Source organism: Lynx canadensis, chromosome C1 (assembly GCF_007474595.2).
Source record: "Lynx canadensis isolate LIC74 chromosome C1, mLynCan4.pri.v2, whole genome shotgun sequence".
NCBI classification, from domain to species: domain Eukaryota; kingdom Metazoa; phylum Chordata; class Mammalia; order Carnivora; family Felidae; genus Lynx; species Lynx canadensis.
The window spans coordinates 139,724,589-139,796,677 of NC_044310.1; the positions used below are offsets into that span (position 1 = coordinate 139,724,589).

Sequence of the window (72,089 nt, forward strand, 5' to 3'; positions counted from 1 at the left end):
TGGAATCTATGGCCAAAAGTCTCTCTAGAACTAGCCGCTGTTGTATTCGTGTATTTTTACAAATTTACCTCACTAGAAACAGGGCTTAATAAACAATGGAACCTTGATAGGGTAGATATTCAATTAATAAAATTTCTTCCCCCAAAGTAATTTATGTTTTATGCCACTATTCAGAAAAAGAAACTTCAGAGTGTAAGAGTGAGGAACAGTTTTGAAGTGATTCTATGAAAGCATTTACAACTAAATATGTACTAATATTTTTTTAAATGCTCACTATTTGTATTTTGTAAGTCCTCATTTAGTTTCTACAATTTTATAATGAAAAGATTTCTCACCCATTAAAATATTTCAAATAGCCAGGTTACTGTTTAAGGTGTTTCTTGAATATATACATCTATAGATATAGATATAGATATAGATAGTTTCATTTTTGTTTGTTTAAAAGATATTAATGTTTCTTGAGAACTCAAGTTGTTTGCTTTAGTAGAGAATAAATGTATTTTTAAAATCTTCTCAAACAATATAATATTGTACCTTCTACTTTTCTGTTTCTTCTACTTAATTACAATTTTTTTGGTTATAAGGGCTCAATTATTCAAATCTGAACCTCCAGACATAGCACAGGGTTTGACCCATGTTAGGTCTTCAGTAAGTATTTGTTGAACAAGACAATGAATTAGTTGCCTCTTTGGTGAGGTTAATACAGTCCTCAGTAGCATGGGGTTATGAAATACTTCATGAACAAAATGCTAAAATGTAATGGTTAAGTTTCTTAAAAGAGAGTAGTGCAGACTCTCGGAGACATCACCATGTGCTGAGCCTCCAGTGCTCAGATCTGCAGGGTGCATTCCGTATGTGTTATGGGCGAGGTCGTTGGTGCATTTTAGAATGGTGGACAAAAGCTGGCAGGTGTGGGCCATAGCAGTCAGTGGGTATTCTTTGTGTGACCTCCTGTTGGGTTTCGTTTTAATTTTGAATCAGTTTGTAACCTTTAAAATGCAGAAGTCTCACAATAAAAATCTGGTTTTCTGAGGTTTTTTTGAAAACTCAACAGATCTTGCCTCGCTATCCTTCATGGCAACATTCAGCTGGAGCTGAGTAGTGGCTGTTCTTCACAGACGGACACATTCTGGACTCTATCACTGTTGAGTGGGAGAGACACTTTGTTTCCCTGCCCTTATGTTGAGTGGGAGAGACACTTTGTAGGATGCATACTGGATAGGATAAACACATGGAACCTTACAACTTGGTATAGGATATGGAGCAATCTGCACTCTGTAATCAGGCAGATTCTCCTTGAACTGGTCATGCAAAAACAGAATAATGAAAACAGAGCCAAGCCAGAGTCTGGTGCACAATTATACTGGCTGCCAAACCTCAGACCCCAGGGAGAAGGCAAAGGGGAAAGGGCACTCTAGACAGAGGGAGTAGTATAGCTTTTCCTAGGCTTGGATGCAGAAAGTAGTATGCTCATTAGTGTGGTGTCTGTGGAGTGCAAGTGGGAGCAAGTAGGGGGTGAGCCTAGAGAGATGGTAGAAGCAGGTCATGAAGGCTGTGAAGCAGATGCTGAGACAGGATTAGATGTATAGGAGACTTATTACACACCTCTGAGGGAAATGGGGATGGACTAGGGAGACTGGGAGAGTTGTCAGATGCTGTACAGGATGACCCTTGGAAGGGAGGGAGGGATCATAGCCTATAGTGCAATTCTAAGAAAGTTTGGTGAGGAAGATGGGGTACCCTCAAGCCAAAGTCATCTATCAGAGCAGTCTCCTGTATTCCCAGAAAATGAGCCTGCTTTGGTAGGTAGTATCCCTGGCTTCCTCAGTCATTGGCTGGGAGCAGCCTTTTGGAAGTGTGGCCTCAGTATGAATGTGGTGATGGATTTTGGAGCACAGCTAGGACTGTAGGTTGATCGTGCCCCCCAAAGTCAAAAATCATGAGGCTTATTTTCATGGCTGCTACAGTCTGCCCTTTGTGCCACACGGACCTCCTTCTCTACACAAGTTCAAGGAGGAGCATCCCTGTGGTTCCTGTGGGCTGCTCTTCGTGGGAGGGAACTCAGAAGATGAAGGTGGGTTGGACAATTGTGCCCCATCCTTGGCTGCATTTGATCTGTGGGCTGCAGTTGTACTTACCCTCTCCTTCCTACAATATCCATTCTGAGTTTCTCACATCCTTGGTCATCACCCTGATAAGTCTTGATGGTCCACCTAATTGTATGACCCAAATCTTCATTCCTAGGAGTCTGGAACCTTGGTAATCATGCATTTTCAGGCTGGGATTGCCACATGTGTCTTTTCACAACTACACAGGGGTAGTGGAGCACCAGGAGGCACCCCTGAGGATCACCTAGGTTTCATATGGATTCTTCCCTGCCTTTCTTGTGAAAAGGTAGCCCTGCCTCTTCCTCCTATGTAGGACCAATTATCCCTGCCATAATGGCATTTGGTTGGTCTTTGGACACAGAGTCTCAGGTAGCCTGGTGGGACATGAAACTTGTAGTTCGATTGGACCTTGCCATGTCCTTTGGTAATATTGTACCCCTTTGGAGATGAGGACCTCCAATATCACAGAGCTCAGAGTTGCATGGATCACTGGGGGTGATGGTAAGGGAGGCCACTCATGCTTCCACCTGTTAGTTTTTGGACTCATGTATTCTTCCTATTCAGGACACAGCATCGTACAGAAGACCGTGACCTGATGCATGTGCTGCATCCTGAAGGCTGGCACCCCATCCTTTCAGAGTATTGCCTCCAAGCTGGTCCTTCAGCTGTACCTTCAGAAGGCTATTCCAGCTAATTCTTGGTGGTGCAGTATATGATATAACAGTGGACCCCATGTTCTTGGGCTCAATGCTGCATCTCCTTTCTGTGAAGTGGGTCCTGGTCCTATGCTGTGTTATGCAGCATTCCATGCCTGTGCCTCAGGCATTTCCTTTTTTTTTTTTTTTTAGTTTATTTATTTATTTTGAGAAAGAGAGAGAGTGCATGCACGTCAGTGGAAGAGGAGCAGAGAGAGAGAGAGAGAGAGAGAGAGAGAGAGAGAGAGAGAGAGAGAGAGAGAGAGAGAATCCCAAGCAGGCTCCACAGTCAGCACAGAGCCGGATGTAGGGCTCAAACTCATGAACCGTGAGACCGTGACCTGAGCCAAAATCAAGTCAGATGCTTAACCAACTGAGCCACCCAGGCACCCCACCAGGTGGGGTGGCACCACAGCCACCAGGCATTTCTTAAGCCCTCAGGTGATGATGCTGGCTGAGGTTCTGATAGGTATGACAGCCTTTATGAATGATTAAGTCTAATAGATCCCAGCTTATAATGGGAAGTTCTGAATTCATGATCCCTTGTTATCACGTGAGCAAGCATTCTGTCTTTAGCAGGGCTCAGCAATATGCCAGGGGCTGTTTTTCAAAAGGGGTATACTTCTCTGCTGCCAATGGCATGGCCTTAATCCAGAATCCTGAGGCCCTATCTACTCATTCTCCCACTCCTTGTATGTGCTGATAAAAAATTTCAACTATATCCTGCAAGCAGTGAGAACTATTCACAGTTTCTAAATGTAGAGCTATGTGATCAGATCTCTGTTTTTATAAACTGTAAGACAGAAATATTGGAAAGAAAAGAAACCAGAGTCAGGCAGATTAGTTTAAAAGCTATGGCCATAGTCCAAACAAAAATTAAGGACCTGAACTGAAGTTCCAGCCATAGACATGATGAAGAAGGTAGGACTGGTTTGTAAAGTATTTAGAAAGTAGGATCAAAAAACACAGGAGTGGGGGCGCCTGGGTGGCGCAGTCGGTTAAGCGTCCGACTTCAGCCAGGTCACAATCTCGCGGTCCGTGAGTTCGAGCCCCGTGTCGGGCTCTGGGCTGATGGCTCAGAGCCTGGAGCCTGTTTCCGATTCTGTGTCTCCCTCTCTCTCTGCCCCTCCCCCGTTCATGCTCTGTCTCTCTCTGTCCCAAAAATAAATAAACGTTGAAAAAAAAATTAAAAAAAAAAACAACAACACAGGAGTTATTACACATCAAAAAAAAAAAAATTCCCAGAACAATTTTGGGGTTTTGGGATCTGGTGAGTAACCAAAAAATTTTCATGCGTTGGATTTTTTTGTTTCCTTTTGGAGTAGAGAGTCCCCAAGCACTACACCACTAAAAGAAACTTGAATTGTGCTGAGCCAACAATGTTAATGAGCTACATTCAATCAGCTTGATCACGAACTGAACCTCAGTATTAATTTTTGTTGAATCCCTTTCTTCTTCCAAAACTACTGAGCTGTAATAAACCAGAAATATATTGAGCCAGAACATCAAATATTGTTTTCATCTGTTTTGTTTATTTTATAACCCAGAATGTAGAATAATACCCAATACATATTTGACACAGTGAATATTTATTAAATGAATGAATTCTCCCAAATAACCAGCGATTAATTTGGAGTTTATGATGCTTTTTTTGCCATATTTAGAGCATGCATTATTAATATTGCTTCTCGGCCTTTTGGCTAAGATCAAGTGTAGAGCATGCATTATTAGTGGAAAATGTTGAACTTGGAGTGTAAATTAGGATTGGAAAAGATACCTGTTCACAGGTCTCAGGATAAGAAGAGATGGGTTTTATTGTCATGGGAAACTCAGTCATTGCCTCATTTTACCTGGACTTGATATTTTTGGCTTAATCAATCCTGCAGGAGGAAAGGACCAAAAGAGATTCTTGTCTTTCCCTCTTGATTGCAAGCATAGGAAAACAAAGGATCTTGGAAAATACTTACCTCATAGTTTTATGACACAATTCCAGGGAAGAGAAACCCTCCAGCATTCTTCCTGGTCTACCCAGTGGAAGACAGGGTCCTTTCATTTTCTTTTTTCTCCTGTGTCTGAGTTTATTCTAAGAAAATAATGGGGGAATAGATCATGTGCTATAGTCGCAAGGATGCTACTCACAGCGTTATTTAGAATACAGGAATTTAGAACCCTCCGGAATGAATAATAATGGAGGATTGAAAGAGAGAGCCCATTACAAGTACCTACATTTTCATCTCTACGATATATTCATGTTTTTGTTTTTGTTTTTGTTCTGTAACCCCTATGAGAAAGACCTGGCAGGATCTAATGCAACTGCATAAATTATATGGTTTTGATATCAGATCTATGTTACTCTAACTTTACAGAGTGAAACCAGGATGAATGTTTTACTGCCTTCCCTGTTTATTCCCACTGATGTTACTTCTGTTCTTTTCTTTTGCTTTATTCTCAGCCTAACTTCCTTCTATGAATAACATCAGGACAAGTGACTGAAAAGTCAGTGAGGATGAGAATTTGCCACCTCTAAAGGGCCAGGTAGGGGGGTGTCACTTAATGATCGAGGCTTGGCGTCACGATCATAGTCACGCATAATGGAAATGGCAGTGTGGGGTCCTGATGAATTGAAGGCATCCCAGTGTGTCAGTGCAGCCAAGGAGACTGAGCCACAGGGAGTTCGGTGCTTAAGTTCACATGGCTCTTTGTAGCAGAGCAAGAGTTCAAACTCAAGTCTGCGGTCTGCAAAAGCCATTCTCTTCCCAACACTCCATGCTGCCTCTGAAAATGTTGGCCTATTTGTTTCTTTTCTCAAAAACTCCTCTGTCTCTCCGGCTACCTTGGGAGTAATGGTTGTAAGCATATGTGTGTCTCAGGAGAGGCCTCCCGACATTTTCTCTTTTGTTGTCATAAAATTAAGTGTGCTGGGTCGGAAAGGTAGAGTGAACTTCACCTTGGAGTCTTTCAAGGGCAACATGGGACAGTCATTTCATCAAGAGGATGAAAACCACTTTTGGGAACTTATTACCAAAGTGGCCAAGAGAAGTCTGTCACATTGGAAGCTGTGGTCATTTTATAGGTCACAACCTGCTCGCTCCCTTTCCTCAGTACTTTAAGGATAGATAGGATAAAGAGGATTCCTAGAGGAATACATAACGCTGATTACTTTGGACTGCTTACTGGTTCCTTAAGTGAGTGCTAAGGGGAACTTTCCAGTCCCGTGTGCTGGTGCCCTGGATGGACAGAATACCTTTCGGAGCTGTTTCCTTCCACCGTCATTTGCAAAAGTGTGATAAAGCTTCCCAAACATTGCTGCAAATTAGAATCACCTGGAGAGATTTTTCAACCTCATACTGACGTCACACCCCACACCAGTGAAATTGTAATGCATGAGAGCCAGCATCAGCAGTTTGCTAGGATCAGCAAATTTGGAAAACTTGGTCCTCTTTTTGACAACCCCCTTCCCTCTTACTTACCCTCTCTCTTCTCATCTTTCCCCTGCACTTCCTCTCTCCAGGTTTTCATCTTAACTCTTACTCCAGTAGGAGGGCCAGTTCCTCTCCCTCTGGGATTACCAGCAAAGCCCTCTTTCTGCCCCACCCAGAACAAAAACCAAAGGACACCCAGACAATATGGTCTTTGGTGGGTGGCCCCTCCCCTCCAGCATCCCCATCTTGGTGTCCTTCTTGTGCTAAGTGACGGCCCCGAACTCTTTTCTGGGTCTGCCTCATCCTCCATCACCCTGTCACCAGATGCTGTATACCTCCTAGGTCTGGGCTTCCCCAAGTGGTGTCTGTGCACTTCTGGGCACCTGCTAGTTCTGTAGATTTAAAAATGTGTGTCTTCATTTCTTGGTGCCCTAGTTTTCTCATTTGTAAAATGGGGTAATAATAGTGCCTACTTCACAGTGTTGTGGGGATTAAAGAAAGCACGTAAAGGGTGCCTTGCACATGTTGGGTTCAGCCCTATAGTAAGTGCTCAATCAATGCTAGTCATTACTGTTATTTTCCATTTTCTTTCATTAGTGTGTTTAATTTGAATGTAATTATATTTATATTTGGTAATTTTGTGTAGCTTTAAAGCTGCCACATGGGCTTTAAGCAAAGGAGCTTAATCCTCGTTTCCTATCTGTGTGTATGTAAGTAGCATTTATAATTATTATAATTAGGATTAATTAGTTGACAGTAGGGGTAGATGAAATTCTGTTTGTGAGACTCTTCTCTTTATTATTTTAAATTTTTTTCTTTAATGCTTATTTTTGAGACAGAGAGAGAGAGAGAGCAGAGAGCAAGTGGGGGAGGCAGAGAGAGACAGAGACACAGAATCCAAAGCAGGCTCCAGGCTCTGAGCTGTCAGCACAGAGCCTAACAAGGGGCTTGAACTCACCAACCGTGAGATCATGACCTGAGCCGAAGTCGGATGCTTAATGTACTGAGCCACCCAGGTGCCCCTGACTTTTTTTCTTTAAAGGAGATTTTATTTCACTAGTGTGTTTAATATTAATGTAATTTTATTTATATTTGGTAATTTTGTTTAGCTTTTAAAGTACCGTGTGGGCTTTTAAACAAAGGAGCTTAATCCTAGTTTCCTGTGTGTGTGTAAGTAGCATATAATTATTATAATTAGGATTAATTAGTTGACAGTAAGGGTAGATGAAATTCTGTCTGTGAGACTTTTTCCTCTTTGAAGGAGAAAGCATTTCTGAAATTTGAGAAGTCCTGCCATAGACCTTCCCCGATCTGCCTCACTTAATTCACCTGCCCTGTGTTTTTATCCTCACCTGAGGATGTTGATCTTAGTTGGGATCAGCTAGAAAAATCTGGCAAGCTACCTGGGCTTTTGATTTCTCCTAATAGAACACGGCATTCCACAGAAGCCTTTTTGAAGACCTTTCATACCTCCTTCCCAGATGGGGGTGCAGAAGTTTCTGAGCCAGCATCTTGACCCACCCAAATGAGTAACCCAATGCTTTGTTAGGACACTTAGAGCTGATTTTGCGAATTGCATTAGCTAGCAGTCATGTGCTATGTATGGTTCAAAGTGCTTTCTGTGTATTATCTCTGTTAGTCCTGATAAGGGCCCTCTGACCTAGGTGGTATGATTGCCCCTATTTGCAGATGAATAAACTGAGGCACAAGGGTTGAGAAGCCTGTCCAAAGTTACACAGCTGTCAGTTGCAGAGTCAGAATTATAGCCTGGACTGGCTCCAGACCCGGTGCTCCACAGTCTTTCCAGGCATTTATCTGTTCTCACAGTAATCCGAGGAGGTAGGTAAAAGGCCCTGGGGTTGCCTGGCTCCAGAGCTCCTATGTAATTCCCTTTCCACTCCATCGACTGGGGCCTGATCAGCACTGCCAGGACTGCTGGGTGTGATCTTGTTGCTCCCTTTAGACTGGCCTCCTTTCCAGTCCAGTGATGAGATGAAGTGGCTTCTCTGACCCTTCTTAAAATAGCTAAGAAACACATGTTATCTAAAGCTTGGGGTTTTCTCTCCGCCTTAATTCTTCCTTTGCCTTAGGGGCGCCCTACATTCTTTCTCCATTCAGTGGTCCTGGGAGATTTGTTCGCGGGCAGTGCTGGAGGGGCCCCAGAGGAATGGAGTTATCTCATTGGTTGATTGTTTTCTCCAGCTATAATTCCACTTCCCAGTTCTGAGGCCAGCCTTGGTTAATGTGCTGTCTTTCCTACTTTTTTTTTTTTTTTTCCTTTCCATGAGAGTAGAATGACAGCATTTCTTTTCTGTTTATTAACCTAACCCTTTTCAGAGAAAAAGCAAGAATATTATGACTAATAAACATTGTTTTTGCATTACTATGGTCAGGGGTGGCTGATCCAGGTTTTGAGGGAGGAGCTCCCCTTAAGGAAAAGAAAACATGAATTAACAATCCTAAAATTAGAAATAGGGCCTTGGCAGGGGCCCCTACAATCAGGGACCCTGAAGCTTACCCTTCACTACATGGTAAGTCCACCCCTGGCTATGATTCTTTGGAATTTTAATATCTTTTGTTTTCTCTAATACTTATTTCCAGTGTCCTGTTACTAGTATAATTATTCAATAATTCATATGAACTTAGATGTTAACTGGATCTTTATAAAATATAATGGGTCATCCCCATCAAGTTCCACTTCTCCCTTTTCTTCCTTCTTCCAGATAAGCTGCCCTGGTTGTTAGGAAGGACTCTGAACCTCCTGTTGGGTCTTATTGGTAATGCCTGGTGACCTCCCTGAGGTTTGTGTAGGGCAGGTGCAGTCACTGTGTTACCTGGCTCCTCTACCTGGTGTCTTACAAATGTGTGGCCTTAGTAAGGACAAGAGGTCAATATCACACCATGATCACTCTTGACTCAGTGACTCAAAGATCTCTCCCTTGCATACAAGGCAGGTCAACATTTCCTCCCATGTACTTAGCAACCGTGTGGGGAATTTTAAGAGTTACATCAATGATTTTACTAATAGGGTTAAATCATTTGAGTATTAAGCTGGAACTATTAATGACAGCATGTATAATAGATAATGCTGTTTATCCCTGGCTCATAGAGGATGATGAATGAATGAATGAGCAAGTAAAATCAAAACCAAGGAGGACAACTGGAGACAAGTAGGAAAATGCAGTAATGTGAGGGGAGAGGAATCTCACATGGTTCTTTCAGTATCAGCATTCAGGGAGTGGAGTCAGTTTAGGTACCTACACTTCCTCATCCATAAGAAGCTACTTAATATTTTTTTCTAAGAAGGGAGTTAATTTAGATGCAAAAATAAAAAAGTTCCTATTATCAAGGACAATCTTCTTTTATTAATAACTCCTACATCTTTTTCTGCCTGGATGGATACTACTATGTAAAAATCTTATTATATTCTGTTTTGCTACAATAATAGACTTCTTTAATAACCATTATTTATGGAGGCTTGTAAATGAAGATGGTGCATTACAAAGGAAGAATTCCTATCCCGATGATACAGAGGCAGGAGGTCATCTGATACATTCCTTTGCCTTCAAACCCATGGTGAGCAAATAGATTATAGTTTAGACTGTGAGTTTTCACAGACCCCAATACCCTTTCACAAAAATGAAACCCTGATGGTCTTTGCACTATCAGGACACATGTTGTGTAGCTCAAGGTATTGGTTGATCAGAAATTTGGAGGATGAGTGCATGGATAGATTTGTTTTTAAAAGCATATTCTTTATTGAATGAGAAAAATTGGTTAAGATTTATTACTTAGCTACTGAGGAATCCAGTGATTTGAAAAAAATACAGCCATAGAGGTTTTTGTTTTACGTAAGTCGCTGTTTTGATGTTGGCTATTTGATTTTTTTTTTTTTTCATTTTTCCCACAGGAAGAGTACAGGCTCACCCTCCTACCCTGTAAGAAATTTTGAAAGAGTTTGCCACATCTATGAAATTAGCAATTACAGTTTTCTTGATCTTGAGTTATAAATGGCTAAATGGTAACAATTTTCAAGGACTTTGGACAAAAACTTGGTTAGGATTCTTGGAACCCTGGGCAAAACCCTATTGCGTGCAAAATATTTAATGTGGATTCGTTCTTTTTTGTCCTGGGTGAGAATCAAGATTATGTTAAGTGGTTGTTAATAAGTTGAAAGTGGGAATTAATAAGTTCAAACATTTTTAACTTCCACATTTTTTGGAAGGTCTCTGGAATTAGAATTCCTAGAACAAGTAAAATGAAAATATGACATTCTTAAACATACAGAAGCATTTAATAAAAGACACGAAGCAAAAAATTTCTCCAAACCACCACTCCCTTCTAGGTAAATAAAAAATGGCAGGCCAGCACTGAAATGTACCTAGTTTTCCGTTCCTGCCTGGAGAGTTCTTTGACTCCATCCCCTTGTGGCTGTTTGTATTTCAAAATGCCTTCTCGTCAGTTCTCTAGAAACTTCAAATTGATAGAAGAAGCAAACAAGCAAACAGCCAACAAGCAGAAGAGAGTGAATATAATATCTTTAGGAAATGTGAATATACTGCTAAGCATACTAGGCCAGACATCATTTATCCTTCAGGAATTGAAGGGTTTTGATGCAATTGACCTTTAAATCAGACTGGGGAAAGGTCCAAAGGCAGCTTTTCCCTGTAACTCTAGCCTTGCCAAGGGGTTCCAGGAAAAGAAATACACATTTTTTTAAAGCATTGATTTTTATGCAGATAGGTCCTCAATTCATATTGGGAATAGATAATCATCTGTCTCCCTATAGGAAAGGAAACATCAGTGTCTATGAAGCCTGAAAGAGATAATCTCTGACTAGTTCTCTATTATTGACGTTTTTAAAACCAACTCTAACCTTTTAGCTGATAAGCCTTAAAGAAGTATTAATCTAAGGGGCGCCTGGGTGGCACAGTCGGTTAAGCGTCTGACTTCAGCCAGGTCATGATCTCGCAGTCTGTGAGTTCGAGCCCCGCGTCAGGCTCTGGGCTGTTGGCTCAGAGCCTGGAGCCTGTTTCCGACTCTGTGTCTCCCTCTCTCTCTGCCCCTCCCCCGTTCATGCTCTGTCTCTCTCTGTCCCAAAAATAAATAAACGTTGAAAAAAAAAAAAGTATTAATGTAAAAAAGCATATATGTTACAAAGAAAAATTTAAGCTGGGGGCTGGCCTCTTTTATAAGAATTGGTCTTGAATTGGTTGGTCTGATCTCCTGGCTGCAGGGGGCAGAAAGCGACTTCAAACTAGCTTGGGTAAAAATGTTTTTTATTGGATGGAGATTGAGTCTTCTAAGGGAAGAGTTAACAATTAGCCCAAAAGGCAATGGTTACACATAGCTCAGCTCTTACCTCCATTATCAGTAGCTCTCTCAGGCAGCAAGCTGCCTTCTCTTCTTCCTCCTCCCTGTGGAGAGGAATATGGCATACACGTGTTCCTGAGTTTCACTTCTTGAGGACTTCTGTACCAGAGAGGGCTGATTGTCTTTATCCAGTTTTGGCTTGAAAAATACCCAGGAAGAACTCTGATTGGTCTGGCTTGGATCAAATGTACGACCCTGGTCCAAACAACAGCACCCTGTAGGATGGACCATGTAAGAACACGGTGCACCCCAAATAGCACCACATGATGGGTATCAGTAGGAGAGCCATCTCGTAACCAGGGGAGAACCTAGGGCAGAAGTGATTCTAAATGCCCACTAGAACTATTGTTTCGCCTTTTGTTTTGATTTGCAAAGTTGTACTGGCATGGTATTCTATTTTTAGAGAAGGAAATCGTGTCAACAGGTAACTTCCCCACCATTTGCTGAAATACTCATTTGGCCATCATTAACTTCATTTCGCACTTCTAGGTTAATGCAAGTACTTAGAAGTTAGTATTGTTAATTGTATGGACATCTGTGTAGTTTTGCTAGCCCAGCAAATCTTCTTCAGGTGACAATACCTAGATTTTCCTTCCTTTGGAAAACCAATACCTCCCCTATTCTCAAACTACGTGATTTATATGAAGTTGACACTATGCATCTGTCCAAGTGACATGCTAATAGCCCAGCTCTGGCCAGTTGGAATGCCGTATTCCCCTGGCCAGTTGTAGTCCAAGGATGGATTGCCCTTTTTTTTTTTTTTTTAGGTGTTTTTTTTTTTTTTCTTGTTGTTGTTGTTGTTGTTGTTGTTTTCTGGAACAGTTGAAAAACAGTCTGGGAATGCTTCTGAAGCTGGAAGATCTGAATGAGAATAAAAGCAAATGAGGGAACAAAGTAGAGTTGAGGGCTGGAAATTCCTGATAAGAGGGTTAAAAGTCCAGCCATGTTCAAGCAGGAGTATTAGATAAGACCATAAAATTCTTCCCTTTCTCCCCCTTTTGATTATAGCCTGTTTGATTTCGATTTCTGTACCTTGCAACCAATGTGGAAAATAGGATTATTTTCATGAGTACGAGAATTCCTAGTTAGTTCTCCTACACCAGTTCCTCATATTCTAGATATCTATTGTTACAGAACAAATCACCACAAAATGTAATAGCATAAAGTAGTTATCATCATTTCATTTCTCTCTCATGGTTTGTGTGGGTCAGGAATGTGGGAAGAGCTTGGCCCAGGCTGTTCTCACTTGGAGTCTCCATGCAGTTTTGATCAGACTGTGGCGGGAGCTGGAATGGAGTAAGGCGGTGGGGCAGGAGCAGCTGGGGGCTGGCAGGGCAGCACTGCCTCTTCATGAAGTCTCCATAGCTCTGTGCGGACTACTTGAACGTCCTCACAGCATGGCACTCAGAGTGCTCGGATTGCTTATGTGGTTGAGCATTCCAGAACATTGGGTGTAAGTTTAATTACCTTCTGTGACCTAGCTTGAAAAGCCAGAGAGTGTTATTTCCACCATACTCTGCTCAATTGGTCTATAGGGCTGTCCCAGAATAAAAGGGAGAAGATGTAGATGTTGTCTCTCAATGGAGACATGTCAATGAACCCATGTTTGAAAACCACCACCATGTTATAAGCAATTCCCAAATGGTGAGAAGGTACCATAGTCAGAATGATATATTTAAGTAGTCTTAGTTTTGTAAGACATGCATTGAATTTATACTTTGGGAGCTGAATTAACTTACTCAGATCATTAAGACACCACCAAACCTGGATTATTGAAAATTAAGTCAAGATTTCTCATGATCTTCCAGGCTTCAAAATTTCATTTTGCTCCCATATTAGGCATTTCATATTACAATAGGAACGGCATTGAAAAATACTTAGACTTGTATTACTTCTCTACTTCACAATACTTATATATTGGTTTAATATTGAGGTGTTGTTTGGTAATTGGCACCTTAGTGTAGCTTCCAAAAGTGCTTAATTATCTTAGTGATGAGTTTAAGGAATTGGGGGTATCTTGTTTTATGGTCTCTATATAAAATAGCAATTAGGATGTGGATTTGTAAAACATGATCTGGGTTATGGGTCTATCTCTTTGCCTCCCTGACTAGTCTTAGAAATCCTCCTTTATACTAAGTATTACCATGCAGTGAAAATCAGAATGCAACTCTTTTCAACTTTCTCCCAAATGGAGGAAGTCGAATAGATCTCGAACTAATTTTTTTTTCTGTTTCAGAGTGTAGCAAGTAATCCATTGGAATAAAACCAGCAGTTGAGTAACTCATGCAAAGGTAATTTAGAGCACAAATTAAATCTGTCAGAGTGGTATTAGATTTGCAAAAGCTCATAAATAACAAATGAAAGGTCACAGAGCTGTGAAAATGAGAGTGTACTTCTTCATAAAGAGAACTGGAGTCAGGGATGGGGTCCTCAGTGCGTATTCAAATAGCAGCACATAAAATGGAAGTGCAACATCTTTTCTAAATGTCTAGGACAGTCCAAAGGCACTGTGGACTCCAGAGAAAAGCGTCAAAGTCCTAGGAAAGACCCTTTGTATTGTCTGAGCATGTCCAGCATCGTCTTTGAGAGGCTTAGGGAATAAAGCTTCATTGACTACTGAGAATCTGTACAGAAAAAATACAGCCCCCTCAGCAGAGCCCATATTTCAGGAATGGTTAGACTAATTGTGAATGCATGTAACTCATCTTTCATTTTTCAGTTCCTAGAATATAATAATAGAGTGAGTAGTGCTTCATGATTTATTGCAGGAATGTAAGCAGTTGATGGTGATATTAATAAACAGTTCTGCCCATTCTCTTTTCTTTAAGGGAAAGAGAAGTGGAAAATATAGCCCTGGCTACTACAAAGTAGACAAGTTCTTTTACTGTGCATTGTGTGCAGATTTTTTTAGTGCTATGTTGGGCTTGACTTGTATATGGGAACAAAATCTATATTTATAAAAAGCAATGTGTGGGCTTCATCAAAATTAAAACTTTTGTATGTCAAAGGACACCATCAAGAAAGTGAAAAGTCAAGAGGAAGGGAGAAAACATTTGCAAATGATCTATCTGAGAAGTGTCCAGAGTCTAGAAAATAGAAAGAACTCTTATAACCCAACAATAAAAAGACAATAACCCCCTTAAAGAATGAGCAAAGGATCTGAGTTGACATTATTCCCAAAAAGATATACAAATGGCCAATAAGCACGTGAAAATATGTTCAACATCATTAGTCACTTGGGAAATGCAACGAGACACCACTTTACACTCACTAGGCTATAATAAAAACTATTTTTTAATGAAAATTAGGGTTAGTGAGGATGTGGAAACGTTGGAACACTGGTCTTTTACTGATGGAAATGTAAAATGGTGCAGTCACAGTGGAAAACTGCGGAAAACAGGGGAAAACAGTTCCTCAAAAAGTTAAACACAGAGTTACCATAAAACCCAGCAATCCCACTCTTAGGTATATACCCAAGAAAACTTAAAAATATGTCCACACAAAAGTGTAGTAGTCAAAAAATGGAAGACACTCAAATGTCTGTCAATGGGACAAATGGATAAACAAATGTGTTATATTCATGTACTGAAATATTATTCAGCCACAAAAAGGAATGATATACCCATTCATGCTACCACATGGATTTATCTAGAAAATATCATACTAACTGAGAGAAACCAGACACAAAAGACTATATGTTGTATGGTTCTGTTTACAGAAAATGTTCCCAATAGGCAAATCTATAGAGATGGAAAGTAGATTAGTGGTTGCAGGGGTGGGGAGAGGAGGGAATTGGGAGTGGCCACTAATGGGTACAAGAGTTTTGAAGGAAATGTTCCAGACTGAGTGATGGTTGTACAAAATTATGAATATACAAAAAAAAACCTCTACTGAAGTAATACATGCTTATCAGAAATTTTTGAGCATACAAATTAAGCAAAAAGAAAACCATTAAAATTATTAGAAATTCTAAACCATTTTGGTGTTTTTTCTAATGATACATAAGCCTAGAAAATACATACTTCCTCTTTTTTTTCTAAAAAAAGAACAATTTCATGAGTAAAGTGTGTTGGGATAATCAAGTTTCAACTGTTTTAAGAATTTGGAAACTCTAAACACATGTGTGAGCACACAAAATGGAGACATGTGCTTCAAAGGGATATAAGAGACCTATGCTCTCTCAATATCTTTTATACAAGTAAAATCTAACTAAAGCAAAAATGTAAAGGTCATGGAGGTGGGACATAGACCTTGGAGGGTGGCTTGGAGGAGATATGGAGAGAGTGTAGATGGGCATCACCCATCTGTTTGCTTCGTTGATGAAGGATGGCAGGAGGTCACCTGGGTCTGCATGAGCCTAGGCAATATTATAATGTTGGTGGCAAGACGTGCCCTCCCCTGTCTCGCACCTGCTTTGTCCCTCCCTGCCTGGCTGGCCATGGGGCAGATGCTGGGGAGAAAGAGACGTGTGGATTGTGATTTGTCATACATAGTAGTTCTGGAAATTGTTATATTTTTCTGATTTAAGGAAAGTGAGCTGTGTGTTGAACCCAAATAAATGGCACCATATTTACTTTCAGTTAGAACACAACATTTGCATCATAGTTCCCTTTACTTAGAAAACTACCTTGACTTTAAAACTACATTTTGAACAAAACAGTAGTAGTAAAAATATTGGGAAATATTATACAGTATTTACCGTGTGATGGACACTATTCTTAGTGCTTTATGCTATGTTACCTAATTCTCGTAATAAACTTTTGAGGTAGGTAGCATTATGATCCTCATTTTGCAGATGAAGAAACTGAGGCACAGAGCGGTTAAGTAACTGACTTAAGGTTGCACAGAAAGAAAGCATTGGAGCAAGGTTTCAAATCCAGGGGTCTAGCTCTTTACCTCTTTGCTCAGATGTAGCATACATATGCTGTGGAATGAGGGTTTGTGGCTGGTAGCCATGCTATGGAGGTAAGGTAAATTTCAGATGGCATTAAATAATGCTTAGTGTGAGTACCGTGCAGAGGGAGACCTTTAAACCAGTAACCGGAGGAATACTGTGATTGAGAAATGCTTTAATAAATGCACTGTTTGGTACATATGAAGTATTGGTATGGACAGTGAGGTTCACATTAAAAAGAACTTAGGTTGGCAGCTCGTTGATACTTAATGTTAGGTTATATCAAAATCAAACCCGATAGCTGTCCTCCCCATCCCTCTCAAATTGGGCCCTGCTGCAGACTGTGAGGAGCTGAGGCGTGATGATGCAGGGTAGATTTGCTCCTCAGGTGCAACCATACCTGGCCACAGTGGATGTAAAATGGAGCACTACTGCGTTCATTTAAGATGGGATCATGTTGGTCTCTGTCATTCGGCGGAGGAGAAATATCATGAATATTTGTTTTCTTACCATATTTTTCAAACAAGTGCCTAACACGGTGCTTGGCAGCCACACTCATTAAGGGAGCAAGCAGCTTATTCTCCTCTTGAATGCACATTCGCCTGGGGAACCAAATGTAAACGGAAGATGGGGAATGAGCATGAAATTGGCAAGGCTGGCATCATCAAGCTGCCACAGGGTGATAAGATTTCTACTCTTATTTCCTAATAGTTTGTCGATTTTTTAAAGAACAATGAATGCATCAATCCATCTGGAGTTCATATGAGTGCATTGTGTATTGTTTGGTTTTGGTTAATCTTCACAATTTTTAATTAAGTTATCATAATACTATTCATTTTGTATTTTCCTGTTCTGTAATTAAAAAAAACCCACTTATGTCAGTTGTTGTGTCTATTCGAGTGTTCTATTTTCTGTATATATTTTTATATTTTCTATCCTGTTTTGATTAGTATTCATTAATATCTGATTAGTTCATATTGATTTTCTGTATTGATTTTGTTTTGTAATATATTTACTCTTGATCTATTTATTTTGACAAAATAATTTTAGGATTTTGTTATGCCTTTTTAAAAATCTCACTGAATCTTTGTGTTAAAATTTGTAAACAAAATGTCCAAATGGTGTTGTTTTTTTTTCCCCACCAGTTTAAAATAAGGTGAATATCTAACATCACCCCTTTTGTGGGCAATAGAATGATGGTATTTGCAAAAGAGTGGAGCCTGAAGAACAGACTCTATAGGAAAGCAGTAAGATGGCAAGAAAATAGCACGTATAAATTAAGATATATATCTACATTCCTAGTAAGTTGGACAGTTGAACCCTAGTAAAAAAATTGACTGCTCTCAATTTTAATTGAAAAGGACAGAACCAGAATAAAGGATAAAATGATGATTGCTTAGTGCTACTGGGATCCTTTGACCTCATTTTATTAGTTTAAGTTTATACACCTTGAATCAGTCTTTGGAAGAACAGAGTATCGCCTAGAGTTTGCAAATGTGGAGTCAGTGGCCAGACTGTCTCCGTTTGAATCAACTCCTCTGCTTATTTGCTGGACTTCAGTTTACTGAAAATGAGTAACCCTCATAGGGTTGTTGGGGGAATTAAGTGATATATTTGCAAGGGCTTCAACAGCAGCCAGCCAATATTATTAGTTAAGGAGATTTTGAGCTGTAAAGGCACTTTGTGTTTTGGGAGAGGCCAACTTACCTACATTTCTTCACGCCCCCCCCCCCACCGCGAATATGAAAGCCTACCTTGTGTAGGTTTGCTTGAGCACCATGACACAGGACGTCTGCACTCTCATACCTGGCTGTCACCACTATCAAGGAAATGCTTCTGAACTTTTGTACTTGACTTATTTATTGTTGCATTCTGGCAGACATCCCCTAGCCTTCTGGCAAAATCCTCCTGGATTTCATTAAAATTCAATCTCTCTTGATACCATCTCTGCTGGATATTAGGGGGGATGGATACCAGTGGAGCGTTAGCTACCTGATTCGGGATAGATTGGGGCTGGAATGTTCTAAGTGCTCTAAAGTTACTGTTTCTAAAGTTTCTCTCCGTGTCTATCCACTTTCTTGTGCCTTTGGCTCCCTGTCTCCCTCCAGCCCATCCTACCAACACAGGAGCTCTGCCAGGTCTCTCCTGGTTTCCTCGAGTGGGACACTGAGATGAGTCTTATTTTATATTTCAGGTGCGAGTTCTCTCCCATTGTCCCAAGTCCTGGCTCCCAGGCCCCCTGTATGAGTGACGCCTCAGTCTGCCATGGAACCTGGCCCTGCCCTGGCCTGGCTCCTGCTCCTGAGCCTGCTGGCGGATTGTCTGAAAGCCGCTCAGTCGCGAGACTTCACAGTGAAAGACATTGTCTACCTCCACCCTTCAAGTAAGACTCTGTTCTCTTCACTGCAGAAATGTCACTTTGCTTTGAATAAGATGTGAGTTGAAAATGGACAGGAGAAGGCAGCCTTCCATGCAGGGGAACCTTGGATGATTTAATTGGGGGGTGCAGGTGCTACTGAAGATGTTGTATGTTTTACCCTCACCTTTTTGTAGGGTGTCTGTTTTATTATTTTAAGGCAAATTGTTAAGGCTTGTTTCCTCTGTTCCCAGCACAATCGCTCTGATTCTGAACACCCTTCCCTTTAACTTGTGCCAGCTCTCAATCAGTTATCAAAGTGAACTGGCATGTCCCAGGAGGAAGGTATTTGTAAAAGATCAGTCCTTTATAGGCAAGATAATAGCTGGTCTTCCTGTCTGTGCATCTGATTCTCAGTTTCAGCATAATTGCCTCCCACAACTTCCTATTCCCTATCCCTTTTGGTTTCCTGTGTTTAAGAATCATCTAGGGAGTGAGTGCATAATAATGTAGATGCCCAGATCCCTTCCCTGGGGTGTCTGACTACACATATCTGGACGATACCCATGAATTTTTGCTTTTAGCAAGAATTTCAGATGCTTCTGTTACATATTCTAAGGATCACACTTTGGGAAACACAGAAGATTTACTTGCTGTTTGGGTCTCCATCTCTGTATTTATCTTATCTTTTATTTCTGTTTGAATCCTCTTCTGCATTGCCCCTGTGGTGGTGAGAGCCGGGTATAATGGGTATATATGGACCTTTAGCATTCGCCCTGAGGTGTATTATTCTTTTGAAATGTTCTGTTCAGCAAACATTTTTTGAGTGTCTGCTGTGTGTCAAGCGTAGTGATAGGCATGGAACATATAAAGGTAAATAAAACATAGTTCTTGCTTTTGAGGCTCTTATAGTCCACTAAGTGGAGACAGCAACATGGATTCCTTCAGCGCTACACGGTAGAATGATTAATGTGTATGTGTTCTGGTTTAGATGAGAGGTGTTCCAAGGAATGCACAGGGGCTTGGATCTTGGGTCAGCGGCCAGCTCAACTGCTTTGTAGCCTTCTGGCTTGAAATAAATTCCCTAACTTTGTGAAGATTAAATAAAGGAATGCATACAAAGCACTTAGATGCGTGTGAGCCAACATAAATGCTCAATAAATGTTAGGGGAATCTTATTGTTAATTTCCACATTTCTAGAGTGGTTGAAATAATATACACCCTGTTGCATTATTTCGTGGACTAGAGATAATATCCATAAAATAGTAGGCACATATATAATAGGCAACTGGATGTTTGTTGCTTATGATGTTGTAATTGGCTTAGATGGTAAACTGAGGTTCCTGAAAATGCATCCCTCTAATTTTTTAACTCCAAGTACACTTTGACACGCAGCAAATAGTTTCTTCAGTCTTACTGCTATTGTGTACTCTCACCAGTAAAAGGCTGGTGCCTGCTGGTTAATTGTGTGGGAAGATTCTCTGGCTGCTTGTTTTTGGAGGGCTGTTTATTTTAGTAACCATGAAAAGAAGGTGCTTTGATACTTGCTGTGTTTTTTAGGATTGCCTTTTGTTCTTTTCTCTAAAGAGCCATGCTTTTTTATTAGACTTGGTGAACAAAAATCTGAATTTCAATCTCGGTTTTGATTGCTAAATCCTTCAGCTTCTGTGGGGCTTTTCATCCGCTTCAGTGACTGACTCAGTGGTCACCTCACTGAAAGACAGGCCTCTTCTGAGGCTGTGATTGTACACAGAGTGGGAAGGGAAATCAAGGGGATTGGATGTAAGTGAGCAAGAATAAAACAAACACACACACCACTTCTGTGCTAGTCTTAGGGGGGATCAGTGCCTGGGTTGAGTAGGCCCCTATCCGAAAAGTCCATTTTGGAATGAAATCTCTGAAGCATGGGCTCTGCCAGGCCAGGGGAGCAATCACTCCTGCTCTCTAGAAGTTGGTGGGAAAGTTTGTGTGGCCTATGTTAATTAAGTAGGCCATGGCCTGATTAAAAAGAATTCACCATATAGAAAAACTTGGTGGGGTTTTCTGATATGATTTTGAGATATGGACGATAGAGGATGTCATTTCGAAGCTAGATTAGACATAGATGATTCACCAGCAGTTCTGGGCAGAGGTTTTTTTTAGAGCCTCCGTGACTGGTCATGGGGAGTAAAAATTCTTACTGTCAGTGATTCCTACTGCACATTTCCCCCACACTATTTCAGAAGTTTTTGATGTTTGTTTGCTTGTTTTTGCACTTTGATTTTTTAAAAGGTCATGGTCCTCTGCCCCTGAGCAGCACCCACTAGACCAGGTTTAGATGGAGTGATCTCTCTACAAAGAAGCAGGTTTCTGTAGAACATAGACCATAAAAAATACATGAGGGAGGTGTGGGATTATTCTGATTTTGAATTATTGATACAATCACCTCACTTTGTAGATGGAGGCACAAACAGCTTTTCTGGGGTCAGCGAGAGATTCAGTTTCCATTAATGTTAGCTACTGCTCAGAACCTACCCAAGGAGAAATCAATGATGCCAGAGATGTTGAGAAGGCACACAGGTTTTCCACACCAGGCAAACAAACTCATTTGCCATGGGCTCTGAGTAGCCCTAAGAGATCGTAAGGGGGCTGAGATTGAAACCCTGGTTGGGAAAGTTCAGCATCCCATGACTAATCTCCCTTGCTCCCTGGTCCCCTAATATTTGAAGATTCTAACATTTAAAAGAAATCAACTTTATGGCTTTCAAATTTGAGGCACTGTCCTCGATAACATTCTTTTCTATAATTTGTTTTTCTTTTCTTTTTCATGTGAAAAATGATGAATTTCTTACCACCCTATAATTAAAATACCAAAGACTAATAAAACATTCAAAACAGGAGTTAGTATTCAGAGAAATGGAGTGACTTATTTGGTTTCTAGATGTCACACGAGATCACAGAATTTAACATCCTACGTGGTTTCAACCGGTTCTTGGCCTCCATTTCTTTACTTATACTAGAAACCTTTCCTGAGAAATCCAGGTTTCCTCTGGTTGCATATTCTGAGTCTTTCCTTAGTCACGTTGAACAAAGGCTATATCCCTAGAGCGGGCTTGTTTATGCCCACATAGTGAGCCAATGACGTTTTTGCATAATTCCAGACTATGCAAGTTTTAGGGAGTAAGGGCACTTTCTGGAAAGGTACCAGGAAATGCATTGCCATCAGAAATACATTCATAGTATTCAAGTTATACTGACAATATTTTGTTGCTAGATAGACTGAGAAAGAAGATCAATTTATTAGATTTCTAGAAATTTTACGTTTGCATCCAGTTTCCAAAAACAATGGACATTAACTTGGCAAGAATAAAACAAGTTTGGATGCATTACCTATCAGCATACATTTTAAAACAAGATTCCCTTCTCACCACAGTTCTGGAAACTGAAGGCCTTTGTCCAGGCAGAAGTTCCAAGAGATGGAAACAAAGATGAAATCTCTTCCATCGCCTTACGAATGAATTATAGTCGGTTGAACTATGGCTGACCATGAGACTTAATGGACAGATTACATTACAGGAAGTAACTGGGCACTTTGGCGTTTCTTTTTTTCTTTACAATCACCTACTCTTGAGGGACCAAGGACTTATGCCCTGAAATACAGAACACTAAGCTTATTAACTCTGTGATCAAGAGCCAAATTAGATTCATTCACAGCTGGGGCCACAACGGTTTGAAACTCTACTTGCTCTGTAATGCTTTGAAGTAACAAAGAAGAAAATAACACATCTCTTAGGAACCTCCTTCCTTCCTTTTAAAAAAAGAACTTCTTTATCAGATGCAGTATCAATTAGCAAGTTACTGGAGACAGTTGCTCATCTGTAGACCTTAGTTTTGGTTAAATATTTCCAGAGGGAGGAACTTAACCATTTATGTGGTATTGTGCTATAACTGGCCGCTTAAAGCTGAGTCTGTTTGTGGAGACAGGTCATTGAAAAGGGTTTGATTATTCACTGATCAGTAGTACCTCCCAAGGTGCAAATACAAGTTCCTATAAGCAGTAGGAGGCTGTCATGGTTGACAATCACACAGATACGAAGTTGTAGATTTAAAAGTAAAACTCACCGAAAATAAGATCATTTGATTAATTGTAAATGATATGTGCTGATAAACGCATTCAGATTCAAATGATTTGAACAAAGCTTCACTTTGCTACCATAGGGCTGTAGCCCATATTCCTATTTAAGTTTTTCTATACTTTAGGTTAATTTCAGAACCCAGGCCTATCTGTGTAAGAAATGACAGTATTTAATTTAATATGTCACTCGTCTTGCAAAAGATCATTTTGAAGAATCTATTAAATAATCCAAATTTGGGAACACTACAACCAATTAGTGCCAGGTTCTCAATAAGTTTATTCTTGTAGTGGCTGGATCATCAATCTTCATTCAGAGTTCTTAATTTATCTCTTTGATGGGAAAGTTTCCAGGAATCACTAGTCCAACATTCCAGTGAAAAGTTTTACTGGCTGCAGTGACAGACAGATAAAATTGGATGCTCTTGTGAATTAATCATGCAAGCTGAAGTGGTACGGCTAGCTTGCAGTCAGAAACCTTGGTGAATATGATGATAAGTTTTTGAGAAGTACTTTTCTTTGACAAATCATTTACATCTTTTTTTTTCAAAACTCTTACTTGGAGAATTCTTCAAATTTTACCAGCTGCCTTAAAGTTCCTTTAAACCTATTTATGTATTACATATTTTTTAAATTATTATTTTCTTAATATTTACTTTTGAAAGATAGCATGTGCAAGTGGGGGAGGGGCAGAGAGAGAGAGGGACAGAGGATCTGATGTGGGCTCTGTGCTGATGGCAGAGAGCCCAATGCAGGGCTGGAACTCAGGAATCATGAGATCATGACCTGAGCCAAAGCTCCACCGACTGAGACACCCAGCTGTCCCAATATATGACACACTTTTAAATTGATAGTGAAACTATTTTTTTAATGTATCCGATAGGACAGTGTCCTAAAATATTTCGTATGGGTTTTCTCATAACAATATTTGTAAAAATAAGCTAATTTAAGGGTCCATAAGAATATTTAATGTCTTTGGAATTCAGGAAGCTATTTGTGTTTAATTCTTCAGGTGTGCATATCTAAGTAGAATCTTTCAATACAAATGTAACCCACCTATCTTGATGGTGGGATGTGGAGACCTAAAAATTATTTGTGTGCGGTTTTACAAAATAGTTTACTTCTGTTTTACTATAACTGTATGTTAGGGAGAACGTGTTTCCCCACAGTGACATTTCCTCATTGGGAATGAAGCAGTTGGATGGCAACGTCTTGGCCGCTCTCCGTCCCTCACAGTCTAAGGCAGTCCATGCAGTCACTTTCATTATGCTTATGAACTTGACTCACCAACTACTTGCAGGAACATAGTTGGCCCCTAAAAATGTCCAGTTATTTGTCTTTTTTAGACAGTTCGAGTTTTGATCATGTTAGGTTATTGACTGTTGTCAGAGTCAACTCTGTGAGATACTGCAAGCCAGTACAAGGATGCCAGCTCTTCTATGCAAGGTGAAAAGCAAAGTTAAATCTGGCCCATAATTTTGGCCTTAAGCTGCTGCCTCCTCCTTCATTTATTTTTGATAACATACTTAATTGGTTCCATGTGGGCAAAGCAATTTACCCTGAGATGATTATTTCCACCAGTGGGATGTGCAGGCTCAGCCATCTGCGAGGGAGAACAGTTGGCTCCTGCAGATGAAGTGTTTGAGTGTTTGTAGTTTTCAAAGAGGCCAGGTAATTTTACAAATTAAAAAAAAATACGAAAGTTCTGCTTACGAGAGGCAAAACTCTAAGTTGAGTAAGTGAAAGCATATCAGTGCAAGTAAGAGCGCATCAGCGAAAAGGACGGCGACAACCTGGCATTCCTGGCATCCTCTATGGATGCTCATCCTTAAATGCCCACCAGGCCCTGCATGCGCCGGGCACTCTCTAGAGCATGACTCACCAGACCCCCCTGTGCCTGAGCATAAATGAAGGCAAGGATACAAGTACCTTTAGAGTACTTGTACTCTTCAGAAGGCAGGAAGGGCCAATTAAGGGGTGGAGAGGGGGAGGGCTAGGAGGGCCTCCTGGAATTACCCATCCCTCAGACACAAGCTAAAAGCCTGTAATGCCTCCATATCCACATGTGCCCTCAGCATGCTGCCCCGTGGACATTGGATATGGGCCCAAGACAGCCCTTAGGAGGGTCACCTCTGCACAGCATAGATTTTAGTAATGAAGACTCTTCTTAGCTGATACTTACCGTCCCCAGGAATTCTTAACCATATCAAGTCAACCAGATAAAGACATCAGATTGAATCAGAGAAATTGCCACTCTTATAGGTCAAAAATGGTCAAACATAAGGAAATTTTTAATGATTCAACCTAATATTTATATTTACATATCGACATAGCTATATAAGTGGACACATAAAAATGAATCACTGGAAATCTAGTGTGCCTATTTTTTTTTCAATGTTTATTTTTGAGAGAGAGTGCAAGCGGGGGAAGAGCAGAGAGAGAGAGACGCACACACACAGAATCTGAAGCAGACTCCTCACTGCCAGGGCAGAGCCTGATGTGGGTCTCAAACTCATGCATAAACTGTGAGACCATGACCTGAGCCAAAGTTGGATGTTTAACCAATTACGCCACCCAGGTGCCCCTAGAGTGCCTATTTTTAATTGAAATTTTTATTGAGACAATTGTATATTCATAAGCAACTATAAGAAATAATATAGGGAGATCCCATGTTTACTTTACCCACTTTCCCCCAACGGTAACATTTTGAAAACTATAGAATAATATCACAACCAGGTTACTAATATTGATATAGTCAATCCACCTGTCTTATTCAAACTTCCCCAATTTTCCTTGTGTTCATTTGTATGTGTGTGTATTTAGTTCTACACAGTTTCTCACATGTGTAAGTTTGTGTATCCATCACCAAGTCAAGACATTAAATAGTTTTAATAGCACAAGAATCCCTTCTATAAGCCTCCCCTCCCCCACCTTCCTCTCACCCTGCCCCCCAACCGCTCCCATCCCTAACCCCTGGCAACCACTAATATTGCCTCCATTTCTAAAATGTTGTCATTTTAAAAACGTTAAATAAATGGAATCATACAGAATATAACCTTTGGATTGCTTTTGTTTTCACTTCGCATAATTCCCTGGAATTTCATTCAAGTTGTTGAATGTATTAATAGTTTACTTTTATTGCTAGTATTCATTCCATAGTATTGAGGTACCACAGTGTGTTTAACCATTCATTCATTGAAGGACATCTGGATTGTTTCCAGTTGTGGGCTATTACAAATAAAGTTGCTGTGAGCATTTGCATATAGGCTTTTGTGTGACTTTTAGTTTTCATTTCTCAGAGATAAATGCCCCAGAGTGTAACTGCTGGGTCATATAGTAGTTACATGTTTAGTTTTGTAAGAAACTGCCAGGTTTTAGAATCCTCATTTGTTAAAAAATGAAAATGTCTACCTTCAGGATTCTGTGCTCAGTCTAAAAAATTAATTTTTTCTCTTGATCCTTTTTCTAGCCACGCCATATCCTGGTGGATTTAAGTGTTTCACCTGTGAAAAGGCAGCAGACAATTATGAGTGCAACCGATGGGCTCCAGACATCTACTGTCCTCGAGGTAAACTCTCAGTATACAGATTGGGGTGCTCATGAGTGAACAGCCTTGTTGACTTTGATGCATAGGTAGAGAGAGGCATGCTTGAAATCTCAGCCACTTCTCTTGTCTAAGGCTATTAGTAGATCTCTTATCATCAAAGGTTCTCAGAGACATCAGCTAATCATAGGATTGCCCCCTTCCTCATGAAGCAGCATTGGAGTGCCAGTAGAGGTAAGTGCTGGCTTTGGCTGCCCTCTTCCCCAGCCAAAGAGAGGACAAGAGGAGAACAACCAGCCTTTTGGCCACTCTTTGAAGCATTAGTCATTACACAGTAACTTCCTTTATGTAAAGTTTGAATTGATGTTCATATAAAGATCCCATTTATTGCATATTTTGCCAGAGGCTTCTATTCTGAGACTGCATGAAAGCTAGAATTCTAAATGCCATCATTGCACACACACACACACACACACACACGCACACACACACACACACACACACAACCCTGAGCTATTTAAGCCATTAAGTTCTTTTTGAAGGAAGAGATAGATGCCCAATTGAAGCATGACATTTTGACCCAAAGGCCCGTTTCAAAATGAAGTAGATGCTTCACATCCATATTTGTATCTCTTTTATCCTTTTGAATAAAAAGATGGTTATATTTAGCTATGGAGTCACTGTTAATTGGCTATTTTAATTTTGGAGGAGAGTCGGTCCATTTGATGGAGAGATGGTGAGGACAGAACATTTTATTGACAAATGTTTGAGTGAGTAGATGGGCTTCGCTGATGACTTAATCCAGTTGTTAAAATGACTGAACACACCAACCCTGAATCTATTATATTTTTACATAATGCAGGAGTCTCATACCCTAGTGAAAGGCATCCTGTCTTCCCTGGAGGACTGGACATTGGGAGAACATGGAAAGTGCAATTAAAAGACAAGTGTCAGCTGCCTAAGCCAGTAGTATTTTGCCCATGAACTTCCATCTAGGCTGCCCAGTAGAAACACTTATGGATCTCTTCAAAATCACTGGCCCTCCCTAGACCAGTGGTCCTCAGTCTCCAGCATGATCAGCATTCCCTGGATGGCTTATTAAAACACAGATTTATGCCTCTCCCCTTGCCCCATTCCTGATTCAGTAAGTCTGTGATGGGGTCTGAGAATTTGCATTTCTAAGGAGTTCCCAGGTGATACAGATGCTGCTGGTGTGGAGACCACATGGTAAGAAATGCAGCTCTAGGGAACTTGAACCTGCATCTCTGAGATGAGGGCCCCGCGCTGGTGTAGTTCAGTATCACAGGTGATTCTAATGAAGGGTCAGGGACAAGAACCACTGGGAGCGCCTCCCCCCACTAATAGAGAGTGAAAGGTACTGTTGTCATTTCTAGCTTCCTCTTGTTTACTTTTAGGTTGAGATGTTAATGGGGCCCCAAAAGACCACAGGGAAGAGAAAAACATGGAGATGCTAAAGATTGGCTGATTCACAAGCTAGATATCCAGCCATCCCGGTAATCAAAGATAAGTCCTGTCTGCATTGCCTTCTGCAGTCCTGTGCTTATTTTGGAATAAGCCAGTGTTTTTCTAACATTTCCCCAGCAGAGTGAACATTTGGGTAGGTTGCTGATGGATTTGGTCTAACCACCACTTCTCAAACTTGATGGTACATTGAAATGGGGGAGGAGGGACGGGATTTTAAAACACTGATGCCCGGTCCGTCGTCAGGGATTTATATTTAAATAGCACAGGGTATGGCTGAGCATAAGGATTTTTGAACTCTCCCTGGGTAGTTCTAATATGCAGCAAAATTTGAGAACCACTGTAAACAGTGACTCTGGACAAACACAGGGTGATTTGCTTGGGTAGCCAATCAACTTTGGGATGGTTCCAGCAGGGACAGAGCTGGCAGATTAGCTTTTGAAACCATTGCCACAAGTCAGACATATTCAGAGGAAATGTGGCAGTGCTTTCCTCGGTATTGCCTAGCAAAGAGGATGCAGAGGACAAGGAGGGATCGTGAACTGGTGCTCTCAGGCTTTGGGCCAGATTTCATAGAGGCCCAGTCCAAGTCTGATGGTGTGCAAGTATATCCCTGTCACAAAGGAAAAACAGGTGACCAGTAGCACTCTGCTTGAATTCCTCTCAGGAAAAGAGGAAGATCCCTTTGGATGCTTTCTTCAAAGGTCAAAATCTATGCTTCCAAAGTACAGATATCTGAAAGTATCACAGCGTTCACACAATTTCCCCCTTTCCCCTTTTTTCCTCCCACTTTTATCTTTTTGTCCTTACATTTATAGGGATAAATGGAAAGTGTTGCCCTGAGGCTTCATGACACAGAACCCCCACGCCAGGCTTTTGGGGGGCATCATGCAGTGAAAGATAGGAATCTGGTTTCTTCGTTCAGGGAGCTCCCCAGTTAGGGGAGATAAGATCTGAAGGTATCAAATGTCAAAAATATCAGGACAAAAGCAAGTACCAAATGCAGTCTGGCATTCAGTGCTGTGGGAGCTTATGGGGACAATTACTCTGTGGGGACTGAGGTGGCCAGTGGCAGCATTGTGGGCTGAGAAGAGGCAACAGCCCTACGAGTAGGCAGCAGAAGTAGGATGTTGAAGAAGACGTGTCTTCTGAGAAGTCACACGACTCAAAGGTATGGAGATGGGATTCCCAGGTGTGCTCCATGGACAGGGAGAGACCCGAACTGGGTACAGCAACTAATTTGTGTCGGAGAATAGTAGGAGCAAAGTGGTGGAGTTTGTTTATTTTTGTGAGGCCTTGAACATCAGGTAAGGAATGGGGACTAAAGCTGTAACCTGAGAAGAGACGAAGCCACGGTCAATTTTCTTCTTCCTCTGGGTTTTCTCCAGATTTTTCTAATGATGAAAATGGCATCATTATTATTAGATTAAAAAATGAATTGTGTCTAACTACTGAAAACTACTGACTGACCCTAGATTTATTTTTTTCTGTTTGTTATTAGTTTGGAGCAGCTATAGGACTACCAACAGGCTTTGTAAGCAGGGCTCAGTAGCTGCTATGGAAAAACATCCTAGCTTTCTGCGATATTCCTGGGTTTTTGTTTATTTTTATGACACATTTAGCTAGGTTTCAAGTATCACATGATGTGAAAATAACTTGTTGAAAGCAAAAAAACCAACAACAACAACAACACAATTTTATGTAGGTATTTAATCTTATCTCCATGGAATAAGCCCACATTCCAAATTGCTCAGGGGCTCGCCTAGATCTTAAGAATTTTCTAAAACTGAACTCAATCAAATGGATGTAAATAGAGACTGTTGTATTTTAGCAGCTGAGGTAAGCTTGCTTCCAGATTCTACAGACTTGTTGCAAATCATCATTTGGTAAAATAAGCATCCAGAAAGCTTCATCCTAACTAGAATCACTCTGTAGGAAAATGGTGGCATCAGCCACCTTCCTCTAGCTAACTCAGGTTCCCTGTCACTCTAACTTTTCAAGTGTGTGTTAGGCAAATATTTTCTTGTCCATCACTTTGTTATTGCTTCCAGCACTTAACAGACTCCTGACACCATACTCTTGCCTTAGAACATGAGCATTTAAGAGCCCTCCATAACTGACTCTCATTGTTTCACTTGGTTGGCTTCTGTTTAGGCTTTGGTCTCTGAGCACTTCCTGTGCAATAACTCTAGTCAGAAAGGATCTTGAAATTATATTATATGAGGGACCAGTTAAAGGAACTGGTGAAAGCAAAGAAGAGTTAATAATATGCCCTGAGTTCACAGATTTTGCCTATGTGCAAGATTAAGAGCTCCTTGAGAATGGGTCTGTCTCAGTGTTTATTAAGAGTCTCTGGAATTAAATGTCAAGTCAAAAACATTATAATTTTCAAAAAAGCTCATTCTGTAGAGGATGCCTAAGCAGCCAAGGCTTTTATGTTTCTTCTTGATTATGAAGTACAGATGCCTCTCTTTGAGGCAAAATCTTCCCTTGAAATTACTACTGATGCAACATCAGACCAAGAGAAATCTCGAGATAGAGGGACACATATCCTTTGGGTTCTGGCTTCTGTGCTGCTCACAGCTTTTCTGTAGAAGTCAAGAAAAAGCTGGACATGACCCTGGAGGACTCTTCATATGTCTGTCTGTTATCTAGTGTAAGTAGGAAATACATAAATGTGGTCCCCAGCATAACTGAAGACAAGCTCCATGGTTACATGTTTCCAGGAAAGACATCTTTATTGTTGATTCTTTCAGATGGAGCCCAGGCTGAGACAGTTCTTGTGTTTTACTTTACCTGAGGGTGGATTTTTTTTCTCTTTTAGGCAATCTTAGGATATAGTCCTTCAGGGTTTCTACCATTCGATAGGGGTCTGTACTCTAGCTCTAAACCCCAGGAGGACCCCAGGCCTTGCATCTTCTTATAGTTTATCTGTTAACCTCTCCCAGCCCCGCCTCCATCCTGGGTAGAGAACTCAGAGCCTAGTGCTGGCTTTTGGAATTTCCTTCACTTTCAGGAGAGTTCATTTGTATATCTATAGAAAGTATTGGCTATATATTATCCAGTACTCTTGGCTGCTATGTAATGAAATGGTGTTCAGGTGATCTATTTTGTCATATTGCTAAATGGAAGCCTTAGACTTCCTCCTTTTTCTTTTAAGTAAAAATTTTTAACTTAAAGTTTAACATACATACCAGAAAGTGAATAGGTCATAGGTGCTGAGCTCATTGAATTTTCACAAACTGCACAGGCTGTGTGTCTGTCACCCGTGTTAAGCTACAGAACCTCAGAAGGCCACTAGGGTTCCCCACTCATTACACCCTACCTCTCAGAGGTAACACAGTTGTGCTACTATCACTGAGCTATGTATCCATGGAATCACAGAATGTATCCCTTTCTTTTTCTCATTTTCTACGTGAAATTCATCTATGTTTTTGTGAGCCGCATAGTTATTCTCTCAGATGTGTAGTAGATCGTTATACGAATATGCTAAAATTCATCCTTCCACTCTCAATGGACATTTGGATTGTTTCAAGGTTTTGAGTGTTGTGGGCGCACTTGTCCATGTATTTCAGTACACGTATGTTTGCATTTCCGCTAGGTCTATCCCAGTGGGTTGCTGGGCATGCAGCAGGCGTGCTTTGGCCTTACCGGATACTGCCTAGTGGTTTTCCAGAATGATTGTACCGGTTTATACTATCCGTAGCAGTGCGTGAGAGTGCCAGTTACTGCACAGGCTTGCCAACACTTAGTGTTAACAGAGACCATGGAAGCTGGAAGTTAATGGAATGACATTTTTAAAGCGCTGCAAGTAAAGAACTGTTACCCTAGAATTCTGTACCGAGACAGCCAGCCTCACTTCTCCATATATCCCATCTCTCCCAGCTGCCTGCTGGCTCTGAATTCCTGTTTGTGCCTCCCAATTCCCTTGAGAGTGACAGAGGCTCTGCTCAGCTTCTTTGCCCTTAGCAGGGCTTTCTGCTTGGCTTCTCAGCCTTCATGTGTGCAACTTTTGAGACAGCAGGTGCCTTGAGGGGAGAACAAGAATAGAATGTCCTGCTCAACTCAGTGTGCTGTTCGTCTCGCTGATACCTTGCTCTTCAAATCCTATCTGCCTTGGTAGCTCACCTATGCTTTCACAGAGATTTTTGTTGCTTTAATTTTATCTGGCTGTTTTAATTTTATTCTGTTGTTTCTCAGTAAGAAGATACAAGCTAGTTCATTTCAGCTGGCATTGTGATGCCCAGATTTACTCTTTACTCTTTTATTAGAACTTTTCCAGGGGTGCCGGGGTGGCTCAGTCAGTTAGGCCTCTGACTTTGGCACAGGTCATGATCTCATGGTTCATAAGTTTGAGCCCCGTGTCAGGCTCTGTGCTGACAGCTCAGAGCCTGGAGCCTGCTTTGGATTCTGTGTTTTCCTTTCTCTCTTCCCCTCGCCCACTCATTTTCTTTCTCCCTCTCTTTCTCTCTCTCAAAAATAAATAAACATTTAAAAGAACTTTAAAAAAAAGAACTTTTCCAGTAATTTCTAACCCCAAAGTTATATCAGCCTAAACAAGATGGCTTCCTTTTGACACCCTGAAATCATCTAACCTACTGCAATTCAGTGTTTTTGCCCAAGTATTTTCTATTAACATAATTGCCTCAGATAGGAAGCATCTATTTGATGTTTTTGTCTTATCACTTTTATTTTAACTACTGTCCTCTATAAGATCCTGTTTACCCTCACTGCTTTTGTATACCTCCCCAACCACCTTTTTGGTCTTTGCCTGGTTATAAGCACATAGCTTGATGAATTTCAAAGATTTGCTTTAAAAGAGAGATTCCTCAAGTTAATATGTGACCGGTCCTTAGCAGGTATGGAACATTTTTTTTTTTGAAAAAACAAGACCAAAACAAAAACCAAGATATCATCATGGAAGCAGCACCCTGATTAAGAAATGGATTATTTTCAGTAGCCCAGAGGCTTCTTACATGACTGCTTTCAGCTATTGTCTCTACCACCAAGGATCCTCTTATAGGCTCAGTAGTGTCCCCCCGACCTCAAAGTTCACATGTGAAACCTAATCCCCAGTATTCCTGAATATGATTGTAGTTAAAGATAGGGTCCTTAAAGTAGTAATTCAGGTTCAGTGATGAAGAGGAGATTAGGACACAGACTCGCACAGAGGAAAGACCGTGAAAAGATACAGGGAGAAGTGGCCCATCTGTGAGCCAAGGAAAGAAGCCTCAGAAGAAATGAACCTTATTGACACCTTAACTTGGACTTTCAGCCTCCAGAACTGTGAAAAAATAGATTTCTTCTGTGTAGGTCACCTAGTCTAAGGTACTTTGTTATGCAGTTTATGTACAATCTAGAATTACCCTGAATCTAAAACCAGTCTAAGATAGTACCAAAAAACAACAAAACAAAAACAAACAAAAGCCACACAAAACCCCCTGAAATCTAATATTCCTTATGAATATAATCACAAACACCCTTAATATAATATTAACAAATAAAATTTAGCAATATATAAAAATAAGCCTGACCAAATAGAGCTTATTTCAGGAATGCAGGTCTGCTTCAATATTTGAAAATTACCCAGTGTAATCCACAATATTAACAGGCTGAAGATGAAAAATCATATGTCAATATCAACTGAAGCAGAAAAAGCATTTGGCAAAATTCAATACCATTCATGATCAACAACTTTCAGAAAAACAGTATGAGAGAAACTTCCTCAATTTGATAAAGAATATTTATTTTAAAAAACCCGTAGCAAGCATACTTAATAGTGAAAGACAAAATACTTCCCTGTTAAGATCAAAAACTAGACAAGGATATCACTTTCATCATTCTTATCCAATGTCCTACTGAAAGTTCTACCCAGTGCAATAAGGCAAGAAAAGGAAATGAAAGGCATACAGATTGGAAAGGAAGAAATAAAACTGTCCCATGTCACAGATGACACGATTTTCTAAGTAGAAAATCTCAACACTTCTACACAAAACTCTTAGCACTATTAAGTTCAGCAAGGTCACAAAATACTAAGATTAAGACACAAAATTCAATTGTACTCATATATACTATCGATTAACACATGATCATTGAATTTAAAAATATAATACCACTTATAATGGTTCAAAAAATATTAAATACTTCAAGGTAAATGTAACAAAACACATATAGGACTTGTATGCTGAAACTATAAATGCTAATGAAAGAATTCCAAGGAAATTTAAGTAAATGGAGAGGCCACGTTCATGAATTGAAAGACTCTACATGGTAAAGATGTCAAATCTGTCCAAATTTATGTGCAGATTTTACACAATTCCTATCAAATTCTAGCAAAATTGTTTGTAGTTCTGGACAAGATTATTATACAATTTATATGGAAAGGTAAGAAACAAGAATAGCTGAAACAGTTCTGAAAATGGAATTTAAGTGGGAGGAACCAATCAATCCTCTTTCCAGAATCATCATATGGCTACAGTAATCAGGATTGTGGTATTGTCAGAAGGATAGAGACATAGATCAATGGAACAGAATAGAGATTTCAGAAAGAGACTCTCAAAATATGCTCAACTTTTTGACAAGGATACAAAATTCAGTTCACTAAAGGAAAGAGCCTTTGCAACAAACATGCTTGCGGGAGCATTTGGACATCCAGGGGCAAAAAATGAACCTCAACCCAAGTATTACACTTCTTACAAAAGTTAACTCAAATTTAATCATAGACTTAAATGTCAAATATAAAACTATATGACCTTTAGGGAAAAAGCACAGAAGGAAATCTTCGAGATCTAAGGCTAGGCAAAAAGTTCTTAGACTTGATATAAAAAGCATGATCCATAAAAGGAAAACTTGGTAAATTGGATTTCATCAAAATTAAAAACTTTTGCTCTACATAAGACTCTGTTAATAGGAGGAAAATACCGATAACAAACTGACATAAAATATTTGCTAATCAAATATCTGACAAAGGACTAGTATCTAAAATGTATAAAGAATTCTGAAAACACAACAGTAAAAAAGGAAACAAAATAAGCAAGAAAAGGACAAAAACCATGAACAGATATTTAACCAAGGAAAATAAACAGATGGCAAATAAACACATGTTCAACATCATTTAGCCATTCAGAAAATCCAAATTAAAAACATGAGATAACACTATATATCTATCAGAATGTCTAAAATAAAAAAAAAAAATAGCAACACTATCAAATGCCAGTAAGAATTAGGAGAAACTAGATCATACATATATTGTGGGTGGGAGTATAAAATAGTACAGCCACTCTCGAAAACATTATGGCAGTTTCTTAAACAATTAAACAGAGACCTATCGTATAACCTAGTAATGCCACTTCTGAGCATTTACCCCAGAGAAATGAGAACCTATGTTCACATTAAAGCATTTATACAAGTGTTGATAACAGTTTCATTCATAATATCCATAACCTAGATACCCTTTCAATGGGTAAATGGTTAAACCAACCTTGGTACATCCACAGCATGGAATACTACTCAGGATTAAAAATTAACAAACTGTTGATACAATAATCCTGATAACTCTCAAGTGAATAAGGCTGAGTGAAAATGCCTAATCCCCAAAGTTTGCGTACTTTATGAGTCCATTTATATAACATCCCTAAAATGACAAATTTATAGAAATGGAGCACAGATTAGTGGTTACCAAGGATTAAGGAGGGGTGGGAAGAGGAGGGACAAGGATATGAGAATAAAAAGTGGACATGAGTGGTCCTTGTGGAGGTAGAAATGTTCTGTATCTTGACTGCATCCATTATCAATATCCTGATTGTGATACTATAGTTTTGCAATGTGTTGCCATTTGGGGAAAACTGGGTGAAGGGTACATGAGATCCTTCCGTATTATTTCTTACAAACTCATGTGAATCTGTAACTATCTCAAAATAAATTTAAAAAATCAACCAGTAAAAAACAAAAAGATACATCAGTTGTGCTAATGTTGAGAAACACTGATCTAGAAGGAAAGCCAGATATAACAAATGAGGAAGCTAAGAAGGCCTGTGAACCCGGTTGGGAGGAAAATCAAGGAAGGGTTCACAGAATTCATCACATTTATATTGAACCTTGAAGAAAAGGTTTCCAGGAGCAGAAGATAGGGGGAAATTTTTTTTGTTGTGAAGAATGGTCAAAGGATATAACATGGTGTCTCAAGGTATCCAGTAGGCAATGAGGAGATAGTCTGGGGCCTAGATTAAGTGTAATGTTGAATAAGAATAAGTGCTGAGTTTCAAATGCCAAGCTCTGAGTTATAAATGTAATCAATACTTCTAGCAAGGAAGCAAAGCTACTCCTATATCCTCTTTATTTTATTTTTTTTTTTAAGAGAGAGAGAGAGATTGAGTGCTTGCGAGCAGGGGAGGGATAGGGAGAGAGGGAGACAGAGAATCTGAAGCGGGCTCTGTGCTGACAGCAGAGAGCCCAATGCTGGAATCAAACTCACAAATGGAACGTGAGATCATGACCTGAGCCAAAGTCTGACGCTCAACTGAATGAGCCACCCAGGAGCCCCTCCTACTATATTACTGGCACACAGCTTCAGGAGAAGAGAGAGAGTAACAGACCACCTACTGACCACTCCAGTAGGCCAAATAAACCTAGCAGAATTGAGCCAGGGCTGCTTGACAGCTAGGGTTCACTCAGGCTCTCATAGACAGTGAGTAGCGTGGTGCGACCTTGGTTTCAGCAATACATCGGATGGCTATCTGACACCTGCATTAGAAAGGAGAGGTCAGAGACAAAGAAGACAGGAAATGATGAGGTCCTGCACTGCGAAAATGGAAAATGGAACAGAAAGATTAGGGTAATGAACACATTTCAGGGAACTTAAAGACACCTGGCTTGGGAAGAGAAGTCTGAGCTAATTCTGAATTTCCTAGTCCGAGTTGGAGGTGCCACATCTCAGGACTCAGGATGTCCCTTCCTGAGATAAAAACACTGGAAAGATAAACAAATGGGGAGGGAGGAATATGAGTTATTTGAGATATGTGAGGTCTGAGGTGCTGCTTGCAATGTCCAGGAGATAGCCAGAGATTGGTTCTATAGTTTGGGAGAGAGAATCAGACTGAAGACAACGTTGGAGGTTGGATGAGGTCACTTCAGTGAGAAGAGAATAGGCTCAAGAACAGATCATGGGAGAATATCAACATTCAGGTTAGAGAAAGGGTTGGAAGAGAAGAGACCAGAGATGCAGAAAAAAATCTAGAAGACAAAACTCTGAAGCCCAGGGGAATCACGCGGAGGCCATTATATATAGTAGAGCCCAAGAGCTGCAATGAAATCCTTTGGGGTCAGACATGGGAGAAGGGGATCCAGTGGGACACTTAGGCAAAGTCATTGCAGAGGAGGACGTGGAAGTAGCTGGATGTGAAGGACTGAGGGCGCGGTAAGGAACCAGGCTGGAAGTATGCCACCAGATGCCACTGGACTTTCAGTTTTTCAGCATAATTTGTAATATTATGATTACAGTTATTTTCCTGCCACTAATTTTCTTGCACATGGTGAATTGTTCTCTGGCATCACTTTAATCGTTATATATGTTTGCAAAGAAACCAAAACTAGTAGAGCCACAGGGAATAACTGAGTGGCGGGAAAGCCTTTTACCAGAGAATTGGTCATTTTTAATTCAAATCATTTAATATATATGTTGTTGAAACTCAGTTTCTATTATTGGGAACTGAATATTTGTGGGTAAATGGAAATTTGCATTTTAGCTTTGAACGTTGTTTTGATTTCAGAACTAGGTTAAGGAATTTGTGTGTGTATGTGTATTTCATGAAAATTATAAATTTTGTGTTTTCCAATAGTTGATTAAGCTCTCTTAATGAGTTCTGCTTTCAATTGCATGCCTGTGAGTCTTCCAGAAAAATACTTTTGTTTCACAACCTCTGGGAATACCATGCTGTTGCAGAATATGAGATTTTAGAGGCCGAAACTAACCTGGTAGAAATTCAAATCCATCTTTTATCTTTTAGATAAAAGCCTTTGAAATCCTTTTAGTGTGAAGTTATCAGCAGGCTTGAGTCTCATATAACCTCATTACTAACCCAAGGATTATTCGGGATGCATGGAGAGCAATGCTCAGTGGCTGAAACTCCTTTTTTTTTTTTATCAATTCTACAGCCCAGTGATAAGCCACATGTGGTCCACCTCGTTCTGCTTGGGAAATGCTGCCTGCTTGCCTTGGAGATCACAATACACATTCAAGGCTCTCCTAAGTTGTGCTCTAAAGAAACCTGTTCAACTTTATTTGAATATTTTCAAAACTTATTTAACTACAGAACCTTATTTTACATTAACATTTCATAACTCACCCAGGGGTTTTGTAAGATAAGAAGTGGGATGGGTACTTCTAAGAGACTGACACTTCGGATCTGAGGTTGCTGCTGCTGGAAATAATGGGATGTTCTCAAAATATCTTTGTTTTGAGGGTCAGATTTAGTGAGTGCAAGACAATTTTTTATCCAGCCTCATCACTGATCATTTTTGTTCCTCCCCCCCTCCCCCCCCAGGATTTTAAGAATGAGCTTATTAAGTACTGGACTTTGGCATATCTTCCTCATTAGTTGTTATCTGTGCAGTGGAATAAATTTGCAATTAATAAATTAAAAGAGAGTTTGTTATGGGCATACAAGTAAGAACAAAAAGTAGTTATATCAAGTTCACCAATTGTTACTCAAAGATTACTGAAGATAAGAGAATTTAATACTTGGGGGACAAACCTGATTTCCAAAGCTGAAACCATATAATGATTTACTTATTCCATAAATGTATGATCTTATCTGCTCCAATTTACATTTGGAGCAGTTAAACCTCTGGCATCTGCTCCTGGTTCTGTATGAAGAGGAGACAGGAGATAAGAACATTCCTGTCTTTATTGCTTTTTTGAGCATCTCAAGGTGGGATGCAGTGGGAAAGGGGTACCTGTCATGGCCATAAGTGTCCAAGTCTGCTATCAAAGAAGTAAACCAGTCTTCTTTGGGAAATGTGGTAAATCCCTCAGGCCACTGGCCTCCATTTGTTAAAACCTGTCACAGGCTTAAAATCTTTTTTTAAAAATCAGAGGAGAGCTGCCACCTGCTTCCCATCAGAAAAACAATCACTCCAATTCTAAAATATTTTAGGGCTTTGGGAGAATCATTTCCAGGTGCAAAATTGTCAACTTTTCCTGTGAGTTCATAGGGTGGCTGTACTTACTCGACTCCCAAAGAGCTCTCCAGGACCCTGAGCTAGCTAGGACTGCCTTGACCTGATTCCCACCAATAAAATTCTGGTCAGGGTACAGTGTGGGAACAGCATTTTGGGGAGGGCATTGACCAGACTCAGCCCAAGTACACCCACCAGTAGTGTAACCATTAAGAAAATCTCTGTCCATAGTGAGACTCAATCAGAGGTCACTCAGGTTCCTGTCAGGTGGGGAGGGGGGTGTTAGGAAGATTATTAAAACCCCTGGATTTTTATGACTCTCAAGATGTGTCAGTGTGGTCTGTATTAGCTCATTCTCAGGGCCTAAAATTCTCAAGCTTTCTTCTTTGGACATTACTACTTTGGTTAAAAGCTGCCAAAATTGTGACAGAATCTGGTGGGGGGAATTTTTATTGCCTAATAAATAATATCATAGAAGGTCATAATTCCATATTAGCCACTAAATATCCAAAATGTATAAAGCATGCAAAGTGGAATCCAAGATATGGATGAAAAACAGCTCAGTGACATTTCTTAAGAATTATTCATTCTCTTTTTCATTCTGAAAGTGGAGCAGGAACATTCTCCTAAATCCCAGGCTTAGAAAGCTGAACACTGCCTAGAGGCCTTAAAGAATTACTTTGACAAAGCCATTTTTCTTTAGTCTTTAAATTTGAAAGAGAAAAATTCTCCATGGTAGTTTGGAAGAAATCTTAAGTTTTTGGATTCCTAAGACCTGGAGGGATGTCTAGAAACTTACATCATGGTCGGTCTTCATCTGCCATTTTAGAAGACACTGAAATCATACTAGGGAGAAATGATGCCCTTCCATTTCGGAACACCTTCATTATTGAGTTAGTTTTCTTCTGTAATAAATTCCAAGATCTAGCTATGCTCATTGTCAAGAAGTTCTTTCTTTTGGATAAAGTCATTTTCTGAAGATAAAATGAATTGGTTTTTAATTATTCAGCCCTTACTTGGGAATAGCTGTTTCCAAAGCACGCACACACACACGCACACACACATGTGCCTCTGCTATAGTCTTTTAACTCTTTGAAGATCATTGTTACCTGCCTAACTTTTTGTTTTTAAACCCTGTGTTCTTTGAACTTTTTCATCCCTTTATCTTCCCCCAAATTTCTGATTCTCATATCCTAATCGTCCCTCCAGACCTCTCCTTCCCTAAAAATAAAAAGCAATACAGTGGCAAAATTCGTTGAAAGGCAAAGAGTCATACCACTATATCTTGGTTTATGGGGATGACGACGGGCCAAGAGACCAATATTCTTCAGAAGGCTCTCTTCCTACCATGGCGAAGCGCATCTCTCCAAGGACGTCTTTGGGATTGGACGTAAACTCAACACAGTGTACATCTCATGTGCTGTTAAATCTCTTCAGGACTTGTAATGTTGACCCTTCTGTTGTTTCGCTTCCAGGCAGGTCGGGTTAACATTTCCCATCTCAATTGAAACATATTTTTTCTCTGTTGACAGAGACCAGATACTGCTACACTCAGCATACAATGGAAGTCACAGGAAACAGCATCTCTGTCACCAAACGCTGCGTTCCACTGGAAGAGTGCTTGTCCACTGGCTGCAGAGATTCTGAGCATGAAGGCCACAAGGTGTGGGCAACAAAGCAAGTGACCGGTACAGCATAGTTAGTCTTCCTCCACCATAGATGCGCGCCCATGCTCATGAGCCAATTCCCACTCCCTGGTGTAACCTGGCTTTTGAGTACTTTTATACCATTATGAGAAGATTCTCCTTTCCTGTTTGCTCTAAAAGAATAAAAATTTACAGCAGAGCATAGGAAAACCGGTTTAATTATGTAAACACAACACCAAGAAGATATTGAAAGTTGTAATCCCTTCCTTTCCTCAGAAGAAAGTAGTAAAGCCACTGGAAGGAAGAGGAATGAGGGATCAGTTACATCCTCACGATAAAGCATTGCAGATGTAGCAACAATTCATTCAGCTGAGGATGGCCACGGCAGTTGAGCATCAATAATTATCTGTGAAGTGAGGCTCATGTCTTTATTGGAATGCTGATTTGGGGATGGTATCCATTGGCTCCTGAATAATTTGATTAGGTGATCAGAGAACCATCTCCTTGTGGGTTGGCTCCCTCTTAAACTCTATCTGGTGCCTATATGGAAGCACTCAGTATAAAGTGAACTTCAAGTGCAGCCCTGAAGGAGAATATAAAGAACCAGAGAAATGCAGCCTGACTTGTGGTTGGAGTGGAGAATGCCCCCGACTCTCCTGCTGATGGTTCAGAGCTGGCTCCACATATAATCTTGTATATCAGGCAGGCCTTGGCCTTTATTTGGAGTTAGCTCACTTCTCCCCATCAGGCTGCATTCCTGGTGTCAGAAGCAACTTCTATTCTCAGTACCCTGGAGCGGCACGTTTAGTAGGGGCTTCAAGAAGACACCTAATTTTCAAGCAACTTGTGAAGTACAGTAAGAATTAAATTTTAAAATATAGTATACCAACTTGATCCTGGTTTGAAATATAAAAGCTATGTTCAAGGGTTTTACCTACCTCTCACCCCACTCCCAGAAAGCTAGGCTCTCAGGCCTTATTGTGCTGCTTTACCATGGATCAAGTTAAAGATCAGAGAAGTAACATCATGTGCAAAGGTCACACAGCTGGTAATTCTGTCTGACAGAATTCAAACTCACTTCTGACCTTCAGTTTCTCTCCTCAACATTATAATGTCTCCCTAGCCCATGTCAACTGTGACAAGACTCAAATCCCTGCAAGATAATGACTGAATAGGATATTTGCCATCAGACAATTTTTCAAATATTATGGTGCATATGGGCCACTTGAGGATCTTGTTAAAATGCAGATTCTGATTCACTAAATTTGGGGCGAGGTTTGAGATTCTGCATTTCTAATGGGCTCCAGGTGATGTGGAAGCTGCTAATCTGTACTTTGTGTAGCCGTGGCCCCAAGTAATTTCTGTCAACAATCCTTTAGATTTCTTTCTTTCTTATGGTCCATGAATAAAGTTGGATAAAGCAGGAGTAATTGCATTAATGCAAACCCTTCAAACTTTAACTCACCCACAAGAATGGTGATAATTATATGGACAGTTCTAATGAAAGCAAATAGTTCAGTTTAAGTTGGGTTGTTTCCACTTCATGTACACTGTGAAAATTTGGCAAGTGAAAGTTTACCCTCTGAACAGCTTCCCCAAGTAGTCAGAAAGGGTTTCTTTGAGATAGGAGGGTATTAGCATCCCCATTACCCAGATGGAAAAGCTGAGACCTAGGAAGGTTATAAAACCATGTAATAAGCATGTGATGGGATGTCAAAAGCAGAACTCATGTTCCTGGAAGCTGAGTCCAGGGTTTTTTTTTTTTTTTTTGGCCACATTGCTTCCAGATGAAATCTCATCCCACTTCCTTAAATGCAGGGTCGGTGCCTCTTTTGTAGAACAGGTCACTTTCATTTCAGTCTTACTGTGAGGGAGACAGTTCCTTCCAAATTCCCTGCCTCCTTCCAAGATCTGCTAGCTTCTCATCACCCTTCTGTTTCTCTTCCTTTCTTTCAGGTCTGCACTTCCTGTTGTGAAGGAAATATCTGTAACTTGCCACTCCCCCGAAATGAAACCGATGCCACATTTGCCACAACATCACCCATAAATCAGACAAATGGGCACCCACACTGCATGTCAGTGATCGTGTCCTGCTTGTGGGTGTGGTTGGGACTCACATTATAGCAGCTCAAAGACGCCATGTATAGTAGCAAGCCATGGGGATCTCCATGGTCCATAGTCATGCATGAGTCGTTGACTTGACAATAGTTACACATGGGAAACCACAACACTCACAGATGTCTTCACAGCCAAGCATCGCCATTTACCATGAGGAACAAGCGTTGTGTCAGTGTAGTCATTTCAAGTCCAAGACCTCATCAAAGCCAGCCTGCCCCCAAAATAGACCCTGAGTCGTATACCACGAACCTTTCTTTTCACTCCAGGAAATAGTTCTGCATTTATTGATGTCTGAGTCTCTTTATTTGGAATACATGCATGAGCCACAAGAGGTCCTGGGACCCTTGAGATGTTAGATGATATGTTATGTGGACATGCATAGATGTGTGTGCTTCAGGAAAAAGGTAAAGACCACTGGTTTGGATATGACTTTATTTATAGCTTTAGAATTTTAAAACTTTGATTCCAAAAGGAACAGACTGTTTCCTTGGAGACTCTGACTGAGTCCCTAAAAAAGTAGTATGCAGTTGTCCAATTTAATTTTCCCAACATTTTTCTCCCAGTGGTGGGAATCCTATTCCCTCTGCTCTCTGTGGGAAATAAAAGGCAATCATAAATTTGTTGTATAGGGGGAGGGCTAGTTGGAGAAAGATTTTTCCCAACTTAATGGAACTATTATCCATAAAGTACCTTGCATAGCCTTGCATTAAAATTGGTGAGATTGACCTTGATTTGGCACCTCATTGTGCTCCATGAGATCCTGGGTTCTACCTGGGCCAAAGGGTATCCAAAGAGTCCCAAAGCAGGATGGAGTTTTCTCCAGTCATGGGTCTATTCAGGCATAGATAATCTAAGGAGAGAGAGGATATCAGAATGAAAGGAAAGAGACATGTGCAGGTTGACCCGAGTTCACCGCGAGGGCCCAGTCAGTAGCTTAGTCAGATTGTCCTTCTGCACTTCATACTGCCAGAGAGCCCTCGGGGTTCTTCCTCTTTCAAATCCTCAGTGACTTTAGGGAGAAGGCTCTACACTACATTATCTCAAGACTGATAGGGAAGGAAGACATAATATCCTAGAATGAGAAGGAGGTAAGCCAGTTGGGTGATGGTGAGACTAGTAAGGAGACCCAGGGGGAGTTTTTCTTTTAGGTGATTGCTTTTGAAGTAGATGGTAAAATTTTTGCCATCCTTCCTGTATTTTTTGGCCTGAGTTACAACTTTTTCTTCTTCCTTGTAAATCATTTATACAATATTTATTTTTGTATGGGGTAACTAGAAACTAAAATATATTGTAAAATATTCTTTATTCTAAACAAAATGACTGAATTAGAATACTTATTTTTCAACAGTGGTAGAGCCTGTAATATATGTTTGTTGAAGGTTATCTATAATACTTGCACCAGTGTTGAAAAATATTAACTTATGTTTGAGCAAGAGTAATGTGTTGGCCTCAAGGGTTTCCACTCATTGTTTCCTCAGTGGTGTTGTCCCAGAAATGTTCAGGTGGTGACGATCACTGGTATGAGTTTCTCTGCAGGGTTATGGGGCATATTTTCATGAGATTTGGTGGAGCCATTGCTGATAAACAGGAGAGCACTGTCAGGGTCCATCTGCCCTGCACTGGAAAATGTCTGTGGCTCATAAAATGAGGCCCCCTCAGGGATTACCAAATATGAACTGAGAGCGGTAACTCTGATACAAAATAATCTAAATTGCATCAAATGGCCTTAAATCAGAGTTTGGTAGGCTTATCAATACTTTGCTTATAACTGGGGTGAGAGAAGTAGAGGGAGAGAAAGCAAGATATTTACTAAGCACCTCTTATGCGGCAGGCACTATGCTAAGCACTTTATATATGTATGTATGTATGTATTAAGTCCTGTAAAACCTGCAAGCACCCTGAAAGGAATATTACTAGTATTTTCACTTTACAGATGAAGGTACTAAGGCTCTAAGAAGCTCAATAACATGAAGCCTTTTCCTCCCTATTTAAGTTATATAGGTTGAGGTGGGATTGAAGAGTGCAGGGACAATGGAATTACCACCCCTAGGAAAACTTCCAGACCTGACCATGGGAATTTGACCCTCTGATCATGTGGAGTTTGTCTAGTCCTGCCTCTGCAGGATGCCATTTGTGTGGGTCCCCTAGATGGTGTTTTTTCTTTAAGGGGTGGAGGTACAGTTCCTAGTTCATTCCTCTTGCTAAAAGAGGTAACAGGTCAATTGCTATAATTGCTAGAAATGCTTTAAGACAGTGAAAACTTGATGTTGTACATATCTACAAGTACCATTTTTTGTGCATGGCCACTCTCCACTGATACCTGCCAAGTACTGCATGCAATTTGAGTGAGAGACAGGATCCAAATGCTGGTTCTTAATCATAAAGCGACCACTCCAGAGCTTCCCTGTCTGGTGTGCAGGGACCAAGTCCACAGTGATGTGAACTCATCTGCCACCCCGGGGGATCACTGCAAACTCTACACAGATTTGACTGCATGCACCTTGAGTGCCTGTCAGAATGGCTGACGTTTCATTCTCTTGAAAGAAAGTGGTTGGCTCACCTTCCCCAGCCTCAAGAAGCCAAGGAAGGGCCATTCGTGTGGAAGGCCCAGGACTGGTCATCCATCTGACTTTTATACCACATTAAACTTTCCCTCAAATCCCACCATTGGTGACGGCTTGAAGTGCAAACAGCCATGATGTGTACATTAACCTATGTGCCACTTATTTATTTTCAGACTCCCCATAGCATTCGTGTCAATAGAGATTAATGCCTAAATTTTGTAAATACTGTACATTTTGTAAATCAATGAATAAAGGTTTTAAGTGTATCTCATCAGGCTCCTCCCTGTAAATGTACATGTCAATCAATAATTAAGGCATTCAGGTTATGTATAAGGCGTAGGGCTTAGGATCACAGGGAACTTCCTTCCAAGAGCACATTTTCTCGTTGTACAGACAAGACATACACGCATGAAAAGATACAAGACAATTCACTCATGCCAAATGATTCATGTAGACAGTAAGTGCTGCAGAAAATCAAAGAGGGAAAGATTACCAGACTTTTTAATCAGGTCTACAGTTTCCCTAGAGCGTTTTCTTTGTTAAATCAGGAAAAATAAAAGTGTGTGTGTGTGTGTGTGTGTGTGTGTGTGTGTGTATCTAAATACTACCCCATTAACGCTTAATCTTTAAATCTCATTTTGTTCTGTTAGTGATGATCCAATAGAAAGTGTTTTTCCTTGATGGTTTCTTCTGCAACAAGAAACAAACATTTGAATAGTATAAATGTTTATCTATACAGTGAATTTATTTTATTTTTCCTAGTAAAAGTATAGATACTGAAAGTGGTCTTAGAAATCTTCAGCTTGTTTGTGGTCTCTGGTTATTCTATTCTATTTATTTATTTATTTACTTATTTATCTATTTATATTTTTTAATTGAGGCATGTTGACATATATCATTTTATTAGTTTCATGTGTGAAACATAATGATTTGACATTTGTATACATTGTGCAGTGGCCACCATAATTCTAGTCAATATCTATTACCTTACATAGTTCTAAATGTTTTTTCTTCTGATAAGAACCTTTAAGATTTACTCTCTTAGTATCTTTCAAATATGCAGTACAGTATTATTAACTATAGTCACTATGCTGTACAATCCCATGACTTTGTTTTTTGTAACTAGAAGCTTGACCTTTAGACCACCTTCACCCATTTCTTCCCTGCTCCTCCACCTTTGGCAACCACCAATCTATTCTCTGTATCTATGAGCTTGCTTTTTTTAAATTTGTTTTATTTTTTTTTAATTTGTTTTTCAGATTCCACATATAAGTGAAATCATCTAGTATTTGTCTTTCTCTGACTTATTTCACTTAGCATAATACCCTCAAGTTCCTTTCATGTTGTCACACATAGCAACATTTTTTATGGGTGTCCTTATTTTTCAGTGGGTGAATAATACCACATTATATATATATATATATATATACACATATATATACATATATATACACACACACATACACACACACACACACACACACACACACACATATATATATATATATATATATATATATATATATATATCTTCTTTATTCAGTTATGCATTAATGGACACTGATGTTGTTTCCATATTTTAGCTATTATAAATAAAGCTTCAATTATCATGGCAGGGGGCACATAGATCTTTTGGAATTAGTGTTTTTATTTTCTTTGGGTAAATACCCAGCAGTGAAATTGCTGTATCATGTAGTTGTATTTTTAATTTTTTTGAGGAACCTCCATACCGTTTTCCATGATGGCTGCACCAGTTTATATTCCCACCAACAGTGCACAAGTGTTTGCTTTTCTCTACATCCTCACCAACATGTGTTATTTCTTGTCTTTTTTATAATAGCCATTCTGAGAGTTGCCAAATTGGTATCTCATTGTAGTTTTGACTTGCATTTCCCTGATGATTAGTGATGTTGAGCATCTTTTCATGTGTCTGTTGGTCATCTGTATATTTTTTATGTAAACATATCTATTCAGGTCCTGTGCCCAATTTTTAATCAGATTGTTTTTTTGGCATCAAGTTGTATACGTTATTTATATGTTTTGGATATTAACATCCATTATTGGAAATACCATTTGCAAATAGCTTCTCCCATTCTGTAGGCTGCCTTTTCGTATGTTGATGGCTTTGTTCACTGTGCAGATGCTTCTTAGCTCGAAGTAGTCCCTACTGTTTATTTTTGCTTTTGTTGCCCTTGCCTGAAGAGATGGTTCCAAAAATTTATTGTTCAGACTGATGCCCAAGAGTTTATTGCCTATGTTCCCTTTTAGTTTTATGGTTGGGGCCTTACATTTAGTTATTTAATCCATTTTGAGTTTATTTTTGTGTAGGGAGTGAGACTGTGGTCTAGCTCTATTCTTCGGCATATAGCTGTCCAGTTTTCCTAGCACCATTAATTGAAGAGACTGTCTATTCTCCATAATATATTCTTGCCTCCTTTCTTATAGATTAATTGACCATATAAGCATGCATTTATTTCTGGGCTCTCTGTTCTGTTCCATTGATTTATGTGTGTATTTTTATGCCCAAACTACACCATTTTGATTACTATAGCTTTGAAATCAGGGGCATGATGTCTCCAACTTTGTTCTTCTTTCTCAAAATTGCTTTTACTATTGAAGGTCTTTTGTAGTTCCATACAAATTTTAGGATTGTTTGTTTTATTTCTATGAAAAAGGTCATTGGAGTTTTGATAGAGATTGCATTGACTCTGTAGATTGCTTTGGGTAGTATAGACATTTCAACATTGTTAATTTTTCCAATTCATGAGCACAGAATATCTTTCCTTTTCTGTATGTCTTTAATTTCTTTTATTAATGTTTTGTAGTTTTCTTTTTTCTTTTTTTTTATGTCTTATAGTTTTATGTGTAGGTCTTTCACCTCCTTGATTAAGTTTATTCCTAGGTATTTTATTCTTTTTGATGCAATTGTAAGTGGGATTGTTTTCTTAATTTCTCTTTCTGATAGTTCATTATTAGTGTATAGAAATGTAATGGGGCGGGGGGGGGGGGGGCGCCTGGGTGGCTTAGTCGGTTGGGCGTCTAACTTCGGCTCAGGTCATGATCCCATGGTTTGTGAATTGAGACCCCACATCAGGCTCTGTGCTGACAGAGCCTGCTTTGGATTATGTGTCTCCCTCTCTCTCTGCCCCTCTCCATTCATGCTGTGTATCTCTCTCCTTCAGATATAAATAAACATTAAAAAAAGAAAGAAAGAAATGTAATAGGGATGCCTGGGTGGCTCAGTTGGTTAAGCATCTAACTCTTGATTTCAACTCAGGTCATAACCTCACGGTTTTTGGGTTCAAGCCCCGTGTTGGGCTCTGTGCTGACAGTGTGGAGCCTGTTTGGGATTTCCTCTCCCCTGCTGTCTCTTCTTCTCCCCGCTTATGCTCTTTCTCAAAATAGATAAATAAAATTTTTTTTAAATTAAGAAAAATAAATGTAACAGATTTTTGTATATTGATTTTGTATCCTGCAGCTTCATTGAAAATTGTTTTATTAGTTCTAATAGTTTTTTGGTGAAGTCTTCAGGGTTTTCTATATAGTATCATGTCATCTGCAAATAGTGACAGTTTTACTTCTTCCTAACCAATTTGGGTGGCTTTTATTTCTTTATCTTGCCTAATTGCTCTAGCCTGGACTCCCAGTACTGTGTTGAATAAAAATGGGGAGAGTGTACACCCTTGTCTTGTTCCTGATCTTAGAGGCTCAGGTTTCAGCTCTTCAACAGTCAGTATAATTTTAGCTATGAGCTTGTCATATACAGCCTTCATTATATCAAATTACATTCCTTCTCTACACACTTAGTTGAGAGTTTTTATCAAAGAGAGATGTTGAATTTTGTCAAAAGCTTTTTCTGTATCTGTTGAGATGATTGTATGATTTTTGTTGTTTATTTTGTTAATGTGGGGCCTCATATTGGTTGGTTTGTGGATGTTGATCCATCCTTGCATCCCCGGAATAAATCCCACTTGATTCTGGTATGTGATCCTTTTAATGTATTGTTGAGTTTGGTTTGCTAATATTTTGTTGAGGACTTTTGCATCTTTGTTCATCAAAGAAATTAGCCTATAATTTTATCTTCTTGTGGTGTCCTGGTCTGGATCTGATATCAGGGTAAGGCTGGCCTCATAAAATGAATTTGGAAGCATTTCTTCTGTTTTTTATAAGAGTTTGAGAAGGATTGGTATCAGTTCCTCTTTGAATATTTGATAGAATTCACCAGTGAAATCATCTGGTCCTAAACTTTTGTTTGTTGGTAGGTTTCTGATTTCTTATTTAATCTCCTTACTATTAATCATTCTGTTCAGATTTTCTCTACATTTATGATATAGTCTCACTAGGTTATATGTTTCTAGTAATTTATCTATTTCTTCTAGATTGTCAAATTTGTTGGTGTATAATTATTCATAGTAGTCTCTTATGGCCCTTTGTATTTCTGTGATATTAGCTATAATTTCTCCTCTTCATTTCTGATTTCATTTATTCGAATCCTCTCTTTTTTCCTTGGTGAGTCTAGCTAAAGTTTTGTTAGTTTTGTTTATCTTTTCAAAGAACAGCTTTTGAGTTCCATTAATTTGTTCTATTGTCTTATTAGTCTCAATTTCATTTATTTCTCACTGATCTTTGTTATTTCCTTCCTTTTACTGACTTTGGCTTTTTGTTTGTTTTGTTTTGTTTTTGTTTCTTCTTTTTCTAGTTCCTTGAGGTACAAGATTAGGGTTTTTTTTGTTTGTTTGTTTTTTCTTGTTTCTTGAGGTAGGCTTTTATTTCTGTGAGTATCCCTCTTCAAAATAATTTTCTACATCCCATAAATTTTGGCTATATTTCCATTTTAATTTGACTTAAGGTATTTCTGATTTCTCTTGTGATTCCATCTTTGGCACATTGGTTGCCCAGTAGCATGTGGTTATTTATCTCTACATTTTTGTGGCCTTTCAAGGTTTCTTCTTGTAATTGATTTCTAGCAATATAGTTGGAAAAAAATACTCAATATGATTTCAATCTTCTTCACTTATTAAGACTTTCTTTGTGACCCAACATATGATATATCCTGGAAAATGTTCCATGTGCACTTGAGAAGAATGTGTTTTCTATTGCTTTTGGATGGAATGTTCTGGATATATCTGTTAAGTCCATCTTGTCTAATGTGTTGTTTAAGGCCAATGTTTTCTTGTTGATTTTCTGTCTGAGTAACTATCCATTGATGTAAGTTGAGTATATTAAAGCCCCCCTACTATTACTATATTGCTGTATAATTGTTTCTTTAGATCTGTTAATATTTGCTTTATGTATATATAGGTGCTTCTATGTTGAGTGCATAATTATTTACAAATGTCATATCCTCTTGTTAGATTGACCCGTTCGTCATTATGACATGCCCTTCTTTGTCTATTATTACAGTCTTTATTTTAAAGCCTATTTGCCCGATATAAATACTGCTGCCCCAGCTTTCTTCTGGTTTCCATTTACATGGAATGTCTTTTTCATCCCTTCCCTTTCAGTTAGTGTGTGTTCTTACATATGAAGTAAGTCTCATAGGCAGTATATACATGGGTGTTATTTTTTTGTTCATTCTGTTGGATTTTTTGTATCATTCAGCCATTCTGTCTTTTGACTTCAGAATTTAGTTTTACATTTAAATTAATTAAATGCCATTTTGTTTATTGCTTTCTGGCTCTTTTGTAATTCCTCTCTGCAGTTTCTTCTTCTTTTGCTCTCGTCCATTGTGTTTTGGTGATTTTATTTAGTGGTAACTTAGATTCCTTTTTCTTTATATTTTGTGTATCTACTGTAGGATTTTGCTTTGTGGTTACCATGAGGCCTACACATATCTATAACACTGCATTTTAAGTTGGTAACAACTTAAAGTTTGATCACATTCTGAAGTTCTACATTTTTATTCCCTGCCGCCACACCACATTTTATGTTTTTGATGTCACATTTTACATTGTCTTCTTATGCATTCCTTAACTAATTATTGTAGTTAGAGTTACTTTTACTTCTTTGATCTTTTAACTTTCATACTAACTGTATAAATGATTAATCCACAATCTTTACAATATATTTATCTTTACAGTGAGAGTTAGTCTTTCATATGTTTTCTTGTTACTAATTTGTGTTCTTTCCTTTCAGCTTAAAGAAGCCCTTTTAACATTTCTTGTAAGGTCAGGTTAGTGATAATGAATCCCTCTAGTTTTTTTGCTTATATAGAAAACTCTTTTATCTCTCCTTCAATTTGGATTGATATCTTTGCAAGGTATAGTATTTTGGGTTGGAAGTTTGTGTTTTTGTCAGGATTTTGAATATATCTTGTCACTACCTTCTGGCCTGCAAAGTTTCTGCTGAAAAATATGCTGATAGTCTTATGGATGTTCCTTGCATGTAATAAGTTGTTTTCCTCTTGCTGCTTTTAAAATTCTTTCCTTGTTTTTGACATTCTAACTATAACGTCTCTTTGGGTTAATCTCATTTAAAAGTTCTGGGTTTCCTGGATCTGGATGTGTTTTCTTCCCCAGGTTCGGGAATTTTACAGACATTATTTCTTTGAATAATTTTCTGCCCCTTTTTCTCTCTTCTCCTTCTGGGACCTTGCAATGCAAATGTTGGTCAGCTTGGTGTTGTTTCACAGTCCCTTAAACTATCTTGACTTTTTTTCTTTTTTCTTTTCCTCTTTTTCTGTTCTCCTCTACTTTGATTGGGTGAATTCTACTGCCTTGTTTTCTAGTTCACTGATCCTTTCTTCTGATTCATCCAGTCTGTTGTTCAACCTCTCTAGTGTATTTTCTAGTTCAATTATTGTATTCTTTGGCTCTGTGACTTCTGTTTGTACTTTTTTTTAGTACTTTATTATATTTTCTATCTCTTTGTTGAAGTTCTCATTGTGTTCATCAGTGAGCATAATTATGACCATTACTTTGAACTCTTTGTGAGATAAATTACTTTTCTCTCTTTCGTTAAGCTTTTTTCCCCTAAGGCTTTATCTTGTTCCTTTGTCTGGACGTATTTCTCTGTTTCTTCAGTTTGCTTGACTTTGTGTTGGTTTCTATGCATTAGATGAAACAAACACTTCTCCCAGTCTTGAAGTAGTGGCCTTGTGTAGGAGATGAACCTTGTTAAACTGTGCCCTAGCTCTTGGTTGTCTCTCAAGCTTCTGATTATCCAAGTAACCTATTATATTTTTAATAGCTCCCACTTTTTGAGGGTGAACCAAGACCTGTAAGTGTCCTAAAGGGAAAGATCTCAGTTAGCACCTAGCTTCAGGATAACTGGAAGCCAGACCCTAGGGGAGCAGCTTTTATAGTATGATAATATATACATTTCGGTAGGACTACAAGCATGAGCCCTACTGTCCACCAGGACAGGTAATCTGGAGGTGTCCCCTTAGGTGACAATCACAAAAATCAGGGGGCCAGAGAAGTGCATACATTTATTTCTGGGAGATACCAGTGAGCAGGAGTAAGGTAGAGGAAGAACACAGAGAGGGCAGCCCCTGATCTACATTCCTTGCAAGCACCTCTGTACCCTCTAGATGTGTGCATTCCCGATGCCTGCCACTTAGGCCAAAGACGAGGACAAACAAAGAAGTCTCCAAAGAAACCTGGGGGGTGTGCCTCAATTTGCTCTCAGTGCATTTCTCTGAGGATGTTAGCCTGCCAAGAACTGTCTCTCTGATTGTTGCAGTCCCATGAGACTCAGGAACACAAGCTACCCTGGCCACCAGAGCAAGGTGGTCAAGGGGCATTCCCTGGGTAGCAGACCACAAAAACTAGGTTCTTTTTAATACATAATTTTGGTTCTTTTTAAATACCCCATATTTTGACATTTTCAGGGAAATACATGTTTTCCTTAAAGTTAGAGGTTTTCTGTTAGGTTCTGGATCAGTGACAGGGTTGGTGCTTTTTACAGTGTCACGTATACATGAAAATAAGTCATATCACTAACCTCTGTTCACCAGCACTGCAGGTAGACTGTACTTTTAGAAAATCTGATTTTGAAAACATAGACGTACATGGTAACCCAATTTGGAGTTTAAAAAGGATTCTTCTCTTTAAAAAGGAATTTTATATTTCTTTCCTAACACATTTATAATATTTTATTTACAAAAAAACCATTATGGCATACCAGGTATGCAAAGCCAGTTGTATCTTGACTACATTATGGTAACTTTGAGCTAAAATACCTAAACCACTTTTACAAATGTCTTTTTAAATTTTTTTCACGTTTATTTATTTTTGAGAGAGAGAGAGTGTGTGTGTGTCTGAGCAGGGGAGGGGCAGAGAGACAGGGAGACACAGAATCCAAGCAGGCTGTAGGCTTTGAGCTGTCAGCACAGAGGTCGACGCAAGGCTCAAAGTCACAAACTGCGATTTCATGACCTGAGCCAAAGTCAGACACTTAACCGACTGAACCACCCAGGCACCCCTAAAAATGTTTCTAATAAATTACCTTTAACTTATCTACTAGGAGTAAAATATATGAAAATTCTTTGAGCATGTACTAATAATCACATTGTAATTGGGAGATCGTGACCTCAGACATTCAGCCATTTTTCTAAGCTTGCATAACAACTTGGGAACAGTCCTAAGACATGAGTTTGAAACATCATGGCTTTAACCTAAACTGTTTTCCACTGGAATCTACTAGAAAACAGGCCTCTGATTTTTTTAATATAAAATTTTCTAACCTAATTTGGTGTTAAAAATCCAATGCAGATTTCCAAAATGTCTTTCAAATCAAGCCTTTATTTTCAGTAGTTACTGTCATTAGCTAATTTTAAATTCATGGTTTTTCCCATTAGCAAAGTAATATTGTCTTGCCATTCCTTTGGCAAATTTCAACTCCACTGTAGTTGCTGAAATTGGATAGGGGGGTGGGGTAGCATCTCTATGTAGCTGTATTTTAAGCTGACCGGAGACCTAAAATCCAGAAGCTGAAAATGGTTTCTGAGGGAGACTCTTTGCAGCTCTCCGAATTCCAAAATCTCCTGATTCTTGTATATGATTTTATTTTCAAAGCATTTTCATATGCATTGTTTCAGTTGATCAACATGATCCCATTTGCAGCTTTCATAGCTAAAGCTTTGAAGTGGTTAAAGGAGGTCCCACTGATAGTTTATATTACAAAGACTTTGATTCCTGATCCAGGATTCTGTTCCACCCCCACCAGGGTGACATGCATGATGGCTCCACCTTTTTCTGCTACTTTTACTAAAAAGCCATTTCTCAGACTTAGAGGTGAATGAGGACTTAGAAAGCTTCTAGTCTGCCTCCTTATTTTAGGATTTTCTCTTTATCCTTGTATTTTGCCAGTTTCACTATGATATGTCATGCAGAAGATCGATTCAAGTTACGTCTGAAGGGAGTTCTCTGTGCCTCTTGGATTTCAATGCCTTTTTCCTTCCCCAGTTCAGGGAAGTTCTCAGCTATAATTTCTTCAAGTACCCCTTCAGCACCTTTCCCTCTCTCTTCCTCCTCTGGGATACCAATTATGCGTATATTATTTCTTTTTAGTGTATCACTTAGTTCTCTAATTTTCCCCTTATACTCCTGGATTTTTTTATCTCTCTTTTTCTCAGCTTCCTCTTTTTCCATAACTTTATCTTCTAGTTCACCTATTCTCTCCTCTGCCTCTTCCATCCGAGCCGTGGTGGTTTGCATTTTGTTTTGCATTTCATTTAAAGCGTTTTTCAGCTCCTCGTGACTGTTCCTTAGTCCCTTGATCTCTGTAGCAAGAGATTCTCTGCTGTCCTGTATGCTGTTTTCCAGCCCAGCGATTAATTTTATGACTATTATTCTAAATTCACTTTCTGTTATATTATTTAAATCGTTTTTGATCAGCTCATTAGCTGTTGTTATTTCCTGGAGATTCTTCTGAGGGGAATTCTTCCGCTTGGTCATTTTGGATAGTCCCTGGTGTGGTGAGGACCTGCAGGGCACTTCCCCTGTGCTGTGGTGTATAACTGGAGTTGGTGGGCGGGGCCGCAGTCAGTCCTGATGTCTGCCCCCAGCCCACCGCTGGGGCCACAGTCAGACTGGTGTGTGCCTTCTCTTCCCCTCTCCTAGGGGCGGGATTCACTGTGGGGTGGCGTGGCCAGTTTGGGCTACTTGCACACTGCCAGGCTTGTGATGCTGGGGATCTGGCGTATTAGCTGGGGTGGGAAGGCAAGGTGCACGGCGGCAGGGGGGGGGGCAGGCTTAGCTTGCTTCTCCTTAGGTGATCCACTTCAGGAGGGGCCCTGTGGCAGCCGGAGGGAGTCAGATCCGCTGCCGGAGGTTTGGCTCCGCAGAAGCACAGAGTTGGGTGTTTGCACGGAGCGAGCAATTTCCCTGGCCGGAACCGGTTCCCTTTGGGATTTTGGCTGGGGGATGGGCGGGGGAGATGGCGCTGGCGAGCGCCTTTGTTCCCCGCCAAACTGAGCTCTGTCGTCCGGGGGCTCCGCAGCTCACCCTCCCTTTGTCCTCTAGCCTTCCCGTTTTCCGAGCAGAGCTGTTAACTTATGACCTCCCAGACGCTAAGTCGCGCTTGCCTCTTCCGTGGGCCTCTCGTCTGCACTTGGGTCCGGTGACTCCGTTCTGCTAATCCTCTGGCGGTTTTCTGGGTTATTTAGGCAGGTGTAGGTGGAATCTAAGTGATCAGCAGGACGCGCGGTGAGCCCAGCGTCCTCCTACGCCGCCATCTTCCCCTCCTCCTCCAGTATTTGAATTTTCAAAGCTGGAGTCAAATTAGATTCAGTGCACACCACTGATGCGCTGCAATGGACAGAGTGTTCCTCCAAGCTCGTGGCTTGTTAAAAAGTTTTTTCCAGTCGCTCCTTCCTCAACAGTCCTTCCATCAACAAATACATTCTATTTTCTGAAATCTTCTGGATGTCAGTTACCAGAGGCAGGGGGTGGGGAAGGGAGAACTGAAGGAAGGTGGTCTTCCAATCCTGGCCTTTCCGTCTTCTCCACTAGCAAGCATACTGGCCCCTTGAACACCTAGCTCTGCTCAGAAGCCAGCTCTTGAATTCAAAGTCTCCACCGCCCTCCCACGCTCTCTTCAGGAAGCTCTGGAGCCGCGGCCCTGCCTCCTTATTTTATACAGGAGGAAAAGGAACCCCAGAGAACCCAGACCATTTGTCTCTGAGAAAGCTACATTGCTTATGTTAAGAAAAGGTAAAAACCATCAAAATGTCCCTATTTTGATGCTCAAGGTAATCAAGACATTGGAAATGGATAGCAGGTTAGCAGTTTCCTCTTCCTTCACACTCACTGTGAGTTAGTAATATCACAAGGACCATCAATATAGGAAAGGACACAGAATAAATGTGGAGAGAGCAGACTTTCACCAAGGAAGCAAGCTAGCCTTCTGGAAACACAATTGTTCATTCTAACTTGAAAAGAAAAACGTTCGATGGAAATAATAATTTTCAGAATCATGACCTAAAAAGAACAGAATGATTTGTCTAAATTAGAGAATATCAGTTATTCAGAAATGATTTTCTAAGGGTTTATGGCATGTCCATTCTCAGAAGCCAACCTCAAAAGCCATGTTCAGGCCTGGAATTCAGGCTTTCACTGAAGTCTTTCTGTGACAGGGATCATTTTGTGAAAGTCAGGAACGTATGTATGAAAAGCAATTCTGTTGAGGTTAGGCAAAATGAACAACATACCATCAGAATATAGCCATGATGCAAAAGTAAGACATACCCTCCATAAATCCATTAATCTGTGAGATGAATTCACACTGACTCACTGTCTAATCCCTATTCTCTCTACAATGAAGCCCTACTGTTTGGATTATGGTATGTCTGCCCATTCTTCAGTACACCTGCCTTCCCCTCGTGTTCACTGGGTGATGGCTACTGGTCCAGCTTCCCAGTTGCCCAGCAGCTTGGCTTCATCTCCACCCCAGCCACTCCCAGCAATTAAGCAGGATGGAGTGAGCAACTAGAGGCCCACATCACACAGTGATGTGTGAAGATGAATCATTGAGGACGTGCTTGTGGTTTGCGGTGTCTGGGGAGAAGAGGTGAGTAGACCTCCATAGTCTGAGAGAACGTATTTGGGCTCACTCGTGACTCACTCAGTCTGGCTTGGTCCTGGCACATGTCAGAACTGGGCTTATCCCTACCTTTAAAGTCTTTCTAAATGCTCAAAGGTTTGGGCCCATCCCTGACTTTAATATCACATTTAATTAATTAATTACCCTGTGTGTGTTTTGCCACTGACCTAAATACCGAGAGACACACCCTCCTTCGTGTGAGACAGCCCAAGACCAATGTGAGTATGCAATCAGACCTCCCAGGAACTATCTCTTCAAAGCCAAATAATCTAAAGAACCGAAAACTATTTGGAGTATTGCAAGTCTGGGAGAAAAGCATAGCTGATGGGTTTAGGGTGGAACATATTGAGAACAGTCAGTGTGAGTATCTTGTCAAATTAGCAGGCCCATGGCCACCTTCATTTTATAGGAAGGAGACAGTAAGGGCCTTGCTGTGTACCCACCTCAGGAGCTCCAAGCAACGCAAGAAGCCTACTAAGAATCTTATTAAGGTCACCGTTCAGTGGTCCTATCCACTGCCTTAAATTCTCAGAAGATACGGAACTCACCCTTTGGTACACAGAGATGAATATTTGACTTAGCCTGGGAAATGTGTCTTTTGAGCATGACCATGGATGCTTTCACTTACATATTTTCAGCCTGGTAGCTGGGGCACTTTATTCCTGGTACTTACACAAAGGGGATGATAAAGCTGAAGGAACAGAGCAAAATTCGGAAGGCCTAGGAGTGTAGGTTGCATGAAAGACTATAGAGCACTATAGATAACACAATGCTTCCAATGTAGGGAGCAGTGGAAAAAGCATCAGTAAGAGAGCAGCTGAGCGCGTACCACCCACACCACTGGATGGCAAAGGAGAACAGTGACAAAGGTCTCTGCAGGAAGGGCAGGGACAGATGAATGGCTAGAGTTCCGGTAAATGAACTAGGCAAGAATATAAGACCAAAATTACTGAGTGCAAATTGCACAAAAAAGAAAGAATAAGAGGCTTTTCAAACTCAAACATATGCGAGGATTAAATCTCTCAGACCTCATGGAAGCAGGAATGCCTGGTGGTACTTGACCAGGGTAGAGTTCAAGGAAGCTGATCTTGTTCTAATTCTGTGCCCTCATTCTGAGACCTGAGATCTGATATCCTGAGACTAAACCCCAGTGTGCTCATGGCTTCCAGAGCCCCATAGCAGTAGGTCTCCACACCAACTACATATTAAAACCACCTGGGAGCTTTCTAAAAAGAATAATGACTAGGCTCCATGTCCAGCTATTCTAATCTAGTTGGTCTAAGTGCTTTAAAACAGCAGACAGTTAGTAAAGCCCCTCTGCCCCAGGTGACTCTAATGGGCAGCCATTAGGTAACAGACATGAAATGCTGAACATGTATCAGGAATGATCAATAATACTCACAGAAGCAGGCTTAGTCAAGACCAATCTAGAAAAATAAATCATGGACCAGTCCATTGGCACCTAACCTTTCAGTTATAGTCATCTACAGCTGATTACCAACTCCTCCCAAGACTGACTTCATAGCTTTCCTGAAATTCAATGTTCATAGCCCTTTGACGCCTTATAAGGTAGTTCTTTTCATTAGCCAAACACTTGCTCTGTTTTCATGGTTTGGATTAAATTCATTTTCCCTGGGGAATCTTCTCTCAACCTCTAAAATAAAGTGGAGCCCTCTTGTTAGTAACTGCTATAGAAGTCTAAACTTCTCCTTTAGGATACTTTACTCATGTATAATTATTTAATTAGTTATTATTGTGACTCCTCACTGTGCTGGAAGCTCCATGAAGATGGGTAATACCTCCTTTTTTGTCTCTGCTCTACACCGAGTATCTGGTACACAGAGGACACAGAATAGACACTTACTAACTTACCAGACCAAACTGATATAACATGACCTTGCCTATGTAATATTCCCTGTGGATGTAGTCCCTCCAAGAATACCAATCTTGGCCAGATTACACATTAGAGTTGGAGGGCTATCTTCCACTAGCTGATCCTGTCCAGTGATATCTTGCCCAGAAAGAAGAAGTAATTAATTTAAACTGGGCTATTGAGTGATAGATCTAAACAGTAGGCTGGGCATGGGGGGAATTAGAAATGTTTCTTTCCCTCTAGTGTAAACATCTCAACCAAGAGATCCTTGCCTTACCAGGACCATCCTGTAAAGTCCATCTTAGTCCTCGGCTTTCACCAACAGCATGCTTTATCAGTGCCTTGAACTTGAAAATCGCAAGCACTCTGGCCCAGAGGACTTTATAAAGTACTTCAACCCTTAGCTTCACTGTCTTCAAAACCTGCAAGCCTTCAAACTCTCCCCTCATTTTCCACAGATGGCACCCCTCCTATTTACATGAATAGAGAAAAAAGCAATAGAGGACACTTCAGCTTACTCACACTTAACCAGGCACCTTCTTCCATCTGCGCTAATGCTCTCTGTCCCTCCTGTGACATGGATGAGGTTACTCCCTTCTAAGCACAGGATCCCCTTCCCTCCACCCTCCTCAGGGACTCACTGTGCAGATTGCTTCCCATGCCACATATTCGGCTTCCTCCACTGTCTCATCTCTCTCATCCACATTCAAACATCATAAAAGCCAAACAAAGCGAAATCAACCTGACCCATAGGTCCCCCTTCCATTACCCCCTCTTTACTACACTCTGCAACCAAACTTCTTCACTCTGTTCTTCTAAGCTCACAGAGGAGTTCCTGAATTCACTAATGACAGACAAGCTGCCCAGCCCCATGCCACTTCTCAGTTCTCCTCTCAGCTAACTTTTCTGTCTGTCTACACTTTGACTACTCCCTTCTTGCTGAATCACTTCCCTTCACTTCCATGAACCACCCTCTCCCAAGAGTTTGCTTATTACCCTTGTTTTCTCAATCTCCTTTAATGGATTATCCTCCTCTACCCAATTTAAATGTCAAAGCTCCTCAAGATTTGGCACTAGCCTCCTTCTCTGTAATCTCTCCTGGGTGATTTCCTCATGCCCATTATTTAAATTTCCAACCATTTCCCAGTACCTGCCAAATGTCTCTCTCCCCCTCAGACCCCTGTGAATTCTAGAAACTCTCCACCTTCTCAACATATCACTTCTATGTTACCTCAAATTCAAGGGAGGCTAAAACTGAACGTGCCACCTACCTCCCTCCAGTGTCCCCATCTCAGTGAACAGCACCAGAACAATCCAGCTGTTGGGGGATGAATTACCAGCCAGAAACCTGGGGTCATTCCTGACACGCCCTCTACCTCACCTCCCAAATCAAATCCACTGCCAAGTCCAATCAATTTTATCTCTTTCAAGTCTATCTGCTTCTTTCCATGTCCACTTGCACCACTCTGGCCTAACTCATCTCTTGCATCTTTTCCCCTCAATTTCAATTCATTTATTACAACCAGAAATAGTTTTTAAAATACAAACCTGACTATGTCACCCATGTGCTTAATACTCTTCAAAGATTTCATATTGTTTGTGGTGTGGAAAAATAATATCCTCTTCAGGCCTAGAAAGTGGCCCTGGGCTGGTCCTACCCCTCCCCCTGCCCTCACTCTGATCTCATCCCTTCTGACTCTCTGCACACCAGCCATTCTGATTTTCTTTTCATTCTTTGAAACATCTGTTCCCTCCAGGTTCAGGTCTTTGCATAGTGTTCTTTCCTCTAACACATGTCCTCCTCCCTTTCTTTTTATCCTCCATATCTCAGCTATATATCACTTACTCAAGGATATTTTCCTTGAAACTCCTAGATAAGATCAAGTCCCCTTGCTCTCCACACTCATGGAACCTGAACTTTTCTGTTATAGTGCTTTTCAGTTTGTCAGTGTGTGTGTGTGTGTGTGTGTGTATGTGTGTGTGTAATATCAGTGTCTATCTCTCCTTCATGGGGCAGGGACAGTTGTCTCCTTTTCTCACCGCTTTAGTAGTGTTGTGACGCACCTCCCAGATTTCCCTTCAGGAAAGAAAGACTTCTGTTCCCAACCGCTGGAAGTGTTGCCACCCATGGCCCTCAGCCAGCAGTCCTCCTCAGGCATTGACAGGCCTGAAGACAGTTGCCTCAACCAAGACCATGTCCACTTCCCAGGGCAACCAGTATCCAGTCACCGGATGAAAGGGGGACATAAAGGCCCAGCCCCTCACCCCAATTTAGGGTACCTTTGAAGGCATCTCTCATCTTCATAGCTGCGCATGGGGTTGGCTGTGGCTTCCCTGAGACTTTGTTGCAACGCTCATTCTCTCTCTGCCTGGTCCTGCTTTGTCATCACCTTTCCGTGTGTGTTGATCCCGAAAGCACTCTGTAACCACTCCCTTGCACACTAATCTCCATTTCAGAGTCCGCGTTTCAGGGATCGCAACCTACAGTGCTACCATAGTCCCAGCACTGAGGACAATGCCTGGAACCCAGCAGGTGCTCAATAAGCATTTGTTGAATAAATACAAGAAATGATGAAAAGAAATTAAGGGAAAATCTTAAAGAATCATTGCTAGTTAGTGACAGAATAAGAGTTAAAATCAGCTTCTGCCAGCCCTGACCTACTTCTCACACATTCCCCCCCCCCCGCCCCCGTATTAAATTTGCAACAAAAAATTTACAATGTCAAATGCTGAAAAACTAGCATCTCTTGCTGATTACAGCATATATGGTTAAAGCTCTTTAGCAAAGCAGTTTGGCAGTATGAGTTGAGGGCTATGAGAATGGACATATCCTCACCCAATAACCCTGCTCTTGCAAATGGCCTGAAATATGAAAACACTGCTATGAGCAATTTTGTTCCCTGCAGCATTATTTGTAATTCACAAAAAATTAAAATAAATAAAAATTCAAGACAACTTAAATGTGCAAGCATAGGAGAATAGTTAAATCAATAACAGCACACCCACCTGGTACAGTATCATCAAAAATGATGGCTCTGAAGACATTTTCAATGTCAAATGACAATAACAGCACTAAAGTCATGTGTTCAATGTGCCATACTATCTAGAAAGTGAATATATACATTAAAAATTCTACTTGGAGGAAACAGAACAAAATGCTCTCATTGCATATGTTATGGTAATCACTTTCTCTTTTTAAAAATATTTTCCAATTTTTACATAATGTGGTTATATTACTTTATAATGAAAACCATAAATATAAGAAACAGTTAAGATGATATATGGTTAAAGTAATGGTTATTATTAATTTGGAGGTTACTTTTCCATGGTGTCATTAACCAAGGGCAGACCTGAGTCCTAGGTTCTGATTCTTAACCCTGGCTGCCCACTGAGGTCCCTGGGGTTCTTTAAAATCTTTCCCCCAGAGACTTGGATTGTGCTGATCTTAGATGAGAATACCTGGAAAGCATGATTTTGTTTTACTTTTCGTTTAGCTGTTTATTTAAAAATAATTCCAAACTTACAGAAAAATTTCAAGAAGATTCATTAATTTTAAAATTTTGCCACATTTGGTTTATCATTCTTTGTAATAATATAATAATTTCTTTTATCATGAAACCATCTTAAGGAAGGTTGTGTACATATATCATGCTTGTTTACCCTGATAGTTCAACATTTCCTAAGAACAAAGATATTCTCTACCAGAACAACAGTGCAGTTATCAAAGTCAAGAAATCGAACAATGACACAGTACTTTATAATGCATACTTTAATTCTCAATAAGCATGCAACAAAGAAAGCAGTTATGGAGGAATCGGCTACTTTCTAATTGTAACATTGGTAACAAACAAACAAACAAACCCAAAACTACAAAATCCCAGGGACCAGTCCTTACACCAGGAGCCAGCCCTGTCCTTTCTCTTGTTTGTTTGTTTGTTTTCACCCTCTCTTCAATCCCTTGAGCTCCTCTGTATCCTTCTAAGCAATGCCCTTTTAAAGTCTTTAAGTTGTCTGCCACTCACTTTAAGTTGCCTGCCAGCTAGGAATTCTTCTGGGTCAGAGTAGTTCAGCTGAGACTGTTTATAGAATACCGGGGCCCATTATGTGTTTCTTTTTGGCCTTTATGGGCTATTCTAGGACATTTCTCCCTCTCTTTTTTAGGACACCAAATGCTCCATGATAAAGAAACTGGCAGAAGACAAGTGTTATATCTTTCCACACGAGAGCACATCTGACAAATCCTGACTTAAGAAATATTCTGACAGGCTAGGGCTCTGAACGAGCAGGAAGCATGGCTGAAAGCCTGCTTCTCCCAACACCTGAGGAAGCCATGGCCCAGGACCTCCTCCAGACACAGGAAATTTATAATTTTTTTTTTCAACGTTTATTTATTTTTGGGACAGAGAGAGACAGAGCATGAACGGGGGAGGGGCAGAGAGAGAGGGAGACACAGAATTGGAAACAGGCTCCAGGCTCTGAGCCATCAGCCCAGAGCCCGACGCGGGGCTCGAACTCACGGACCGCGAGATCGTGACCTGGCTGAAGTCGGACGCTTAACCGACTGCGCCACCCAGGCGCCCCCAGACACAGGAAATTTAAAAGGTTCTGCATCAATTGCCTGTGCCCAGAGACCTTGCCAGATGGGATCCCAGCAGAGATCTGTCACATGTAGACCTGTTACTAACACCCCCTTAGTTCTGAGTTGCAGGGAAAGCAGTGTCTGTGGGCCCAGGGGATCCAGCCTGGCCTTCAGACAGGGTGTTCGGGGCATACCTGTGTCTGGAGTTCCTGCCTGCTCTGTGGTAGGGAACATTGGATCAGGAACTTGTGTCTCAGCATGCCTGCTCGGCTCTTGGAGTTGTGAGCTGCATTATTTCCCTGGAGGAGGAAAAATGCTTAAAAATGTATTTCTTGCCTCTCTACTTCTTACTCTTCAACCTATGTTGGTTGAACATAGGGGAATGTTGTGTTAAGAAAGAAGGAAGGTTTTAATGCTCCTATTGAATCTAAAGCATTAGGAGGTTTCTCCCTCCTCTAAGCTCTTCCTTCTCTCAAAAGTTTACAGGGCACCTGACTGGGTCAGTCAGTAGAACATGTGACACTTGATCTTGGGTTATGAGTTTGAGCCCCGCAGTGGATGTAAAGATTACTTAAAAATAAAGTATTTAAAAAATATATTTACAGGGGTTCCCAGGTGGTTCAGTCAGTTAAGCATCTGACTCTTGATTTCCACTCAGGTCATGATCTCATGGTTCATGAATTCAAGCCCCACATCAGGCTCTGTGCTGACAATGTGGAGCCTGCTTGGGATTCTCTCTGTCTTTCTCTCTCTGCCCCTGCACCTACTCTCAAACATACATACACACACACACACACACACTCTTTCTCTCTCTGAAAATAAATAAATAAACTTAAAAAAAAAGTTTACAAACCACTGAACAAGAGTGATTCAGAAGACTCACTGAAGAGAAAGAAGGCTTGGACTCAAACTGTACAAATAGAATGTACTTGGGGGGGTGGTGGTAAATGTATGCTATTTGCAGTTGGTTTAGAATGTTATAAAATCAGTGGTACATCCTATAATCATGGCTGCAGATCAAGAAACTACAATATATGTTGCAGGGAAAGGGACAGTTATGAAATGGAAGGAGCAACAGCTTTGGATCAGTAGGCTTGGACTCAAGTTACAGCTCAGCGACCAAAAAGCTAAGTGACCTCCGGCAATGTTCTTCATATTGTTTTGAGAATCAAAGGAGGTCCTGGAAAGCTCTTAATGTTGACCTAGCACACAGTAAGCTCACAAGTTATTAGATTTGTGTATGTGTTGATCTCTCCTAGCTGGCTTCTTGAGGATGAGGAACATCGATCCCTTTGAATCTTCTGCATCTAGCATGTATTTATAGGCACATGGCAATTGCGTATTAAATTTAGTTGACTTGAACTGAATAAACCTATAGTAGTATCATCTGATTTAAGTTCATAAACTATTTATTTGACTTTTTTACAAATAGTTGGGAAATGAATTTGAAGAGAAGAGTACCTGACTTGTCTCTTCCAGTGTTAATCATTCTCAGTGTTTATCTTATTGCAAAAGAAGTGATCTATTGTCAATGCTGGTGTTCTGCATTGCAGATAGGGCTGTGGTATGTTTAGTGTTACGCAAGAATTATCGTGATGCCACAGCTTCTGACCATCGGGAAATCTATTTTAGACCAGATACCAAAGAGATATCTAAAATTTCTGTCATGGGGACAGAGAGCAGAAGGCTTGGGTCTTATAGAAATATCATTATGGAAAAGAAAATCAGATACAAATGCAGAGTCTCAATAGATCCACAGCTACTGTATAATCCATGCACTCCAGCCCCCCCGAAAACAAGGCAAAGGCTTCCTTAAAAATCAATGGATCAAGGCTGTCAGGTTGTTCTTTGCATACGGGTATAAGCACAAGTTAAAAACGGGATTAAAAATAGACATTCTCGGGGGGCGCCTGGGTGGCTCAGTTGGTTAAGCATCAGACTTTAGCTCAGGTAGTGATCTCACGGTCTGTGAGTTTGAGCCCTGCATTGGGCTCTGTGCTGACAGCTCAGAGCCTGGAGCCTGCTTCAGATTCTGTGTCTCCCTCTCTCTTTGACCCTCCCACCCCCCTTGGGCTCTGTCTCTCTTGCTCTTAGAAATAAATAAAACATTTTTTAAAAAATTTAAAAAAACAGACATTCTCAGTCAGGCCAATCCTAATGAGACCAGAATAAATTAGGATAAGGAAAAGCACATCTAAACCAAATAGTTACAATGAAAAAATGAGTAATTAATGGGAAAAAAGTTGCAAACTACAAAAGGTATTGCATTTTAGCATTGTAATTTTCCTATGTTCCTTTAAGGATGTCTTAGCTTGCCCAGAGCATACTCGTCTGGGCTGGTAGTGGTACAAAAGCAAAAGTTGGAAACTCAATAATCTAGTAATATCCAGTTAGCTTTTCAGTCTTATTCTGCTTTGGGGTAAAGGCATATTGTTTCAAGATATACAATATCCTGCCACAGTGTTTTGACTGTGCCTGGTATCAGGTCTATAGAAAGGAGTATTACTAACTGGGCCCTCACTAGGTCCAGGGGCTGAAATCAAAAGGACTCACAGTACAGGTGATCACAGTCAAGGAGTAGGGAGGGATGAAATGTTTGCACCTTAGACTGGAGAAGAGGAGGACATTTTTTTTATGTCCCTGAAAGGAGGAAAACTTGTAATTCTGTAATGAAATAGTGCATTGGTAGACTAAAGAAAAGCAACAACGTTCACTTAGCACAAAACCGACTGGAGTAATGCATTGGGAAAAGCATTAAAATGGATCACAATGAACATTTTCTTATGACTTTAATATACCTGTTGAGATGAAATATGTACAGCTGGAGCAAGAACTAGAGTTGAAAAAAGACTTTGCTTTTGGGTGCTTGGAAGACAGTGATGCTAGATGCTCCACAGCTCCTCACTGTCATACTGCATGGCTAATGCCATGCCAAATGCTTCTCTTCCTACCTGTGGGTCATTTACAACTTTGAAACATTCTTGTTAGGACATCAGCTGTGGAATCCTCACTTCCCATGGCAGGAAACCTGCTTTGTTCACCTGATGCCGAGGGAGTGACTTTGGGTCTTGCCAGAATCCACTGGCTTATCCTGTATTAATAGCATGCTAAGTCTTAACATAGCAATAATAACATGGCAGCTTCTATATTTATACATACATTATCTTTCCTAGTAGCCTTGTCAGAAAGGTGAGCTCAGTAACCTTAATTCTTTTTGAAAGATGGGGCTTTTAAAACACAAAGAATATAAGTGGGAAAACATAAGATGGAGTCAGGTTCCGCAAAGACATTATGGTCTTCAAGGAGCCTAATCCCTCTAAGGGTCTTCAAGGTCTAATCCCTCTAGACCTTAGGGCTGTCATCTAACGAAGGAGCTGAAATTGAATTGATGGCTTTAAAACTTTTTTGGCTGCCATATGTATTAATACTTTGCAGTGTGATTTAATGCACACAGTTCTCTGAATATAACATATAACTGAAATATGTTTCACAAAAATATATGGACCTTCACAATATGCACTATATCTGATTTTTTTCTGTATTGCATTCTATTCCAGTTCACTATTTTAAAAAAAATACTAGTTGTGACTGACTACACTGATTTCAGGATCCATTAATTGGTTACAATTTACAGGGGAAAAACAATGAACTTATGTGATCACTAATGACCTATCCAGTGCTTATGACTACCCGAAGTCAAGAAATCAGGACTCAACACATGGCCTAGAGCCCACACCTTCCCTTGCTCAGGCGCTGTGAAAGAGTAAGGATTTCTCCCTGAATTATGATTTCCATATTCACTGTTGTACTTATTCAGTCCAGTGCAGTCCTATCATCTTTCCATGATTCATGCTGTCGTTCTTTGATTTGATTAATTTATTCCACAAACCGTTGGGTTTGGGAAGAAAAACCTGGGTTTGGAGCCCAGCTTCGTTTCTTAAACACCCTCCCTAATCTTCAATCTCCTTGTTTGTAAGATGGGGAGAAATGAGGTTGTCGTGAGGATCAACCATTAAGGATGTAAGGACACAAGGCTGTAGCACAGTGCAGGCAAGTAGGGTGCATAAAATAAGTGCTGCTTTCGAGACAGGTGTGCTGGGTGCTGTGCTGGCACTGGTGTTTTAAGAACTCAACCTGGCATGTGTCCCTGGGGGACTCCAACGGTTCTCCTGCTCACCCTCTTGCTCTTTTTGCTCTGTAAACTTATTTTAAAAATAGCAATACATAATCAAATGTTCTCCTGTCAGCAAACATAGTCGTAGGAGATAATGTTTAGTGGTTGGCTACTGTTATATTTTATGGTTATATCATAAGTTATTTCACCATTTCCTCCTTTTTAAAAGATGTTTCTAGTTTTTTACTTTGAAAAAGTTTTATATAAAGGTAAAGGTAAGGGGCGCTTGGGTGGCTCAGGCAGTTAAGCATCTGACTCTTGATTTCGGCTCAGGTCATGATCTCTGTTTGTGAGATTGAGCCCTGCATCGGCACAAAGCCGGCTTGGGATTCTCTCTTTCCCGCTCTCTCTGCCCCTCTCCAACTCATGCATGCATTCTCTCTCTCTCTCAAAATAAAGTAACAAATTCTAAAAAAAAAAAAGGGTAAAGGTAATAAATGCATGAGCATTGAAATATGAAGTAGTTAAGTCGGCAAATTTTTAATTAGAAAAGTAAAATCTTCCTTTCTACTCCCACCTCTTCCTTTCTACACAGGAACCTCTATTAATAATTACTCAAATATGCTTTTATATGTTTTCTAATACATATACAAGCAATTTTAAATATATTCATACAGTTATGTGAGTGGTATCCATTTACATGTAGAAAATGAGTTCTGCAGTGTACCTGTTATTTTTTTTACACTTATGATTATGTATTTGTCATATTCTTATGTTGATCAGTTTACTCATTGTAAGGGTCACCCGTCTGACAATTACATGAAGTTCATTTGAGGTGCAGACCACTGCAATGTGTCTTTTAAAAGGAGTCCATTTGGGCTATCTTTTGTTGTCAGTGCATGTAGACCTACTGCATTCTTCCAGTGCATGTACGAATTCCATTGTATGGATGGACCGTAATTTATTTAACCCATTCCCTATTGATCCACAGTCAGCATATCCTAAAAGTTTTTTTCCAGATTTTGCTCTCATAAACAATTATGCAATGAACACCTGTGCACACTCTTGAGCTAACTCTAGGATAACTAGTAGAAGTGGAATGTTTTTATGCATTTAAATTTTTGATCTATATTGCCAAATTACCCTCCAGAGAGTTGTGCCACTTTAGGCTTACCCCAACAGTGTTATGAAGAGTGTCCACATCTGTATACTCTCTCTCAATTTGGTTTTATCAAGTCTTTATTTTTGTGATTTCGTTTCTCAGGAGTACATATTAACAAGAATGTTTAAATTAATTCAGTAGAGGAAAGGAGACATGTGGAAAAGAGGGAGTAATGTCCTTGCCAATCCTGGAATAACTTGGGGGAATGTGGGGAGCTGCATGTGGGACAAGAGAGATTCGACTTCCGAGAGAGATTCGACTGGCCATTGGTTCCCTGCAGGGCACACTGTTTTGTGATGGCTTGCAGTGTCCACCATGTGTCAGATCATAATTCAAATGGCATAAAACAAGCCTGGACACCATTTCTCAGCTCTGCCAAACACAAGCTATGTTGACTGTGATGTGACCGATTTTACTTCCTCTCCTTTACTCCACCAGCTGAGAGGTAAATATATCACTACCGCATTTTCTTGCCTAAGACTTGGCTCATGAAGAAAAGAACTTTGGGAGTAAAAATGGAAATCAACACTCTTGTCTTTTGCAGAACAGATGATGAGATTCTGTTAAAAGTAGCTTGCTCTCCTCTGGCAACTTGGATTAACTCACTTGCCATTTTCAGGAAGAATATCCCCTACAGCTTCCCATCCAAGTCTGCAACCCTATGTTATGGACTTTCTTTTTTTTTTTAATTTTTTAATATTTATTTTTGAGAGAGAAAGAGAGAGAGCGCGTGCCAGCCGGGGAGGGGCAGAGAAGAGAGAGAGGGAGACAGAATCCGGAGCAGGTTCCAGGCTCTGAGCTGTCAGCACACAGCCCAATGTGGGGCTTGAACCTATGAACCAAGAGATCATAACCTGAGCTGAAGTCAGACGCTTAACCTACTAAGCCACCCAGGCACCCCTGGACTTTCTTTTTAAATCTATAAAGGAGGAGTATCATCATAAAAGCATATTTTATATTTAAAAAATGTTTTCTTTAAATATAAAAAAGCAACTATTGGATACGACAGGATACCTATTTTCAAAGCCCAAATGTCAGTAATAATAACAAAAAGTGGCAAAAATGGATTATGAAAGCTAGAGCAGATTCAAATAACCAACTGGTATGTACCCAAGTACAAGACCCACATTATTGAAAAGTTGCAGTGGACCTTAGAAATAATTAAAACATCCTTAGTTTACTATATGGATGAGTACATGGGTATACAGAAAGCTTATGCGACTTATCTCAAGGTACTCCGTATGTTAGTGGCAACACTAGAACTCAACCCTAACTCCCATGACTCTAAGCTTAATGCCGCTTCTGCTGCACCACTGTCCCCTGAAGGCTGAGAAGATCAGGTAGATGGTGGAGGTGGCAAATGGGTACCAAGCATTGAAGATTGAGGCTGTCCAGAGCACAGGATGGGTGACAGGAGAGAAAGAAAGGAAAGAAGAAAGGTTAGGGGGGAGGGGGAAGAAGTAAAATCCTTTCGTATCAAAGGCAGATGATTTACTGCACAAGAGTACATCCTACCTTAGCTTCTAAAGAAACCAAGATGCTGTTTATTACTAGTGTTAGCTAATATTCTAAACATTAAAAACAATCGTTGTAGGGGTGCCTGACTGGCTCATTTGATACAGCATGCCAGTCTTGATCTTGGGGTTGTAAGTTTAAACCTCACATTGAGTGTAGCGCTTACTTAAAAGAAAAAAGCAATCATTGTAGTCCTGTGCCCTGTTTTTTGTTTAAAATATGTACCTAGGATAATAGCTAATAATGGCAGGTTGAAGTCTCCGAAGCATATGCATGTTTGGTATTGAGAGATAATTCTTTTGATAGGCAGAATGTTCCTATGTGTGCTGAATAAAATAACGGACTGATTCTACTCAAGTTAAATGGAGACAAGACCAGTTCATTCCATGTTTCCAGTGTGTAAAGAGCATATATTATCACCTTCTTTAGTCAATTCTGTTTCCTCCAGAACAGCACCCCTGCCAAGCATCATGTTTCCATGAAAGTGCTTTTTTAAATCTCTCTCAGTAATTACAAAACTCTGGTTTAGCCCTTGTACAATAGGATGGCTACAGGCAAGTTCTTGGCTATGTGCACGTACAAGGAATATTTAATGAAAGGTCTTCTATCTTCCCAGAGAAATAGTTGAGACTCACTAGCGGTGAAATCAATAGGAAAAAAATGACTCTAATTTGGAAAATGCTAGTTTTCCAACCAGTGATACAGAAAAGATAGAAAACAATCTATTCCATTCAATCATTAATGCTCACGTTGCAACCAGGTGAGAAATTTGTTAAAGATCTCCCTAGGAAATTAGGTGGAACACTGGATCTTGTTCTGGACTCAGAAGATTCTGGGTCTTAGAAATGAATTTGAAGAAGAAGAAGAAGAAAAAAAGATCCAGGAGGCTTTTTGCCAGCTTGTGTGCCAGAAACAGAACATGTGCTACAACTGGCCTTGCAGAAGAAAAGAGGCTAGCCTGTGGCAAAATTCCCTCTCACCTTTCACAGAGCACCTGCTGTAGGTGGCAGAGAGGTGGCTGATCAGCAGCCTGGTGATTACTGTGTGCAGCATATTTTCGATTTATCCTAATTTTTTAAATTCACCATCAACCGTCTTTCAGTAGGTTATGCTACGGTAACGAACAACCCTAAAATATTAATGGCTTCAAAAACAAAGCATTTCTGTTTCATTTCTCCCCTTCGCTCACATTATATATCAGCTGCAAGTTGGCTCTATGGATCTGTTTCATCCTGGAATTCAGGCTAAAAGAGCAGCCGCTTTCTAGCACATGCTGTTCACCTTGTCGAAAAAAAGTAGACTGAGCCCTCAGG

General features: G+C 40.2%; 1 protein-coding gene across 1 annotated transcript; it reads left to right on the top strand.

The window, feature by feature from the left end:
• The first annotated feature begins 18,690 nt into the window (after positions 1-18,690).
• LYPD6 (LY6/PLAUR domain containing 6) lies at positions 18,691-44,189 on the top strand. The gene is made up of 4 exons (XM_032594407.1): positions 18,691-18,875; positions 26,429-26,527; positions 40,693-40,823; positions 42,763-44,189. Exons 1-4 carry the CDS (start codon positions 18,758-18,760, stop codon positions 42,928-42,930), a joined length of 516 nt encoding a protein of 171 aa, XP_032450298.1. The 5' UTR covers positions 18,691-18,757; the 3' UTR covers positions 42,931-44,189.
• Positions 44,190-72,089: the final 27,900 nt, after the last annotated feature.

Coding starts and splice junctions, on each gene's coding strand:
- LYPD6 (XM_032594407.1), top strand. CDS start 18,758: ATGGAACCTGGCCCTGCCCTGGCCTGGCTCCTGCTCCTGAGCCTGCTG. Junction 26,528..40,692: donor AGACATCTACTGTCCTCGAG/GTAAACTCTCAG, acceptor CTCTGTTGACAG/AGACCAGATACTGCTACACT. Junction 40,824..42,762: donor CTGAGCATGAAGGCCACAAG/GTGTGGGCAACA, acceptor CCTTTCTTTCAG/GTCTGCACTTCCTGTTGTGA.